A 71,269-nucleotide genomic window follows, 5' to 3' on the forward strand; every position below is an offset into this window, starting at 1 on the left:
ATACCAGTGTTTTTGGGTTGTATTTGAACTATGTAGGTGTATCAGGAAGCAATCTGGAAATAATAAGCTAGTGACCCGGTCGGTGATCATATAGCTCCAGCACGCAAAAAGGTTTCATACGGATGCATTTGCATGCGTACCGCAACCGCAGAGTATGTTGAAATCACTTAAAACTACCAATGGATGTCGGCGTGTGTCGTGCGTGGAACAAGGATCAAAGGCTGACGATGTCAAGCAGAAAGACGTTAGAGAAATATTGCCGATGGATTGGGAACATTAAAACATAGAGAACAACCTGAAAGGGAAGCACGCATATCAGCACACATTTTCTTTGGTCTCCGTGCGTTGCATGCATTTTTTGGCTTACTTCGGCGTCGGAATCTATCAGTTCGGTTTGCAAACTATAAGTTATACAAAAACAATTTATACTAGTTCGAACCAAAAACAGAAGAATCTGTAAAGAGTTGTATCAATGCTATTTTCTTTCAGTTACCAAGTAATTCAATGTTTCAGCAATAGCACTTTCAACTTAACACGCGCACTGCAGCGGGTCTGAGCCGAACACGAACTGCAGGGGGGGGGGGGGGTTGAAAACAACCCCCCCTGAGATCTCGAAAACGGCGCAACGTAGCGACAAGCGGTAAACGGCGTTGGATAGGTTGAGATGAGATCTACAAGAAATACTAAGATCATTTTTGGGTCAGGTCAAAAACGAGGTCACCAGAGGTCACCGAAGACAAAATGTTACGATTTTCACAACAGGAATTTCGCGGTAGTTTTTCTTGAATAACTTGTCTTGCACACAAGACAGAGGATCGATTCGAACGCCATCGTTCTTAGCTCGTCAAGGCGCATCGAATGATATATAATATGACCTCGAAAGGTCAAGTTGAAAAATTGACCTCAGGTCAAGGTCATGACCTGACCGAAATAGGTCATGTTGCATATCATTCGATCTGCATTGACGAGAAAAACACGATAAACGTCGAACGGAGTCTCTATCTCTATTCAATCTCAAGTTATTGAAGAAAAACCGCTGGTGACCTCAGGTGACCTAAGATGACCTGGAGATCACCTTCCAAAGGTCATAAGTGATATGTTTCGGTGAAATCACCAACAGGGACCTGTAATACTATGATCCTGAGCGTATTGAAGTCATAGGATGGCATTCAGAGTAAGTTGAAATTTCTCCCATTGACTTATAATGGGCCGGTCGCAAAAATGACCTGACCTTAGGTTATCCATATAAAAATTCCGAGATATACAAGTTGTAGCTCGTGATGACTTTACTATTTCCTGTGGGTTTCAAGATCATATATCAACAACTGTGGGCTTGGTGGGATTGCAAACTTCGAAATTTACGTTTCGAGGTAGGGTCACTTGACCTGACCTGGTGACCTGACCATAGGTCACCTGGGGTCAAAATTTTTACTCAAGGTGTTCAAAAGTTGGGAGAACAGGTATGCAAAATTTGGCGGCGCTACGCGCCGCCGTTTTCTCGTGATTTGCGAAAAACCACAGGGGGGGGGGGTTGAAAACAACCCCCCCTGCAGTGCGCGTGTTAATCTCTGCTTCAAAAAGCAAAAATCACATTGCACACCTCCATCAATTCTCTCACATATCCCGGGCGGTTGCAAGCTTTCTTTCTTCGCATCGATGTGAACTAACTGATGAATGCGTCTCCTTCCCACTATTCTCATCGTCTCTAACCACTTACTGCGGGCTCGCCTGTGCGGTCGCCCTTTTCGGGAAACCCGCACACGCCGGCCCGTCGTCAGTTGGGCCGTTCATGGAATATGCATGGTGAGTCTCCTGCCGCGCTGCTCCGGGCCCACACCCGCAGGGTCACGCCGGTGCAAGGGTCAATGTCAGAGTTCAAGGACCCGAAACAACTCGCCAAAATGCGAAACTGGCCGCGAGAGGTGTTGTTCGCCTCCCGGGAAGCCACCGCGACTCAGAGGGATGCCAGCGGCTGATTATTCTCCGATGACTGCGTTTAACGCAGAGGCTCTCCCAGGCGCTAATCAAAGACGAGGAAGAGTCGCCAGGCATCCGGCTGGCCTTTGGAGCCGCTCCCCGGCGTCTGCCGAGCGCCGATGACAAACACCGTGCACGTGACGTGACGCTCCCGGATGTGACGTCACAGTTTAATGACGTCAGCGTGCCGCGGCTGGTTCAGTGACGCCCAGACATATCTTTCAGTGGTGACGGAAAATCCCTCTGCCGTCTCCTCCATGCGACCAAATTGATCGAACAATAGGTGCAGTCAATGGCGATTTACATAAACTAATGGCTTTCGTTGTTGACCTACGATGCAGCGAGAAACAGTGCAAAACAAATAGTCGTCTCACTTTTAATAGATGAGTCTTTCCTCTAGACAGAAAGGTCAATTTCTAACAAGATTTACTGCCAAAATCGGCGTTTAGCGCAGCTAGGAGCTTTTTCCAATCGTATACGAGCGAAACAAATTTTGTGGTACCATGACTTCTCTGTTTGGCCCTCTAGGGGCAATGAACCAGCGCGCGGCCGCTGCGCAGCCAAGACGTCCGTCGCGGTTACGTGACTTAGGCTAGGGGACGCGCGCCCGCGATAACGTTGTGTCCCATTTCTGCCTGGTCTGTCTGGCGACACACGCGTTGCCGTCCGCCTCCCCGCCGCCGCCATGTCATGTTATTCGCTTGTCGCGTGTTATACCTCATCGGGCTGTCACCTCACCCAAAGACGCTGTTTTCGTGAGAATATAGCCCCGAATCACTTTCGCACCGTCTTTGCTAGCGCGTAGGAGCATTGGAAAATACCGCGCCTTCAGTTTGGGAGCGCCTCTGGTCTTCGCCTAAAAAATGTCGTGCTGCTCCTTTTATCTGACAACTTTTGTTCCATAGGAGAGCTTTAATTTAAAAAATCGGACAAATGAACTTTAATGGAAGCAGCACTTAACAAAGCACTGACTTGCGCAGCTCCTTCTCTGACCCCCCAGTGCAAATTAAATAACAGTGTTGAGTGTAAACTATTACGTAGGTGTCGGACATCTTTGGACAAATGGCTGGCTTGGACATTTTTGGACGGACAATCGACGTAAGCATTGGACATTGGACGGACTTTGAACATACGTTTTCTGAAATTGACACCACTAACCGATACCAAACCAAATACCAACCAGAACCATGGTTAATACCGAAACCAAACCAGTTTGAGAATACCGGGAAAATGCGAACTTCTCACCAAATTCTCAGCCTCTTATACATTAGTGAGGATTTATCGTACCTACCAAAAAAATACCAAAAAAAACATAAAGTTTGAAATACCAATTACCAAGTTGGTATCGGTTTGGTATCAGTGTACCAAAAAGTCGGTATCCGATTGACATCTCTATATCACACTATAACCGACAGCAGTGATCACAGCCGAGGCTGCCCCTGGTATGGTGTACCTACTTCGGGGCTGATTGTACCAGGTGTCGCTAGCTGCACATTTAGGTCCACTCAGCTCGGTGGGCCTCCATTCACCCAGTATGGTAGGTGGCGCTTCCAAGTAGAAGGCGCCACATGATGTTCCTGGGAACCCTGACAAAACGATGTTGACTCCACGCTCTAACCCATCGAAAGCTATCCGCTGGTCTTCTGTCTTGTTCTGGTAACCGTTCTTAGCCAAATGCCATACGGTGGAGAATGCCCAATCACTTACGGACTCAGTGCTGCCTTTTTCAACAGCGGATTAAGTGCATGAGTAGGTACCCAGAACATTCAAAGAACTGGATCCTAGACAGTAACGAAGACGTTTAAGTGTCGGTGGTACTCAAATAAGGACGGCAGCACAACGTTCAGCAGTGTATTCATTCAAATTTCAGGTACGCACGTCAAAGTAACATCAGCATTCATCACACTCGGACACAATAAGAAAAGCACAAACACTGCAAAACATCGGCAAAATCGTATTAAAATCCATCCCGACATAAAAATATCCATTTAACTTACGTTCATTTTTCACTGGCAGAATTATGGAAGCGAAACATTCATTGTTCGAAAAATATCACAACTTATCACACTTTTTATTGTCATGCGTTTCCAAGGCCCTGTCGAAGCAAAACTATCTTATTTCTACATCTTTTTCATCAGCGGTATCAAGCTCAACGTCGCTATCTGATTCTTCAAGTTTTAGTGGTGCGTACATTTCGATGTCGTTACCTAGCATTTCATCGACGTCTTTGGGCAGAGTTTTACCAAGCGTCTCCGGTAACAGCAGATCGAACAGCGCCGAAGACGTAATCAGCACTCCAAAGAGCAGGAAATGCGAGTCCTTGCTGACAGTGTTCTGTGGGCAAAGAACAGTTTCTGCATGTAAGATGAACGTTGCTTTGAAAAAACAGCAGACATGCATAGAGCTGGTTCCTCACTTACTGAAAGTCTACAGCAAGTACATATGATGCATTTCTAATAAGTTTATCTTTACGCAGCCGATATTTCTCTGTACTTAGATGTGTAGAAAGTATGTGCAACATATTCAAATATGTAAATAAACAAAAACAAAAGACGAAATTTAGCAATTGAACAATAAACCATGGTTTGTTACTTCAGTAAGAAAAATAGCAGTACCTAAAATAAAACATAGATAGTGATATGCTCACAAAACTTACCAGTAACGCCACGAAGGGATACATGACGCCGGCCAGCCGGGCGCAAATGTTGACTATTCCCAGGCCGGTGTTACGCAGAGACGTGGGGAATATTTCACCGCTGAATATGTACGTCACCGTAAACGTGGTCGATATGCACAGCTTCCCTGTGAAAAACATGTATATATTGTCAAATATTGTCAGCAGCGTCCTAAACAGATTGTGCCTTTAGCTGTGATTTATGGATTCCATTAAAAACTTGTCATATTATGACCAATAAATGATAAATAGACTGGATATCTGACACCCGGATATCTGATGGGATATCTAATATGTTATATCTGAGACTGACCTATGAGGCTGAGGGTGAGCCGCCCGCCGTGGTCGTCTATGTAGACCGCCGGCAGTACGTAGATCAGCAGACAGGCGACCCCTCCGATGGCCATCGTGCCACTCAGCGTGTACCGCCGGCCGAGCCTGAGGTCAGGTCAGGCGCGGGTCAGCGTGGGGAGAGTCGGGAACTGCTTAATGAAGCATTAGCGCCTATCATAAACGGTGCATTCCTGCAGTCGCCTTAACCCGGCAGGCGGTGGGCCTCCCAGGCACCTTCCGCGCGGTGGGGGGGGGACATTTTTTGCCCCCCCCCGTATCTCCGAAACTACTGGACGGATCCGGAAAATTCAAACGGCGTTCGATAGCTCTGTCAAATTTGTCGAAAGAAACCAAATTTCATTGACCTCGGGGTCACCGATGACGTCACAGGTCAGGTCAAAGATAAAATGTTTCACCGTTTACGGGGCTTCCAGGGAAAGCGCTATAACACCGAGTAAAACGCATTTTGTCGAAGATCCGCGATAAGGCGTCAGTTGTCTAGTACATATGTTGCTATTAGAGGTCACTGGTCATACCAGGTCAGGTCACAGGTCAGGTCAACAAAGGTCACCAAGGGTCACCACATGAGCCCAACTTTACTAAGGTTATGCGATGCATGTTTTATGGCCAGTTTTTCATTTCCAACTCAATGGTGTTGGTTATAAGACCATCAGGTACGGTTTAGGTCACTTTCTGGTAGAGGTCAGGTCAAGGTCAGGTCAAAAAAGGTCAAATTTCAAAGTTGATATTTTTGCATAACATGGGTATCGATTCGATGCAGCTTGTCACGGGGAGTCTAATGGTGGTCTTTGTTTTGCGTTACGAGGTCTAGAATTGCTAAAAATTGAGTTTGAAAATTTGACGTCATCAATTTTGAACAGTTTTTTCGCTATAACTTGGCCAAAAAGAGAGGTATCGATCTCAAATTCGGCATATAGATAGAAGGCGGTAGGGACTATCACATATATTCCGTTTTTTTCGAAATTAAAAAAAAAGATTTTTCGGCTATTATATTCAAAAAATCTATTTTTTATTTTGGGGGTCAAAATCCAAAAATTCGAAAAACCGAAATAGCAGTTATGTAGCCCTTTTGATTCCACACCTTTTATGTCTGAAATATTTTTCTGTATCTCTAAAGCTGTAGGCCTGACAGCTCTTCCCGCGAAACCTTTTTTTGGGTCGAAAATGGCAAAAATGACGTCACTCTGACGTCATTAGCGGCCAACCTATCATAGCCTTTGGAAAAATATTTGGTCACCATGTGCGCTAGCTGCTCCCGGGAGGGTACTGAAATTTGGTGACGATCGGCGCAGCGGTTCTCGAGATATATTGAAAAAAAACTAAAGGGGGGGGGGGGCAAAAAAATGCCCCCCCCCACCGCCTGGAAGGTTAATTCCTTCACTCCCTTCACCTACACGTATGACACATATGAAAATTACGGCTTTTGAGTGAGAGCGGGATCGTGTGGCTTGCTGATATACAAAGGAGGCAAAGTACTTAAAATGTACAGTGGGTCTATTTAAGATCTCCAGAGCCACCACGTGGCGCTACGGTCGGGGTATGGCGAGTCCAAATCCCGAGGGAAGTGAGGTCACCGGTCATTGTGGGGGAAGGAGGGAGGGGGAGTGACGCGGTATCACGGCGCATGGGGCGTGCGTAGCGCCGGGAGTGGGCCGCCCAGGGCCGCCCGCCACTGCACCGAGGCTGAGGGGAGGGGATGATGGTTGCGGGTGCGTTCACCCCGGTATGGTGGTATCCTGTTCATGTGGAACCGGCAAGAATGCGACTGAAGGGAATCATCATCTCAAACAAACGGGCAAGCCAGAGGCAGCGTCAGTTCCAGCCAAAATGTTGAACAATGATAATTGAAATCTAGGACGTATTCATAGCATGCAACTATTCAGTCGATAGTTGCATGATGCTTTTCATGATGCATGATGAGGCTTTTCTAAACTGTTATTTGAGTTAGATATTTTTCATTTGGCACGTTCAGTTTTGGTGGGTTTTATCGGGTCGAAAAGAAGCAGAAAAGAAAAGAAAAAAGTTGAAATGGCTCCAGACAAATGACCAAAAAATTTTTCTTAAAAAATGAATCTTAGCATAACATTTATAGCGATAATTTTGACATTTGGAAAGGATATTGGGGAAAGATATTGGGGAAAGATGTCATCGTGCTTAGCTAGGTTGCAGTAGAAGCCGGAAAGGTTTTGGTTCGTGTCTAGATAAAACCAGACCCGGCTGTGGGGCTCGAACTCACGACATCGCATTCAGCTCACAGGTTACCCAGCCTCAACGCTACGAGCACCTATCGCCCTGCGCAGCTTGCTCAGTGTTTCGGCTAAAGTTCGGCCAAAGTGTCTGACGTCTGTCAATGTCACGAGGCGAAACCCCAAGGTAAATGTCCGTCCCGGTAGCTCGGTCGGTAGAGCGTTGGACTCCATGTGCCATGTGGTGAGAGCGCACGTCCCGGTTGCAAAAGTCCGGGTTCGAAACGTGACGTGTGCTTGACGTTTTTGAGCCTCCTGACGGGTATGGTTGTGGTTGGTTGCAGGCCGCTGCCAGGCGAAGTCAGTGAGGGGACCGGTCGTGCGCGGCTATGTGCGCACGTTAAAATTTGGACTCTAAATTCTGCCATAGACCAGGAATTGCTTGATCGGAGGGTAGAGAGTAGGGTCAACGCAACAAGCTCAGCTTAGCGGGGACTTTGTTCTTGTGATTCCTTTCTTTCAAAAGGTTCGGGCCAAATTTATGTTAAAAAAAGGCAAGCCGAACCTGGTTGGGCCGGGTTGAACCCGGTTGGACCGGTGTCTTACATCACGCAACCATGCAGTCAGACAAAACAGAGGCTAATATCGGGTTAAATATTTTTATTAACTTATCTTATTGTTTTTTAGCTTACACGTATGATAACTTTTAGCTTTTTTTTTAAACTCCAGACTTCATGCACAAAAATGTGGCATTCGTCCACTTTTCCTAATCTTCTCTTAGCGACTTGATTTGACCTTAAAAGCCCATCTTACCAGCAAAAAAAAAATCACCTGCGTGATAATTATTTGCCGAAGGGCGCTCTACGCATGAAACGCCAGCCGGTCAAAAAACTGGCGAACGATACGATCTTTCTATTGCTTCAATTATATTCAATGACAATTTCAGGAGACATAAATAATCTTAATCCTTATAGCTGCTGGGCGCCCAGAGCATTCGCTAGCATTCCATTGCTAGCTGCATTACCAACATCACATTTGCTACTTTGGGTTCACCATAGTTGACAGTAGATGAGCCGGCCACAGCAAACCCATGCCTCATTATCCTTTCCTTCCAAGCAGCCAACTGCGAAGCTAACCGGCCGCTCGGCCCACCACCGCGATATGGAACAACACTGGAGTGCGCCATTTGCCTGCGGCAGTGCCCCACCGCGCCGGGGCTGTTTGACAGGTCACCCGCACCGTGACCTCGCCACCCCCCCCCCCCCGCCCCATCGGGCCCAGCTCGGTAGTGACCTCTCCTTGAATCTCACATGGACTCGACTCATGCTCAACGCCATCTACTTTCGTCTGGAGATCCTTACTAGATCCACTGTACAGCTTTTGTAGATAAGGACGATTTTTATCGATCGTTTAAGCGGCCATGATCCAGGACAGCTCACCGCTCCAGCACCCAGGTGATAGCTTAGCACCCCTGGTCAGGTCAGCTTGCAGCCCCTAGGTGATAGTTTAATCTCCCCGGGTCAGGTCAGGTCAGGTGAGCTCACCGTTCGAGCACCCAGGTGACGACCAGCACCGGCGGCAGCTCAACCAGACCGGAGAAGGCGAACGAAGAGAACCGTCCGCTGCCCATGCCGGCGGCGGCCGCCGTCAGACCGTAGTAGGACAGCGTGTGCACCGCCCTGATGCATATGGAATCGACGGGAGCGGTCAGAATTAGGGCACAGGCTGTGATATATACAATATACATACCCACCGGGCGAAAGCAACGGTCAGAAACGGGGTGACACAGAAGTTCTGAACAAGTGAATAAGGTGCACACTGCACAAGTCCCAAGTAAGTATGCTTATTACGAGCGAGCATTGGAGCTGGACCCCAGCATTGACAGCAGTCGGTATTGCGAGTTGCGACTAAGTGCTTTTTACTTTTTGCCTAGCGTTTTTTATTTCCATCATCATATTATCTTGCATTTAAAACAACGATTTAAAGGAAATGATTCTGCTTGTCATCGACCTCTGTGCCTCCAAGGACCATTATCGCGTTCCCGTCCGTACCAGTTGAAGCAGAGCACCACGGTCCACAGGGCGGCGCGGCCCCGGGCGAAGAGGGAGCAGCAGTGGTCCGAGGTGCTGCCACCCTCCTGTTTGGAGGCCACCAGACTGAAGTCGGAGGGCGGCGTCAGGCCGTTGGAGCGCGCCATGCCCAACAGGACCTGTTCGGCGTCACGCGTCCTGCCCTTCTGCAGGAGCCAGCGCGCACTCTGCGGCGCCACACTGAAAATGCAAGGGGAGGGGTGGGGATAAGCTGGAAAAGAGCTATGAAGAGCATTTAATGGAAGTGGATAAATAATTATCAACGAGCAATCAGGGTGTTAAACGGACAGCATTGTGACCCTTCAGTGCTCTGATTGACCAATTGAAAAGGCATGTTTTGTGAGACTATTCCTTGCACATAGGTATAAGAAATAAGCGATATATTGCTAAGTTATTTCGTCGCACATTCCTGCAGAGATCCCATTAAAAAATCAACCCAACATCGTTCACTAGATCTTTTGCCTAAACTTGATTTGCCTAGCGTTGCCGTATGTTCATGTCTCAAGCATGCTTGTGCAGACACCGGGACACCGGTATCACTCACACTCCGATCACTAGGACGGACAGCGCGGCCACCACGGCAGAGAAGACGAGCAGCCACCGCCAGCTGGTGATGAGGTAGGCGGCCAGCGACAGGCACAGGATGCCCGCCGAGAAGAAGACGGAGCCGAAGAGGCCCACCTTGCTGCGCAGCTGCGGACCCACCAGCTCCGTGGTGAGAGTGAAGTTGGGGAAACCGCCCGCCTGCAGGAAGCCCGTCAAAAACCTGGGGGAGGCATAGCAGCTCGGTCAGGTTGTTATCGGCAAGAAGAAGGGGCGAAGTCGGAAACAGACCCGGGCTCCGACATTGTCCAGCGTTCACGGTATCTTATCCCTCGCCCATGTAGGGGGGGTTGGTGCAACCCCCCCCCTGAGGTTTTTCGGAAATAGTGCAAAAACGGCGGCGCGCAGCGCCGCCAAATTTTGGGTACCTTATGGGGCAAACCTTGCGCATCTTTTGAAAAAAAAAAATTTGACCGGGTCATGTCAGGTCATGGAGTTGTGACGTCACAAAGGGAACAGCCTCCGGCCGGATTTTCACAAACTGAGTGCCAACGCCCGAGGTTTCCTGCCGGTGGTACGGACATCCGTTGATGGATCGTGATGAAACTTCCCATGCATGTTGGGGCAAGTATTGGCTATCATATGGTATAAGAAACTTGACCGGGTCAGGTCAGGTCACGGAGCTATGACGTCACAAGAGGAACAGCGTCCGGTACTATTTTTGAAAAGCGCCCGAACCACTATTTTGCTAATTCTTGTCACCTCAATGGGAATATGCAGCAATAGGTATTAGCTTCTATAGGGAGCAAATGGACCTCCCAAATCCAAAAATACAATCAGATTTCAAAAATTTAAGTTTTGATTTTTCGAATTTCTGCCGCTGACTGTGACCTTGCCGACTTCCGGCGCTCCCAACGCGCCATTTTTAGAGCTAGGGAAACGAAATACATACCAAACGATAGAGAATTGATCAAGGAACACGATAGAAAAGGTTTCAAGTCGATATCTCCCACCGTTTTGCCGCAATCGCCGCGGAAAGTTGAAAAAAGTCTATTTTTCCGAAAATTTGACCTTTGACCGGTCAAAAGTAGGTCAAATGTTGACCTAGGACCAAAAAATATACCGCCAATCGTGAGATCTCGGCGAGAGCAATCCGTTGGTCTTTTCCGCTAAGCTCTACGACGCTCCGTTTTCAAACGCCAAGGGGGGGGGTCGCACCAACCCCCCCCCCCCCTGCATGGGCGAAGGTGGCAGATCGCCGTTTACGGGCGAGGGTTATATTCCATCACAAAACGGTATAACGTACGATTATAAAAAAGACTTTATCGTGCCAAACAATGCCTATAGCAATAACAATAACAAACCATTATCGTGCATACCTACTCCCATTAAATGAAATATGTTCGTTAACGGGCTAGCGCCGGACAGCGGCGAGACGGTCCTCCGAATAGCCGCGCCGCCGCCCGGGGCGGCCCCGCCGGCGGCGCGGCCCTCTCGGACGGGACGGGAGGGGACGGGAGACGCTTCCCCAGTGCGTGGGCGCTCGGCGCGCGCGGCGGAGGCGCGCTCCCGCGCGTCGAGAGGAGCGTCCGTCGGGTTCGATTTTTTTTCTTTCTTTTTCAGCTCGTCGACCGTCCCTCTCACATCGCGTAAGGAATGGAGGAATGGACATAACGTGAGAGGGACGGCCGGCCGATCATCAGCCAATGTAACGTTCGAGCAGAGTCTGTGCGGCGCTATAGTTAACGGAAGATAACGTTGTTATCTGCTATTGAAATCAGGACTAGCCGTAATCAAATTTCACCGCGGTGGTCTCCACATCGCCAACAAGTATTTACTTTCATTTGTGCACTAATCAACTAAACTCCGGTACACACTCACGGGAAGAACCCACCGTCCTCACCGCAGCGCCGCGAACGTTCCGTAGTTGGGTGACAGCGCCAGCGCGCCCATCAGCAGCGCCTGCAGGCCGAATGTCAGCAGCACCAGCCGGCGGCGGCCGAACCTGTCGGCCAGCGGGCCGATCGGCAGCGAGGCCATCGTCATGCCGGCCATGAAGAGCGACTGGAGCGCGTGTGCCTCCGAAGCGCGCTCACACACCAGCGACCACTGCCAGACGGAAAACAGCCGTTAGAACGGGGTGTGAGAGATGAACGTAGGATAGCTTATGTGATGTTTTCAGACACGGTCTGATGCATATTGCGTGAACGGTTTCATGCGTGAAGTAAATGGTAAATTATTGCACTTTCTACACAAATGTAACGCAACCCGAATGGAAGGCTATGCCGGCGTAATGACCCGATAACACTGCCAGAATGGAACTGAAACGGGCGTTAAATGAAAAGGCAAAGAAGTTAGGGGCTTGCTAGGGCCTTCCCCCTATAGAGTTTCCTACAAGTTTAGAGAAGGAGCTCTTCGAGCCTAAGCAGCCAACTACGTAACAAAGCTCAGCTAAGTTGTCATGGCCAGCAAACGGTCGGCAGAACTATTCAATGATTATGGTCAATCGCTAGAGATATAATATGTTGTTGCGATCAATGCTAAAATCGTAATTACCTCAGTGACAACACTAGTGTACGGGTGTCTGAACACGATCCGGTCACAGTGCTCCGTGGTGCCGTTGAAGCACGCGTCCACCAGTACCTGGGTACCGTTCGCGCCCTCCTGGTGACATTCGAACTTTGGCGTGTGACCTGGGGAAGGGAGGGCAGTCAGGACGGGCTGTCACACACGTTTGGCAGTTTCGTTTTTAGCTGTGCAAGTTGAAAGTAGAGCGTCTAAATATGTAAATCACATGGATCATGTAATTGTCTTAAAACCATGATTTAGAAGTCGGCGTCGATTGCTTGTCATGTCATGATACCAAAGTAAACGTTCATGTTTCGTCATATAGCGTTTACTTTATGCAACATAAAATACTTATGTCATACTTCACAGTTCACACAGACACGATCATTTGGCTTTCACGGCAATTGTGACTTAAATTTTAATATTTTATTGAGGTATCCTTAATTACGCGATATTTAATAAATAAAATTCAATTTATTTCGAAACGGAACTCTATGTAGTCTTACCGACAAACTCCATAACCAGAACGATCAGGGCACCGGGCAGCGCCTGGGCACTGATGGCCACCGCATAGATCCATTGGAGCCGCCTCTTGGGATCGACCAGCTTCAAGGCCTCGTCCACATCCATTGTCGCTGCCGAGGCGGTCAGGAGCTCGGGAGGGGGTTGGCACTTGGCGTGGGCGGCCGTGGCTTGCCGTCGACTCAAAGGAAACTATCGGGCGGTTCCTGCGGCGCGCCGCACGTCAACAGTATCGATTATGTCGCACGGTTGTCGGACGGCCCTGTTATGTCACCTTTGATACTGAAGGCGCCAGCTGCTCCACTTGTGGGAGCGAGTCGGAACGATGGACGAGGGGGACTTCGTAATTTGCTGCTGGGAGCCCGCACATGTGTGGTAATTACAGCCACTTATCTGGTAGAGTTTATAAAATATCAACTTGTGAGAGGGTGCCTGTCATGCCGAGACTTCTCACAGAATGGTTTCAGGGCGCGCCAGACAAAAGTAGATCATACATATATGTAGATGTTTTGCAGGAATCACAAACCACAGTCCAGCTCCGTCGATTTCGCTTCACTTCTCAGTTCACAACGCACCCATCTCTCACTGTATTAGTCGGTCGTTTATGATCGTTCAGCTCTTGCTATCTGTTTTTGCGTTGCTCCGTCGGCTCTGTTTACGTTGCGTTGGCGGACGTTGGGTTCAGCTGTACCGTCCTGTCCTACCCCAACCGTAACAGCTGGGCTCACTTCACGGTCTCTGTCGGCCGACCGGGGACTAGCGGTACTCGTACCGGTACACCACACAGTACCGAGCCAGCACACAGCGCAGTACACAGTGCTCACTCCTCTCACTCCGCTCACCGCTCACTATACGGCTGACACACACCGGCAGTCCGCTCGCCACACAGCGGCAGTCCGCTCACCACACAGCGGCAGTCCGCTCACCACACACCGGCAGGCCTCACCACACAGCGGCGGCCCGTCTGCCACGCGGCCGCACTGTGCACTCCGCCCCTCCCACCCCAGCCGCGTGCACTGTGCAGAGCCGATCACAGGCGACGGCTCGGCGGCCCCAGCGGCGTCAGACAGACGGCCACGTCAGCAGAGCACTGCCACGCAATAGAACGCGCTTCACTGTGAGACAGGCGACCGCTCCCAACACAGCGCACAGTCGCCGCCGCTGGGCTCACTGCTCTGTCACACTGTGGCTCTGTAGTGGCGGCAGCACGCGAGGTCACCTGGTCAGGTGCGCGGCGTCCGGCGCGGCGGTCCCGCCTCTGACGGGCGCACCGCTCGCTGGAGAAGGTCGCGGACCGTGACGATTGCGGCTGGGTGACGTCACCGTCCGGTCCGCGGCGGCTCACCGCGCCGCGCTGACGGCCGACAGGCCAGGACCGGCACACGGGCGGCCGCGCCAGGGGTCTTTGAACACGGTTATGGTGGATGTGCGAGCTACCAGATTTTCAGAGCATGAATGCTCGCACGATTCAGAGCAAATGCTTATTATCGATTGAACAAATCGCAAGCGATTACATCTCGTTGTCCTCACTCGAAGGCACTATTACGTTTTGGCTAACAGCTTCCGTAGGTAAATTATTGGAAAATGAGTTAAAGACTATTGTATTTCGAAAAAAAATACAGCTCTGTGATTAACCCGCGTCCCGCTAGGGGTCCTGGAATTACATGCCCTGCTGGGGGGGGGGGAGTGTTTGAACTCGGCTCCTGGGCCACGTGGCGATACGGGGAAAGCGGCGTTTAAAGGTAATGTGCCACCTTCCAATGATTTCCCATTTTATTTTTCCTAGAATAAGAAGCTTCTGTTTTTACCTAATATCGCAAAAAATCAAAAATGGGCCTAAAATAGTGCTTTTTTCGCCTAAAACTTTATCGGTTTTTCGATATGTATACCTAACAACTGTAGTGGGCTGACCTGCAAACAGGCGTCGGCAACACTTCGCGAATGCGGCGCACATGTGACAATAAGCAAAGGTCATTATAGAATTACGACGTACGGGAATGAGTTATCAGCTGTCTAATCGTAGACAACACAATGTCGAATTTAAACTGTAAGCCTGTATTGGTATTGTTTCTTTAATTTGGCTGTCGAACATTAATTTATGGTTTGAAATATTATTTTATGTAAAATAATTGACATGAAACGGCTGTCTCTAAAGTTATGACCCCATCTCACCACATTGACATGAAAGTGGCAGAAATGACAATGATCAGCTGACGCATTTTTCTTGGCCGAAGTCAGAGCGCGCGGCCCGACGCACCACCACCGCACCACAAAGTATGAGCAGAAGCCGCGCCCAAAGCCAGGGCCCCGGTAACGTGAGGTAGCCGAGTCGGGGCAGCGTGCGCTGACCCAAGCCGGGGCCGCGGCTTTGTGCGCGGTCTACCGCATCCCCGCGGGCAGCCCCGGGCTATCACATGACACCGGGAGGACGCGCGGCCCCGGCTTGGGTCAGCGCACGCTGCCCCGACTCGGCTACCTCACGTTACCGGGGTCCTGGCTTTGGGCGCGGTCTACCGCACCACCTAACAGGCGTGTTCGAAACCGCAGGAGATGATGATGAACGGGTTTATCGAAACTTGATTGGATGAGCCTATCGGTAATAGCGATTTCAGTGTGTGCATTTATTGTTCATAGTGGTGTGAAATGTGGTTGGGGTACGACCGACAACCCGTCGGGGCGAATTTCGCACTGGGGTACTCAAAATTTGAAGAATTTAAGACGTTTCCATGAGTTTTGAAGGTATGGATAAGTTCTAAAAATCCGGTTCTCCTTATCTGGGCCATTAACTCCATACGGTCCAGGAAAGCTGGCACACTACCTTTAAAAGAGCGTCAAAAATAATGACGAAACCACTTTCGTCGCTTTTTTCGTCAGGTCAAAGGTCAGGTCACCAGAGGTCACTGAAGGCAAAATTTCGCCGATTTTGAGGTGGAATATCGACAGCTTTCAAGAAGCCGACGCATAACTCGGGAACCAATAGAGCTGCAGCGCCGCAGAAAAGCGTATTTGATAGCCCTATTACCGCTCTTTCTGAATAATCCTCTCAGAGTTGACCTAACTTCAACGGTTATGCCTGCAAGGGGCAAAAACAGCCAAGATAGACGATTTTTCGGACAGGTTTTTGTGCAATAATTTGACTCAAGACTTACACGAGCCTTCTGTTACCGGCATCGTGTTCCTCTCGTTAAGACGCATCTAATGAACTATAATTTGACCTTGAAAAGTCAACTTGAAAATTTGACTTCAGGTCAAGGTCATGAACTGACCGGAAAGGGCCATGTTGCATATCAGTCGATCGGGATCGTCGAGCTGAACACATCTAAGGCTCATCGCTCTAGAATGCCTCTATCAAAAGTTATTCGCGAGAAACTGTGAGATCCCATTCGTGATCTGAGATGACCTCAGGGGTATAAAGAGGGGTCATGAGTGGCATTTTAATGTTTAATGTGTCAAATTTTCTTGAAATCCAGTGTATGAGAGTGTTTAGAATGACTTTCATCCAAAAGAGGTGGTTTTGAATTTTCTCTCATTGACTTATAGGTAATGGGGAGGTCGGGAAATTGACCTGACGTTAGGTCACCGACATGAAAATTCCGAGATAAACATTTTGTACATACATTTGCATTTGTACAGCATTTTGCTCTTATCAATCGCTGAAAGTTTCAAAGCGATCGGTCACTCGGTGTAGCTATGGTATACGTTGAAATATTTATGAAGTGAGTTCACTTGAAGTGACCTGGTGACCTGTCCTTGAATGACCTTAGTCTGAAACTTTTACAACATGTGTAGAATTGATGTATGATAAGGTGTGCCAAAAACGGCGTCGCGGACGCGCCGCCGTTTTTTGAGATATTCCCGAAAAAAAAAACAGAGAGGCGTATTCAAACACCTCCCCCCCCCCCAAAGCAGGGCGCGGGTTAATACAGCCTAAGTCAATGCGGAAGGTCTTCTATTGAATCGAGTGTAAAGGAAAACAAATATGTATAATAGTTATATAAACGACTTGACAGTGCTACTGACGACATGATAAACGGTTGAAGTTTTTATTCCGTTTCATGTTATACAGTAACATACATACATACTTTATTTGTCTGTAAGCAGGTGCTGCCGCGACGGAATTATTGTTTTATTTTTGCCGTCATTTATTTAAATGGTTTTGTGCAGTAACGACAAGCAACATCACTAGCAAAACGTTCAACACTTGACAAATCCAGCAACAAACTATACCAGCCTTATTCTAGAATAGCATATACAATGCAAAACGAAATGGACTGAAACGTCAAGTGCTTTCTTTCATGTAGGTGTTGTACAATGCAAAACGAAATGGACTGTAACGTCAAGTGCTTTCTTTCATGTAGGTATTGTACCAAATCATGTGAGCAATAAAACCTCATTTGACAACGCATGTATCGCAGAAGCAATAACTATTCAAACCCGATGGTAATAGCCGTTTTCACGACGGGCTATCCGGCGCATGCACCTAATTTGACCAAATCTGCACTTAATCTCTTTTACAGCAAATATCTTCATTTTATGAATTTATTTCAGTGTTTTAATCGATGATGCTCTCTGAATATGACAAAGCAGGCATATAAGCAATTAGTGCAACCCTAGCTGATAGCTACTAAGAGAAACACTGAACCTAATTTGACCAAATCTGCACCTAATCTGCACCAGATGCGCACCAAATGTGTACCAGCTGGCCGTCGTGAAAACGGCTAATATCAAACAAGCGTTCTACCAGTGCATAAATAAAAGATGTTTGACTTAAATGGCCAAAATGAGGGGTTAAATGCAGATTTACAAACACCAGGCTTATGCTTAAAGATAACCTACTACGACACACTTATAACGACTGTCGACATCGACGCCGTCCTTTTCCGTCGTTTCCAATTCAAAACACATCGATCTGAGACCCAAGGTAACCTTTACCAAGCCAGCCCTACAGTTGCCGCACCGCGAGCATCTTCAAGATCTTGGGCAGCGCGATCGTCTCGTTTGTGGCCGGTCTGGAAGTGGCGCCGTGTTTGCCAGTTCTGTGTAACGGTCACCAGCAGCGTCTCAGTGGTCTCGATCAGAGTGAAGTACGAGAAGCCAGTAATGAGCCCGATAAACCCGCCAAGGTTGGCCAGCAAGGTACTGTAGGTGAACAGCAGGGACTCCTGAAGCTCCTCGGAGGCCAGGTCGAACTGGAGTACTGCGCCTGAGACACATGGATCTGATTCAACGCCTTTGGTCTTCTGAAGCTGATAATCCACCTGGTGGCAGGCGGGCAGACAGTTGCAGCCTGTAAGGCTAGTCAGTAGGTCCGGAGTTAACCGTTTTTCTGCTCTGTCTGGGAGCGGACATTTTGTTCCCACAATGCTGCCGTTCAGTGGGGGCCATTCACCGCGTGATAACTCAGCACCGCAGATCCAGGGACGAGTCAGTCCGCAGGCTTGGTGGAGACAGGACTGAGCAAATGTATCCTGACGCTTCCGAAATTTCATGTGACAAATGATTGACGATGGCAAGAACCCTACTCTAAATTCTTGCACGGGTCGTTTGCACATGGGCAGATGGTCGACGGGTCCGCGAATCTCCGGCAGGTAGGCGTCTGCTGCCACCATGTGGGGCAGCCGGCAGCCGATGTGTGCCGCCAGCCGCCGCCACAGACACTCCTTGAGACACTGGGTGAGCGAGTAGCCCGGCTCCGAGCGGCACGGACGGCGGTTCACGTTGGCCAGCTGCCGGAGGCGCGCCGTGACACGGTACGTGGCGATGCGCACACCGGGCTGCAGCTCGTGAAAGATCGTTGACGGCACCTCTACTCCGTGCTGGTTGGGGTCCAAGTCGAGGACGTTCGGCACCTCAGGCCCGTGCACGAACAACCGATGAGACACCTGTTTTAGACTGGTGAATAGGGGAGATACTTGAAAATAAAGTTCCATTTCCAGCTCGTTGCTGCTGAGTTCCTCTAAAAAGGAGCTGGCTTCAAAAGTCAGGCATCTTGTATGGCGTAGACCGTTCTCCTTCTCAAGGAACAGGTAGTAGCGTTGTTTCCAAGCGCCAAGATCGCTTTCAAATGGTATAAAAGCGACGTGATCACCCATTATCATAACTCCCGCCATCTCCCCGACCATCTCAGGCGTGGTGAGGTTGTAGTAGTCGAGCAGCGAGATGGAGTCGTTGACCAGCTGCTGCTGCCGCTCCAGCAGCAGGCTGTAGTCGGTCAGGCTGGCCGCCGGACACACGGTCAGACGGGGAAACGGCGCCTTCTTGCGCACCACGGTCGAGCTGACCGGCTGGGCGCGGAACTCGAGCAGCTGCTGGCCGGCCAGCGTCAGCAGCACCAGCAGGCCGGCTGCACGGGCCGTCCAGCGCAGCAGCGAGCGGACCAGCGGCACGGCGCGCGGCCGCCGGTCTCCCGGAGTTCCGGCCAGAGGGCCAGTCATCGTGTCCGCTGCCGTCCGGCTGAGTCTGACGGCCGACCGAGCGTCCTTCCATTCTATTTCTTCAGTGATAATTTGGCACAATTTTCGCTCCGCTCCAGCCATTAACCCGCAATATCGTCTTTGCCCAGTCATTTGATATACGCAGCGCATGTCCTTTCATGGGGCCTGTTTACTTTTGCCAGCAAGGCGACTCTGGAGGGCTCAAAATGATCAGTCGATGGCTAGTGGTCTGCTAGAGCAAGTGCTATGTCAAAGTGCATAGGTCAGCGCTGACATTGTAATCTTGAACGCGACAGGCAGCAATGTGTGGAAGCACATCATGACAGGAATTGTCGCTTGCGGAGCCCCCATTGCGTTGGTCCATTTGAGCGCGCTTCAAGAACATGTTACATTGACCGCAAGCACGCCTTTCAAATTCACATGGCGTAACACTGCACCTGAGTGCACCCTGCACGACTTGTGCAGGCCTTCAAGCAGGATGCTGCGAGGCAAGACTTTATAGGCAGTTATAGGCGTGAACTCGTCGTGCAAACGTACTTTTAAAGTGTCTTGCTTTCAATACTTCGTTAAGTGTGTTTTTTTTTACTCTAAAATAATTTGGGTGTCAATTGCTGTTAGCCCGCGCATGACTGGGGTATTTCCATAACGCGAGTGACTGGGGATGGGGCTCTGCAGAGCCCCCCGCTCCTATCTCCGAAACTACTAGGACGATCGTCAAATTTCAAACAACGTCTGCAGATAGCCCTGGAAAAATTGCGGAGCGAAAAAAACTAATTTCATTGACCTCGAGGTCGCCGATGACGTCACAGGTCAGGTCAAAGTAAAAATTATCAGCATTTTGGTTTGTTCACCATTCAGGCTCTGGCCGCCGGCTAACAAGTCCGATCAGGCTCATTTTTCGGTTTACGCACGCCTTGATGCTTGATATATGCCTTAGGTGCCGTGAGGATACGACCACGAATCACACGAACAACAGTTATGGTGGCAGTGGAAGCCACCGATGAAATTCAGAGCAAGTGCTCGCACGATTTAGAGCAAATGCTTATCATCGATTAAAAAAAAAAAATCGCGGACGATTACAATAGTCTCTCTCGTTCTCCTCACTCGAAGGCACTAATTATACGGTTTGGCATAACAGTTTCCGTATTTAGAATTCTTGGAAAATAAGCTAAAGGCTATTGTATTTTGAACAATATTTTTACAGCTATGTGAGTAATACAGCCAAGGGGTCAATTCTGAAGGTTTTCTATTGAATCGAGTGTATAGGAAAAATAAACGACTTTACTGTGCTACTGACGACATGATGACCAGTTGAGGTTTTTCCTCCGTTTCATGTTATACAGTAACATACATACTTTATTTGTCTGTAAGCACTGGCGGATCCAGGGGGGGCCACGGGGGCCATGGCCCCCCCCCCCCCAAAGGCCTAAAGTGGCCTGTTTGGCCCCCCCCAAAACGCCAGAAAAATTGCTAAGAAAATATACCTTGATGGAGGTTTTTAGCCACTTGGTGAAGTAAAGCTTTCCACAGCATAATATGGAAGCAATATAGTAGCGGTGAGGGTCAGTCAAAAGTTGCGCGAGCGGAGTCGACCTTAAAAAAAAGACTGTTGTTGGCACGTGTTTATGGCGCGGCAGCTGGTAGTTGGCGGTGTTTCGCGTGGTGTGGCATCACTGGCGGATCTGGGGGGAGGGGGGGGGGCACGGGAGCCTGAGGTGCCCCTGACAGGCCCGTGGTGCCCTTGCTAGGCCTGTGGTGCCCCTGGACCCTGGCAGGTCTGTGGTACAGTCCACAGCAGAAGTAATGTGGGGTTTCAGTCATGGGTAGGGGAGAGTGGGGCAATGGCGGACGGTGGGTAATGCCGGCCACCCATCTCTAGCGAGTACTTTGTCCATCACTAATCAGCTGATGTTGTTTACATTTCAGTTGAGCGCCATTCTAGCACGTGGTGCAAGTTTGTCACGGTAGCTCCATTATTTTCATTTTTATAGCGTCAAATGTGTTTTTCGTATCTGATTTTTAATTTTTGTTGCATCTATTTGCTGACTGTGAAATGTGTTAACGCATTTTCAGAAGTGCTGCTTTGCAATGACCTTCAATTAAGCCTTTCTTAGGCGACTGCTGGATGTGAGGCGTTTGCGACGCAATGCCTTTGACTGCTGCCTGCTTTCTTAAAATAAAGCTGACCTCGGGGTAATACCGGACACGTGTCCTCGAATGACTCCACGCGGTTTTGTTTGCGACTTCTGTCGTTATAGCTCAACGTTTCGGGTTGCTGTGTTTACGGCTGTGCTAGTTTGCTTGCTGTTTACGGTTGTGTTAGTTTGCTGTTCTGTTGGCGCCGCGCTGTTGTGTTGCAGCGAGTGCAGTGTTGTGTTGCAGTGCAGTGCACTGTTAACTGCTGAATACAGTTGTCGTTTCTTAATTCTCACTTAAATTTCCATCGAAAGAACGGTTTAAGGATGAATACCAGTGACGATATTTCGACTTTTTGTGCTATTGCACTTAGTGGCCGGCATTACCCCTCGCTTTTTTGCACCTCCATTTTTCACCACATTTTCGCGTGGGCTCTGAATCTGTCATCAGTGATCTGAGATACTAAAACTGGGTGTTTTTTTTTATAAATTTAGTCCGAACCTTTTGATGGGAAGGATTCACAAGGACAGAGCCACCGCTAAGCGAAGCTTGTTACGGTGACACTGCCCTCTACCCTCCGATCGCGCAATTCCAGTTCTATGGCAGAATTTAGAGCCCAAAGTTTAACGTACGCACATAGCCGCGCACGGCCGGTCCCCTCACTGACTTGGCCTGGCTACGGCCTGCCACCAACCGCAACCATACCTGTCAGGAGGCCCATAAATGTCAAGCGCCCGTCGCGCTTCGAACCCGGACTGTTATAACCGGGAACGCGTGCTCTCACCACGCGGAGTCCAACGCTCTACCAACTGAGCTACGGGACCGGGTGTTATCCGAAAGCCTATTCCTTTGGCTATAACCACAGTCAAAATCACCATAAAATAGCTTCAAATAGCTAAGCTATTGAGCAAAATGCTTATGGTGTCGCCATTGCCCCACTCTCCCCTATGTTCTGCTTCTGAAGCTTAGGAACGATTAGCCAGACTACAATGAAACTTTGAATGTAGCTTATATGTATCGTCACCCTTGCAGCTGCAACTTTAGCTATTGACATCTTCTTTTCAATCGCTTCGCATCAAACAATCGCCAGTCAAAGCCAACCGTTGAGTTTGGTAAAACCCTACATTACTTTAGCGGTGGGCTGTACCTCTGGCGGGCCTAGGGTGCCCCTGCTAGGCTGCTGATGCCCCTGGGACCTGACAGGACTGTGGTGCCCCTGACAAGCCTAAAGTGCCCCCAACAGGCCCGTGATGCCCCCGACAGGCCCAAGGTGCCCCTGCGTGATGCCGTGATGCCTGCGAGGCCGGTGGTGCCCCCTGCGAGGCCGGTGGGGCCCCTGACAGGCCCATGGTGCCCCTGCTAGACCGGTGGTGCCCCTGGCAGGCCTGTGGTGCCCCTGCTAGGCCGCTGGTGCCCCTGGGCCCTGACAGGACTGTGGTGCCCCTGACAGGGCCAAGGTGCCCCTGCAAGGCCGGTGGTGCCCCTGTAAGGCCTGTGGTACCCCTGCTAGGCCTCTGGTGTCCCTGACAGGCCCATGGTGCCCCTGCGAGGCCGGCGGCGCCCCTGGCAGGTCTCTGGTGTCCCTGACAGACCTGGGGTGCCCCTGACAAGCCTGCGGGGCCCCTCACAGGCCCGTGGTGCCCTTGCTAGGCCTGTGGTGCCCCTGGCGGGCTGGTGGTGCCCCTACTAGGCCGGTGGTGCCCCTGACAGGCCTGTGGTGCCCCCGGGCACCAAGGGGGTCATGACCCATGTGGCCCCCCTTGGATCTGCCACTGATGCATAATATATTGATTTGTAAAGGCGTTATGGCTTATGCAATATGCAATTGCAGGCACTTGGTATCCCTCACTTATCCCTCATTGGGGCTCTGGCGGGCTCCTGAGGGCCCACGTCTATCTCCGGGAGCCCATATAGACAGGCTCCTTTGGGTCCTTTCAGTACACTATAGCATAAGAGGTCTCCATGCGAGTCCTATACATACATCTGAGGGCGTACCCTGATGTCTGAGGTACCCAACTGCAGCTCCAATGGTCTCTTCTTACACTGGCGGATCCAGGGAGGGGGCATTTAGGGCCATGCCCCCTTCCCAGAGGCCTAAAGTGGCCCGTTTTCCCCCTCCCCCAAACGATAATGAAACATAGTTCAATCAGGGCGTGGCCCAGGAGCCGAGTTAGACAGGGCTGTTTTACCACCTCCGGCCCGCAAAGGGACCCAAGCACTGACTCGAAGCGGGTTAAAGAGACCCTCCCACCTTCAAAAAAGTTAATGAATTGGCATGAAAGTGATGTCGCTAGGTTCAGAAAGGGCGAAAACGAATATCTACCAAATTTTATCGAAAAATATTCACCGGTTTTCAAGAGATTAGACTTTTATTTTTGTTTACTTTTTGGGATATCCGCTGCTGTTCCTAGCGACTTTATTTGAAAGTGCGGCATTTGTTGCGCGCAAAGCAGCCTATAGTTATACCACCGCATGCTACCAAAAGTTTTAGTAAAATATTAAAAAATCATTAGATCTCCGCTGACGTCACACATTCAGAGGGGTATCCAAAAGCATTAGCCCCTCTGAATCAAAATGCTGCAATTTTGAAATTCAATATTTCCGATTTAAGGCATTTCTCGATGTTGTGAGTGCGTGCCGAAACCAATAATTGTGAGCCAGGGACCCCATTTTGGCCAGTGGCGGATCCAGGGGGGGGGGGGCAAAATGGGCATTTGCCCCCCCCCCCCCAAACGGCATGATTTTAACATTACGCCTATGGACGATGCATGGAAAGAATCGATAAATTTTTATGGTTTGCCCCCCCCCCCCCAAACCTCTGAGCTGGATCCGCCTCTGATTTTGGCTATCTCAGCTCAAATCTAATGTTAAGGTGGGAGGGTCCCTTTAACTGGTCGATAAAAACAATGGTAAGTGTTTACAAAGTAATATAAAGGCATGGGTCGGGTGGGCTACCATTTATATATTTTTCTTTTTAGTTAAAAAAAATTCATAGTGTTAGGGCTGTGACGAAAAATAAGTGGCCTAAATCCGATGAGAAAACAGGATTTGGGGGTACCCTAGGTTTGGCTCCTGCATGAGTTGGCCCCCCCCCCAAAACGCAAGCCTGGATCCGCCAGTGTCTGTAAGCAGGTGCTGCCTCGACGGAATGATTGTTTTATTTTTGGCGTCATTTATTGAAATGGTTCTGTGCGGTAACGACAAGCGACATCACTCGCAAAACGTTCAACACTTGACGAATCCAGCAATAAACTATACCAGCCTTATTCTAGAATAGCATATACAACGCAAAAAGAAATGGACTGTAACGTCAAGTGCTTTCTTTCTATGTGGGTATTGTACCAAACCATGTGAGCAATAAAAACTCATTTGACAACGCATGTATTGCTGAAACTAACTGTTCAAACCCGCTGGTGATATCCAACAAGCGTTCTACCAGTGCATAAATAAAAGACGTTTGACTTAAATGGCCAAAATGAGGGGTTAAATGCAGATTTACAAACACCAGGCTTATGCTTAAAGATAACCTACTACGACACACTTATAACGACTGTCGACATCGACGCCGTCCTTTTCCGTCGTTTCCAATTCAAAACACATCGATCTGAGACCCAAGGTAACCTTTACCAAGCCAGCCCTACAGTTGCCACACCGCGAGCAGCTTCAAGATCTTGGGCAGCGCGATCGTCTCGTTTGTGGGCGGTCTGGAAATGGCGCCGTGCTCGCCAGCTCTGTGTAACGGTCACCAAAAGTGTCTCAGTGGTGGCGATCAGAGTGAAGTACGAGAAGCCAGTGATGAGCCCGATACATCCTCCCAAGTTCGCCAACAAGGTGCTGTAGGTGAACAGCAAGGACTCCTGAAGCTCCTCGGAGGCCAGATCGAGCTGGAGTATTGCACCTGTGTCACAGAGCTCTGATTTATCGCCTTTGGTCTTCTGAAGCTGATAATCCACCTGGTGGCAGGCGGGCAGACAGTTGCAGCCTGTAAGGCTAGTCAGCAGGTCCGGAGATAGCCGTTCTTCTGCTGGGTCTGGAAGCGGACATATTTGTCTCCCAAAGCTGCCGTTTACTGGAGGCCATTCACCACGTGATAGCTCAGTGTCGCAGATCCAGGGGCGAGTCAGTCCGCAAACTTGTTTGAGGCAAGACTGGGCAAATGTATCTTGACGCCGCCGAAATTTATTATAACAAATGATTGACGATGGCGGGTCCGTTTCTCTAAATTCTTGCACGAGTCGCTTGCACATGGGCAGATGGTCGACGGGTCCGCGAATCTCCGGCAGGTAGGCGTCTGCCGCCACCATGTGGGGCAGCCGGCAGCCGATGTGCGCCGCCAGCCGCCGCCACAGACACTCCTTCAGGCACTGGGTGAGCGAGTAGCCCGGCTCCGAGCGGCACGGACGGCGGTTCACGTTGGCCAGCTGCCGAAGACGCGCCGTGACACGGTACGTGGCGATACGCTCACCGGGCTTCAACTCGTGATATGTTGTGGATGGTACCTCCACTCCGTGCTGGTTTGGGTCCAAGTCGAGGACGTTCGGCACCTCAGGCCCGTGCACGAACAGTCGGTGAGACACATTTTTTAGACTGGTGAACAGAGGAGATGCCTTAAGATAAAGCTGCATTTCCAGCTCGTTGCTGCTGAGTTCCTCTAAAAAGGAATCGGCTTCAAAAGTAAGGCATCTTATGGGGCGAACTCCATTCTGTTTCTCGAGGAACAGATAGTAGCGTTGTTTCCAAACACCAAAATTGCTTTGAAAGGGTATTGAAGCGATGTTATCACCCATTACTATGACTCCTGCCGCCTCCCCGACCATCTCAGGCGTGGTGAGGTTGTAGTAGTCGAGCAGCGAGATGGAGTCGTTGACCAGCTGCTGCTGCCGCTCCAGCAGCAGGCTGTAGTCGGTCAGGCTTGCCGCCGGACACACGGTCAGACGGGGAAACGGCGCCTTCTTGCGCACCACGGTCGAGCTGACCGGCTGGGCGCGGAACTCGAGCAGCTGCTGGCCGGCCAGCGTCAGCAGCACCAGCAGGCCGGCTGCACGGGCCGTCCAGCGCAGCAGCGAGCGGACCAGCGGCACGGCGCGCGGCCGCCGGTCTCCCGGAGTTCCGGCCAGCGGGCCAGCCATCGTGTCCGCTGCCGTCCGACTGAGTCTGACGGCCGACCGAGTGTCCTTCCATTCTATTTCTTCAGTGATAATTTGGCATAATTTTCGCTCTGCTCTAGCAATCAAGCCACAACATCGCCGTTACCCAGTCATTTGTAGTACGCAGCGCGTGTTCTTTCAGGATGCCTGTTTACTTTAGCCAGGCAAAGGCGACTTTGCGGGACTCCAAGTGATCAGGCGATGGCTAGTGGTGCCGCTGGAACAAGTGCTGTGTCAAAGTGCATGGGTCAGCGTTGACATTGACATATTGAACGCGACAGGCAGCAATGTGTAGACTGTAGAAGCACATCATGACAGGAATTGCCACTTATATTTAGAACCCTCATTGCGTCGTTCCATTCAGGCGCGATTCAAGAACATGTTACATTGGCCGCAAGCTCGTCTTATAAATTGGCATAGTGCACACTGCACCTTGGCTCGTGGAGGTTTTCAAGCATGATGCTACAAAACAAGACTAGGCGTGAGCTCGACGTGGAAAAGTACTTTTGAGAGCGTCGTTCTTTCAATGCTTCGTTCAAGTGATTCTTTTTATGATACGTACTTAAATAATATGACTGTCAAGTGCTGTAGTGAAATAACTTTGATGCGCGGAAGGGGTGTGCTAAAACAAGAGTAATCAATCAGATATTAATTGCGTTTATTTTATATTTTTGTTTGCATCTCTTCGTGACATCGCAATGGCGAGACTTTGTTATTGGTTTGCTCGAGAGGTGTTACCAAATGGTCTTGTTTTGCGTGAAAGCCACTGACTAGCTGCAGCGGAGCCGGTACAGATTTCTCCCATTCCAGTTCCTATAATGGTCTCGGACGGAACGGGAGTCGCACTCTCTCCTCTGCCCGATCAATTGGTGGTCATTGAACGATTGGGCACTTCACTAAAATGCATGCATAAAATGCTGTGATATTGTCAAAAAGGAAGGAATTGAAGAGTGAAGTGATAACGCACAAAGCCAGACTACGATGCTCATGAGCTCGACGACCAGCAAAGTTTGATGAACATGCCTTCATTGCTTACTTAGGTACACTTAGATGACATCCGTCTAGAAAATGTTCATTTTTTATCGTCCCGAGTAGATATAGATATTCCAAAGAGCTTGTTAGGTAACCCGCGCCCCGCTGGGGGGGGGGGGGGCAGAATCTGCCCCCTCTCGTTTTTCGCCAATAACTTCTAAACGCGTTACGCCAGCGACGTCAATCTTTCAGTACCTTATCATACATCAATTTGACACGTTCCCTGAAAATTTGAGCGAAATCTGTCGGAAAATTTTTGAGAAATTGACGTTTTAGTGACGTCATGTTCACCATTTTCGCCTCAAAAACGGCAAAATTTCAAACGCCGCTAACATCTTCAATTTTAAAGGAATCAAGAACTAACAAAAAAGGTTATACGTGATTCTACTTTGTCTATCACATGGCTATCTCGGTTTTTGGAAAGTTTTGGATTTTGGCCCAAATTTTTTCTTTAAAAAACTGACTTTTTTGGGAAAATAATTATAAAATCCAAACTTTTGAGTGTATCGAAAAACCGGAATACGTGTCAGAGAAGTGGTCTATGTGCACCTACACACCAATTTTTAGAAGAATCGGTTCAAAAATGTGGGAGTTATTCAACATTTTATGACGTCACGACACACAAAATTTTCGAAAAATGATTTGTTTGGAAGTTCTAGACCTCGTACGGAAACGAAAATAGCACCATTCGATTTGCCGTGAAAACTGTATCAGATAGACACCTTTTAAGGCCTTAACAACCAACTTCAAAATTTGACCTCACTTGACCTGACCTTGACCTGACCTCGACCTGAAATTCATCCAGATGTGGTCCATATCACTTATTGAGTGTGCCACAGATAACAGTAGTACTGCAGCCCCTTACTGCAGCCACCAGAATCCTGTGTTAGAAATCGTGCACACGTCCTTGTTCTTGTATTGTGCATGCCAACATACCCCAGCTTACCATTCGTGGTCAAGCGCACCGCCTGACTGACTCACAGTTATAAATCACTTAACTCGTCGACTCAATGACAATTATCGACACACGTCAGCAATATCACGTGCGCCTTCGGCACTGGCGCCTGTAACATATATCCCTAACACCCCTCCCCTCTCCGAAACACGCTCACATCATACGGCTTTGTACGAGTACACATGTCATCACTGCCGTGCGCCTCATTCTCATTCTTCTCCCTGCTCATCCATTGCTGAACGGCGCCACTAGGCGCGACAGGCGCCCGTATCGTGTGAACACTGAGGTGGGTGGGCCATAAGCCACTTCCGCATGGCGGAGCGCTGCCCAGCCATGCATCCACCAATGGGTCGGACAGCCCGCCCCTGCCCTCTGGTGTAGGCGCTCCGCCTTGCACCTGGCCGGGCTCGGAGTTCAGGGTCCGTCCCACTGCGGGGCCCGGGCTACATTGGTTTCCTGCCGCGTTCAGTGCCTGGCAAGGCCTTAGATTGTTGTGATTTAACACTTTCTCAGCGCTGTTATCATTCAGACCACGAGGGGGACGACGACGGCGTCGGCGGCGCTGTCGTCTCCGTCGTGCCCGAAGCACAGGAGGCAGCTGATTTGGCTCCGCTCGGGAACTGGTGACGGGTTCTCCAACCCTAAGGTGAGCATCGCTGTCCAAACGTCTGATCGGGGGCGACCCGTCCTTCACCGGGTCAGGCTCCACCACACTGAGCCGGCCGCGGCTCTCCGCGCCCACGCTGCCACTCTTCACGATCAGAGCCGTCCCTCCCCTGTTGGCAGACTCCCCACTCCCAGCTCGAAAAGAAGCGACCCTATCAGTGCTCTCCGGTGTAGGCGCACCGCCCTGCACCGGGTCAGACTCCTGGCATGTAACCTTACCCACGTACGAGCCGGAAGCTGACCCAACCAGGGTGGGCGCTGACTTCCGTCCTTTAAACACCCACGAGAACAAGGACAGCACGGAAGTCAGCAGATGCACCACGAACGCCAAAACCACCGAGGGAAGACGACAAACCTGAGAACTCTCGGCCTCCCGCCGTCTCGCCACGCCAGATCCGAACCCGTGGCCGAGAGCAGGGGCCAAAACGGCGGGCTCATCGTGACAGGCCTCGTGCCCCGACGACCGCGGGCCTCCGTTGCCACCTGCCATCGATAACTCAGTCCCGGTGTCCACCAGGGCCCACACCCGCCTACCTCCAAGTTCTATTTCAACAACAGACGCTACGATGTGGGACCCTGGTACAATCCCGGCTGGCATTTGTCCCTCAACGCCAGCTGCCCTTAGTTTCCCTGGTTCGGGATCTGTCCGGCACCGGGGCACGCGGGCGCACCGCCCATCGTGGCCGGGCCGTGCAGACTGCAGTCGGACATCCAATGGCCATCACGTCTACAGCGCAGACAGAAAGGCCCTCCCCCCGCGGTACAAGTTTTGGGACAATCACGGAATAGATGCCCTATTTCCCCACACGCATAACACTGTCGGCCCTCAGTATGGCCGCGCCGTTTGGGACAGAATCGTCGGGTGTGTCCCGAATCGCCACAGTCAAAACACCGAGGGGGTGGACGGCGGTTTCCTGATACGAATGCGGTGCCTCTCCGGGCGCCGCCGTCGCCATCTTCAGCGAGGCCGCCGGTGTTCTGCCTCTTCGGGCCGTCGGTGCACAGCTGTTGCAGAGCCTGCTGGATGTCGTCCATGCGGCGTTCTAGAGACTGGAGGGCCACGGCCTGGTTAACGCCGGAACCGCCGCTTGAAGCCACCATGACTTGCGGTGTCATTGCCTCGTGTGCTCCCGCTGCCGTTCCAAACTGCTGCATGGCCACGAGCGCAGTCTGCTGGCTCTTGAATTCGCGAGCGATCCTCACCGCCGCGTCCATAGAGTCTGGGCTCTTGTTGCAGAGCACGCTCTTGAGTCCGGCGTCTCTCAGCCCACATATGAAGAGGCCTCTCAGACTGGCGTCGAGGGTCGGGTCATCTGGAGCGACTCGCGGATGGGCCAGGCGGCCCAGCTGCCGCAGTCTGTCGGCAAAGTCCGACGCCGTCTCACCCGGCTGTTGACAGGCGCGAGCCAGCTCCACTTGTGCCTGCAGCGGATTCTGTAGCTGGCTATAGCGCTCTGCCAGGGCGTTCTTGGTGGTTTGATAATCCCCGCGAATTTGCTCCGGCAGGGATGCAAAAAAATCCAGCGCACCACCCTGCAGCACGCTGATCAGGCACGGAAGTCGGTCGGCAGCCGGTAGCGCCGAGGTCTTGGCTTCGAAACGACGCACCCATTGCTGCCAATTTTGAGAGCCGGTTCCAGAAAAATGCTCAAAGTGGGACATGAGCAGTATGTGGTGATCCATTTCGATATAACAGTTAAATGACCGCCAAAAAAGTCACGTGAAAAACGACAAAATATGCTTACGTTATCCGAGTGAAATTAATAAAACCGCTACAACTTCAGCAAGGACATGACTTAACAATGAAAATGATTTAGCGGCACGTAGGAAAGTGAACATGCGACCGCGCCAGTGTTAGAAATCGTGCACACGTCCTTGTTCTTGTATTGTGCATGCCAACATACCCCAGCTTACCATTCGTGGTCAAGCGCACCGCCTGACTGACTCACAGTTATAAATCACTTAACTCGTCGACTCAATGACAATTATCGACACACGTCAGCAATATCACGTGCGCCTTCGGCACTGGCGCCTGTAACATATATCCCTAACACCTGTTTCCAATCCAGTACTACTGTTATCTGTGAGTGTGCATTTTGAATTATATGAATAAAATGACCCATAAAACACGCACATGCCCTTTTCTATATTTCGTTTTTGGTAACCTGACCTGACCTTGACCTTGACCTTTGCATGATATTGTATGCAACGAATATTGTCTTGGTAGCCTAAGAACACGTTTTGGGCAATCAGTCTCAGTCCATTCTTCGGCAGCTACGGTGCAAGGCCGATACTGTGGAAACTTGCATTTTGTACCCTTGACCTGACCTTGACCTGACCTCTGACCTACTTAAGCAAAAAATGTTGGTCTCTTAAGATCCGCCTTGTTGAGAGCTTTCGATTGCCGTTTTCCCCGTCTTTCTACGACCATCGGTTCGGAAGTTAGACAGGGGGGCAGGATCTGCCCCCTCCCCCAGCAGGGCGCGTATGGCTGAATAGCCCAGCGGGACGCGGGTTAATTAATGTTCATTCATGTCCAGTAGGTAATAGGGAATGCGCCACTGATGTTGACAAGAAATTTGGCATTCCTATTTGGCATACATTAATGGAACCCGTTCGATGCCCATATCAAGTTGATGAATGCCGAGTACCGCAATCAGTGAGTGATCGATTGAGCGAATGCAAAGCATGTGACTTGTGTTGCGAACCAGTTGAGTTTGAATTGCGCAATCGTACCTACTCTGAGTCAGTGATGCCGCAAAGACCAAACCATGCGGCGTTTACATCTAACAGTGACACGAACCGAGTGAACACCATGCACGACTTACTTCTCTTCGTCCTCCTGCTCGTGAACACGTTCCAGCTACTGAGAGCCGCTATGCCGGCTCCTGATCCCTGGAGAAGCGGGAGCAACGCACCTGGACACCAGTCGCCTCTGCTCTCTCCCACGCCTGAGCCCTCTGCCCCGCCCGGTGCGTTGACAGGCGGGTCCCACGTGACCGGCCCGGTCCGCGGTCCGCCGCCGAGCCAGCGCACGGGCGCACCCAGGCGCCGGGGCAGAAGGGGAGGTGTGCAGTGGCGCAGGCACGGTGATATCGGCAGCGTACACCTCCTAATCGGACAATTAAACGTTCAGAGCTTGCTGCCAAAGCTGCCAGACATACGTTTTGACCTCGATGATCGGTTCCAATTCGATATTTTCATTTTAAGTGAGACATGGCTGTCTGCCACTATCCCCGATCGACTCGTAAACATCAGTGGCTACAAGATCCTACGCAACGACCGACCCCGTCGCGGAAGGCTCCCCAGTGGCCACGGAGGTGTTGCAATATGTGTCCGAGAGTCGTTTGAGACAGAACTCTTGCCGACGCCGGACTCTGCTGTGCCAAACTCCAACCTTGAAATGTTGTGGGCAACGATTCGAGTTAACAAAAATCGCCGCCTCTTAACCCTCGCCCATGTAGGGGGGGGGTTGGTGCAACCCCCCCCCCTGAGGTTTTTCGGAAATAGTGCAAAAACGGCGGCGCGCAGCGCCGCCAAATTTTGGGTACCTTATGGGGCAAACCTTGCGCATCTTTTGATAAAAAAATTTTGACCGGGTCATGTCAGGTCACGGAGTTATGACGTCACAAAGGGAACAGCCTCCGGCCGGATTTTCACAAACTGAGTGCCAACGCCCGAGGTTTCCTGCCGGTGGTACGGACATCGGTTGATGGATCGTGATGAAACTTCCCATGCATGTTGGGGCAAGTATTGGCTATCATATGGTATAAGAAACTTGACCGGGTCAGGTCAGGTCACGGAGTTATGACGTCACAAGAGGAACAGCGTCCGGTACTATTTTTGAAAAGCACCCGAACCACTATTTTGCTAATTCTTGTCACCTCGATGGGAATATGCAGCAATATTAGCTTCTATAGGGAGCAAATGGACCTCCCAAATCCAAAAATACAATCAGATTTCAAAAATTTAAATTTTGATTTTTCGAATTTCTGCCGCCGACTGTGACCTTGCCGACTTCCGGCGCTCCCAACGCGCCATTTTTAGAGCTAGGGAAACGAAATATATACCAAACAATAGAGAATTGATCAAGGAACACGATAGTGAAGGTTTCAAGTCGATATCTCTCACCGTTTTGCCGCAATCGCCGCGGAAAGTTGAAAAAGTCTATTTTTCCGAAAAATTTGACCTTTGACCGGTCAAAAGTAGGTCAAATGTTGACCTAGGACCAAAAAATATACCACCAATCGCGAGATCTCGGCGAGAGCAATCCGTTGGTCTTTTCCGCTAAGCTCTACGACGCTCCGTTTTCAAACGCCAAGGGGGGGGGGGTCGCACCAACCCCCCCCCCTGCATGGGCGAAGGTGGCAGATCGCCGTTTACGGGCGAGGGTTAATCGGTGCCGCCTATAGAGTACCGAAGAACACGGTCCAGCAGGTCACCGCAGACCTGGATGATTTTGAGTCCCAAATACAGCATATGCTTGCTGCCTACCTACCCGGGTCTGACGACAGTCATCGGAGGTGACATGAACTGCTGCCTCCTCAAACCCGGCGCCAATACCCCTGGTCAGCGGCTCAGTGCCCTCCTCGCCCAGCATGGCCTGCACAGCTGCAACACTCATCGGCCCACCTACCGACCAGCCAACAGTCTCCTGGACATCTTGGCCACTAACCGGAGTGAACTCGTCACTCGAGCTGGTGTGACGAGGTGCCACTACGGCACCCCCCACGACATCACCCGACTGGCGCTCCGGCTCACCGGGATCAAACGACAAGCCGGCCCAGTGACTCAGCGTCGGCTGCTAGCACGTGTCGACAGGGGTGACTTCAATCATCAGCTTCTTAACGCTGACTGGACGACAGTGTACCTGGCCACAGGCCCGGTCTCGAAGTGGACAGCATTTGTACGCATCTTCTCGCCGCTTTTGGACTCTGTTGCACCGATACGACATATCCTGCAGCGATCGACTACAGCGCCACCTGCATCCGAGAACACCCGTCATCTACTGGCGCTCCGACGAACTGCTCTGCAGGCCGGCCGCAGCCAGGAGTATAAAGAGATAAATCGATTATCTCGCGCCGCCATTCGTGCCGACTGCCGCCGCCATCTTCAGGAACAACTGGCTAGGGGTAGACCTGGAAGCATGTGGCGCATACTCAAACCAATTATCGGCTCCAAAAACAACTCCTCTCCGATCAGCGGCATCACCGCGGACGCGCTGAACGACTTCTACGTCTCGGTAGCCGATGAGCTGGCTGCCACTGTACCAGCGCCGTCCCGAGCAGTCCACGTAAGGCTACCGAGAGTTTGTTCCGGTGGGCTGAAGGTCCAACCAATAAGCATGGAAACACTTTGGGCCATAGTTCAGGGAATGAAACCGTCCAGTTTTGAAAGCAGTGATGGACTAAGTGCCAAAGTCATTCAAGATTTCTTCCCAGGACTCGGACACATCGTGCTGGACGTGGTGAATGCCAGTCTGGAGACCGGTAGAGTCCCGGCATCGTGGAAACACGCCATCATAACCCCGATTCCCAAGGGAAAGCGTGTCACGTCAGACCCGTCCAGTACGCGGCCTATCTCAATGCTGCCGGCAATCACCAAAATCACCGAGAGGGCCGTTCAACTCCAGCTCACGGAGTATATACATGGAGACCCACCACCTGCTGAGTGAGTCACAGCACGGATACCGGCGAAAACACTCGTGCGAGACTGCCCTTCATGTTGTTACTGATGATGTACTGCGAGCAATGGACTGTGGCGAAATTACCCTCTGGGCAATGGTTGACCTTTCGAAATGTTTTGATATGGTGCCGCACGACAAACTGATCGAAAAATTGTGTTTGTATGGTATTGATCCTTTTTGGATAGAGGATTATTTACAAGGTCACACGCAACAGGTGCAGATTAACAACCATAGTGGATGTTCGATGCGATCGTCTTCGAGACGGAACTCTATAGGCGTCTACCAGGGGGGATCTCTGAGCTGTATATTATGGTGCATTTTTGCTAACGACCTATGTCTTCACGTGCCAGAATTCGTAAAAGTGGTTCAATTCGCCGATGACACCCAAATCTGGACTACCGGTGCAAAGCAGGATTTACCGGAGCTTGTGAACCGAATTGAAACTGCTTTACAATGCATGTTTGATTGGTTTTGCGATCATGGTATGAGAGTAAATGAGGCAAAAACAGAGTTCTTGGTGATGGGCACGAAACAAATGCTTAGGAATGTTGGCAATGTAAGTGTTAAATTTAACCATGCAACGATCAGATCCACAAGCCAGGTTCGCAATCTTGGTGTGATTTTCGACCGCAATTTAGATTTTCAGCCACATGTCGATCACTTGATTCCAAAATGTACTGCAATGCTGCTCGCGCTGAACCATGCCAAACATGTTATTCCCATCGCGACTGTGAAGTACCTTGTGCAAGCTCTAGTCTTTCCCACAATGCGGTACTGCATGTCTATCTATGGAATTTGCAACAAAACCCAGGTGCGTCGTATCCAAAAATTAGTCAACTTTGCCGCACGTGTTGTGACCGGACGCCGGAAAACTGATCACATTTCAGATGCAGTACGAGCGCTGGGCTGGTTTACTGCTGAAGAGCTCATAACTTACCACCGAGTTCTAGTCATTCACCGACTGTTAGACTACCATGTGCCGTCACCCATAGCTCAGACTATCTGCCCTCCCGCTCACCATCGGCATGATCACAATACACGGACTGCGGGTCTCCTCTCTGTGCCGCGCATCCGCACCGAGTCAGGGCGCAGTCGTTTGTGCTACAGTGCTGTGAAGGCGTACAACGACGTACCGAGACCACCCGGAATGTCTTTTAAAACCGCTACCAAGCGGCATCTGTTTAGCCGCCGCGATTGACGCCTATGTACTCGTATCGTTCGCAGACGTTATTCGGGCATGAGTGGTGTGTCGTGTCTGATTTGCAGTGAGCTGTGAGACTGTGAACGAGTGCCCCCCATCAACGATGTTTGTTTACTTCTGTGACGTGCAATGACGAAAAGCCACTGATTGCAGTGGACTCGTTGTGAATAAATAAGTTTCAAGTTTCAAGTTTCAATGCGATAGTTGCATTTATCTTGACGAAGACCATTTTAGGTCGCGTGTTCAATGTAACCATAGTGAATACAATCGTGTGGATTGTGGAATAGACGCTTAGTGAATCGCAGTGTCAGGTGGAACGTAGAACTGACACGAGCATGAAGCACAGTGTTACGGCGAACGTATGTGCTACATTACCTATCGACACGGCAATGATTGAATACATACGGCTGCGGCTGTTCAATACTGTTATGCTGGACATAGGCGATAGGCATGCAATCAACCATACTTCTGAGCAGAGAACATTAATCGTTAGCAAGTAGTTGCCTAGGCTGAACTCAGTTAAATAAAAGAAGATTGTGTCCATTCTTCATCCATGGCGTATATAAAGCGGGACGCTCAGTCGGCCGGCAGACTCAGTCGGACGGCAGTGGACACGATGGCTGGCCCGCTGGCCGGAACTCCGGGAGACCGGCGGCCGCGCGCCGTGCCGCTGGTCCGCTCGCTGCTGCGCTGGACGGCCCGTGCAGCCGGCCTGCTGGTGCTGCTGACGCTGGCCGGCCAGCAGCTGCTCGAGTTCCGCGCCCAGCCGGTCAGCTCGACCGTGGTGCGCAAGAAGGCGCCGTTTCCCCGTCTGACCGTGTGTCCGGCGGCAAGCCTGACCGACTACAGCCTGCTGCTGGAGCGGCAGCAGCAGCTGGCCAACGACTCCATCTCGCTGCTCGACTACTACACAACCTCACCACGCCTGAGATGGTCGGGGTGTACCCGGGACTCATGCTCTTTGCTGATCATCTTGCACTGATTCCCAAGGAAAGTGATTTAGGGGTGTGGAAGCAACGCTATTACTTATTTTGGCAGAACGAAGACAGTCTTCAACCAACAAGGTGTCTGACTTTTGAGGCCAGCTCTTACCTTGAGGAACGCAGCAGCAACGAGCTGGAAATAACACTATACTTGCAAGCTTCTCCTCTTTTTACCGGCTTGCAAACGCTCGTCTCTCATCGGCTGTTCATTCACGGCAATGAAGTGCCAAATGTCCTCGACTTGGACCTCAACCAGCACGGAGTAGAGGTACCGTCAACGATCTTTCACGAGCTGCAGCCCGGTGAGCGCATCGCCACGTACCGTGTCACGGCGCGTCTTCGGCAGCTGGCCAACGTGAACCGCCGTCCGTGCCGCTCGAAGCCGGGCTACTCGCTCACCCAGTGTCTCAAGGAGTGTCTGTGGCGGCGGCTGGCGGCGCACATCGGCTGCCGGCTGCCCCACATGGTGGCAGCAGACGCCTACCTGCCGGAGATTCGTGGACCCGTCGACCATCTGCCCATGTGCAAACGACCCGTCCAGAAATATACCGGCTCAACGCTATCAATGTGCAAAGGAAGTTTTCTGAAGCGTCAAGAAAACATCTCTCAGATCTGCCTTAAAAGTAGCTGTAATCAAGTTCATCCCTGGATTTGCGGTGCTGATCTATTGCAGGATGGGTGGCCAAAGCAGAATGTCAGTAACGAGTATCAAATGAACTGCCCATTACCAAAGAACGCACACATTTATTTGCCGTCAGACGTTTTAATCAACTTGAAGAGCTGCGAGTGTCTGCCGGCATGCCATCAAGCGAACTACAGACTTCAAAAGATGAAGGACACTCTAGACTCTGACAGGTGTGCGGTCGGGATGGTTTTGACATTCGACCTTGCCACTGAGGAACTCCAAGAATATCTCTCTTTCACTTCCAGCACCCTGTTGGCAAACCTGGGAGGTTTTATAGGCCTCAGCACTGGCTTTTCTTACTTTACTCTGGTTGAGGCCACCGAGACCCTGTTGGCGACTGTAGCACAGCATTGGCACACACGACGCAAAGCGAAAATCGGCATCCGGCGGCACGTTGCGACTGATCCATCCAATTGAGCAATCACCAACCTTCAGGCGCCCTTGTTGCAGGATCGCCAAAGAGTTGTTAAACATCGTTTTCATATCCTGACGTCAATTAACGGGCCCTCCCACCTTCAAAAAGGTTAACCCGCGCATGACTGGGGTATTTTCCATAACGCGAGTGACTGAGGGGGGGGGGGTCTCCAGAGCCCCCTCCTATCTCCGAAACTACTGAGCCGATCGTCAAAATTCAAACGGTATCTGATAGTCCTGGAAAAACTGTCGTGCGAAACCTATTTTCATTGACCTCGAGGTCATCGATGACATTAAAGGTCAGGTCAAAGTAAAAATTATCGGCATTTTTGCTTGTTCACAATTTAGGCTTTGACCGCCGGCTGACAAGTCCGATCAGGCTCATTTTTGGTTTACGCACTCCTTGATATATACATCGAATTTTACATCGAATCTGTGTCGAATCCCTAAGGACCCTATACGTAGGGACATAATAAACACATGTTGCGGACCTCAGAGGGACACGTGAGCTGTGACCCCTCAGATGCCGGCTTGGGGTTAGCAAAGTCTGTCGCCTCAAAAGTTTGGCTGAACTATCAGAGGCCAGTTAAGGTTCTCAGAAATGTTCGAAGGCTCAGATATCCCTGTATGGGCTTGGGCCCTCAGAGAACATGGACACCAGTGGGACTTTCAGAGGCCGGTTTGGGCCCTCTAAAAGCTTCGTTAGGGCTCAGTGGAGCTCCTTAGGAGCCTTTGTTTAAAGCAAGCTCATGAGCCCTGCGACACTTGTACGGTACTTGAGCCTGTCGCAGACATTTGACGAGAGTTGAGAAAGGCCCCGAAGACTTCGTTTCACGCTTTGAACGAAAATTATGTCAGCACTCCAAAACTTATGAAAATCAGCTGTAAAATGTAATAAAAAACGAACTAGGAACATGGAATGAATCACAGCATTGACATTTCCGAATCTGGACTCAGAGTCTTGAAGATTTTGGCGACTGCGAGTCAGACTCTGGTTTGAACTGCACGCTCCAACCGAGTCTGACCTCACAGGCATTCTCAAAAAGGTACCCCCATTTTTTCCCCGACTCCAAAATCTCATCGGATCTGTATCGATCTCAGGGGGGTGCCCGGTCCGAGGTTGGGGGGGGGAAGCTGCCCCGCTTGCCCCCCCCCCCCCCTGTGGCGACGCTAATGGCGTAGGGCCCTCAGAGCCGCCGGTAATGGGCCTTTAGAGGCACTGGTGTGGGGCCGTCATGCAGGTGCCGGTGCGGGCGCTCAGAAGTGCTAGTGTAATTCTCTCAGAGGCGCCGGTGAGGGTCCTTACAGGCGTTGCTGTGGGTCATCATAGACGCTGATGTGGTGCCGTTACAGACGGATGTGGCGCCTTTAGAGCTGCTGATGCGAACCCTCTACAAGCCGGCAGGGGGTTCTCAGTGACCGGCAAGGGGCCCTTAGGCCGGCAGAAGAAGTTCCGTGGGGTCCTTTGGAGACCGGCATGGTACTGTCAGACGCCGGTTGGGCCCTCAGAGTCAACGGTGTGGGGCCCTCAACAACTCACCAGTTGGTGGCCTTTAGATGCAAAGGTGTTGACTGTTGGATCCTCAGAGCCGCCGATATAGGGCTTTAACCCTCAACAACAACAACAAAACACATTTATTAAACATAAAATGGAAATAAGCAAATAGTCCAGGTCATGGTGGTGCAAAAGCTGATGCTTAAATCGAGGCACCACCACCTGGTAACGTAAACAGAATAAATGAATATGGTCCAATCCACGGCCGCGGAGAGTCAGGTCGGCTGCCGCGACAGTTGGCATTGATAAGCGGTGATAGCGGGCCGGCGCCAGTCCACCGAGACGGGGCTATAGGTATCAGTCTGGAGGTGTTTTTGAGGAAGGATTGAAAGGCAAGGAGAACCTGAGGTGCGTTTTGCTTTGTCGTGTTGTGTCCGTGTAGAAGTGTGTCTAATTTCATGGTGTCTGATTGGTTGTTGAAATCAATGTTGAGGTGTGTGGAATGTGGATACTTGTGCAAAGAGTGTGGACCTCGTCAGTGCGTAGTGTGGGCAGTGAAGGATGAAGTGTTTTGTGTTTTCTTGTGTGTAGCCACAGGCGCACTCGGGGCTTGTTACTTTTTGTATAGAGCACTGGTGTGCGTTTAACTTAACTTGCGTTTAACTTTAACCTCGCCCGTATAGGGGGGGGGGGGGGTTCGAACGGACCCCCATGGTTTTTCGCGAATAACTCGCGTAAAAAGCGGTTGATCGCGACGAAACTTTCAGCACCCTCGCGTTATTCAATTTTACACCTACCCTGGAAATTTCATGACCCTGACCCAAATGACCTTTGACCTGTGACCTACTTTTCGAGACCATGTTTGGCCAGAATCGCGATTCGGCGTGTCGGCTCGCATTAGCGGCGCGTTTGCAGTCTTTTCGTGATTTCAAGCGTTGAAACATGTGATATGGTGTTGCCCCCATGCATTAGGGTGGGTCAAGGTCACCTGAAGGTCAGGTCAGGTCATTGACTTTTGATGACCTCGGTTCACTTTTTCGAGTTTTACATGTTTCTAGGCCAGTTTTTGGAGCTGAATTCGAATTTAGCAACCATATGAACATTTACGAAGTAGTTTTGGTGCCTTCGTAACATGTTACGAAGCTGTCAGAGGCGGTTGACACCTACTAGGAATACCTACCCGGTAGGACCCCTACTGGTTGACCTGACCTGACCTGACCCGACCTGGACTAAATACATGAAGACATCATCTGTGATCAAAACTAACATGATATTCGTGATCAGCACCCCGAAAAACCCCATAGCAGCCACACTTTACGACGTTCTAACAGGTCCCGATTTTCCCGACTTTTGGGTCATTGACCTGACCTGCAAGGTCAACCAATGACCTAGGACCTTAAAAGTGGGTATCATCGGCTCCCTTTCGTCACGGGCAACACGCTCGTTTTTTCCGCGAAGCTCTAGCTCGATCAGGGGCGAAACGGCAAGGGGGGAGTCCAACGGACCCCCCCCCCCTTATACGTTCGCGGTTGGAAAAACACCAATACGGGCGAGGGTTAATATGCACTGGTGTAGACACTCAGAGTTGGGGGTGTGAAACCCTCAGAGACACCGGTGTGAGCCCTCAAAAGGCGCCGATGAGGGCCCCCACAGTTGCCGTTATGAGGCCCTCAGCAAAATAAGTGTGGAACCATCACAGGTGGGAAATGCCCCTAGAACTGGCCCCTCATAGGCCGGTAAGAACTATCAGAGGCCAGTAACGGGCCTTTGGAGACCACCGAGGGGCCCTTAAAAGCTGCAAGAGGCCCTCAGAAGCCGGCGTGGGCCCTTATGGAGATCTTGGTGTGGTTATTCAGGGCCCATGAGGTGCTCTAGCGAGCCCCATGGGGCCCTTCTGAGTCGAAATATGGCCATCGTTAACCCTCAGCGGTCAAATAGCGTCGCAGGGCCTCTCGGACCCGAGGATCCCTTTGAAACCGATGGGGGCGGGGGTACGTGTCCCCTTAGATCCCTAGCTACGCCACTGTTTCATATGCATAATGTCAGGTACCTATTTTAGACTCGCCCCCCCTCCCCCAACTTGAAAATCGTTCCCGGTCTTCTGGCGCCTTTTGTGACCATCGTGATTCGTGACCCCAGCGTAGTGTGATTGCTTGCTTCAGCCAGTGAGTGATGACGAAGTCTAAAGCAGTAAACATGGATTAGGAATTGCAGCAAACGAGCTCTGAAGCGCCTGCATTTATGCTGTGCCGCATGGTCTGTATTTGTTCAATAGATAGCGCTGGTGGTAAGCGCCTGCATTTATGCTGTACCGCATAGTATGATATATTCTCATTAGATGGCGCTAGTAGTAACGCCTGCAACTACACTGTGCCGCATGACACGTTGCTAATAAAAAGCGACTGCTTTTGAATCCCGAAGCTGGCGACAGAGTTGGGAGGGGAGGGGGAGGAGAGGATAGAAATTGGCAACGCAGCTCCGGGCTGGCAGCCGATGCCGGCTGTGAAGCCGTGGATCCCACCAGCATGACTAACACGTTGAGTTACCATATTGTCTTGGTCAGAAAACTACGAACGCCTCTATTGAAAAAGCAGCCAGAGCCTATCAACTGTTTGGAAACGCACACAAGTACAAGGTGATAAACATCGGATACGATATGCCCGAGTGGTTTGAATTATGTTTAAGGAAAACATTACTATAAAAATAATTGAAATTGGAATGGAAAAATATCGTCAAAACCTCTAAGCTCTAACATCTAAACTAAGTTGATTAAAGAACTTAGGTTTCTTTTTTAAAGTGACACATTCAGCTCGTTTATGAAGTGTATTTCGTAATTACAGTGAATATTATCACTACTTTGACTTTCACCGATCCTATACCAAAGTCAGCGGTCAGTGAGCCCGACCGGCTCACTGCACGCGTGTATAAAACGTGTTAAGGCGGCTTCAGTTACAAAAACGATCTCCAATCTGCCATTCGGTCGCTCGTGCATATCACACTCATCCTACCAATGAACACTGAACATAATTAAGGTGAAAATAAGCCCATTTTCGGATCACATGTGGGAATCGACACGCATTCATTGGGTCGCTCTGTAAAATCCTGACGTGCAGTTTGGCTGATGCACAACGCCCTACATGTAGAGTATATACTGAGATCTTCTGTAGGCCAGCACTCTTATCTGAGCCCCACACATTCCTATATGACCGTTAGTATTAGTATATCGCGCATACCCCATTGCAACCAACTAAATCGTTAATACACAAAACAACAATCATTTAAATCGTTCGCATTATCTTGGCAGACCGACGCACAACGTTAGCCGGCACTCATCACTCAGGCCAGTTGCGATATCCTCCACTAAAGCTGTCTCACAGGCCCTCCCAGCTGCCGTGGGCCATGCGGAGAGGAACCATCACGTAACGCTACACCGAGGCCGCATCATTCCTCACTGAATCGTCAATCCTGCCCAGCCCTTCAGACTCAATCAGCCTCATTCCGTTCTAGTCCCGAGGAGTGTTACAGTAGGCTCTGCGCCTACAGCCACAGCCGCGGCTCATACGTCCTCTTCGTCGTCGATCGACATCAGGTTGACGGCATCGCGCGGCTCCTCGTCCCACAGACAGAGCTGCTTGCGCGTCACACTGTAGTCGAACACGTGGCAGCGCCGGCAGGTGCGGATGCCGCAGCGGTAGCTGACCGTCTGTCCGTCCGCATCGCGGCCCTTGCAGTATTTGAGGCTGCACGGGTACCAGCTGATACAGAGGTGGTAGCGACACCGGCACGGCTCGGCCAGCGAGGAGACGGAGCTGCAGCGGGACTCCGAGGTGGCCGGCGGCAGGGGCGACAGCGCCCGCTCCAGCTGGTCCAGCGACGGCGCGTCCAGATCCGCCGCTGCGGACAGTCAGAACCAGATGGCAGATAGTACAGGGAGCCTGAGCTGGCGAGAATTACATGAGAGGTGAAAAATTGAAAAGAATCGCCCAACGTGGGGCTCGAACCCACGACCCTGGGATTAAGAGTCCCATGCTCTACCGACTGAGCTAGCCGGGCGGTTAAGGACTGAGGGTGCAGTTGTTGTACAGATTAAAAAATACGATCATTTAAAATATAGCACCACCGCACCCCGCCCTCACAGTTTGCGAACACTTGTTTAACCAGCGGCTGTCCATGACCATGCTAATACGCTTTCCTTCCAGTACATGTAAATCCAAGTGCAGAAGAGACGCGGACTGAATCCGCCCCTACTACGAGTACACTGTTACTCCCCACCAGGGCTGCGGAGTCGATGGATTTTCGGCGACTCCGACTCCGGCTTTCAAAAACCAGCTCCGACTCCGACTCCGGGCAGAATTGTCGACTCCGACCGACTCTAACTCCCGACTCCGACTCCGCAGACCTAGCAGGGTTGCGGAGTCGACAGATTTTCGGTGACTCCGACTCCGACTCCGGCTCGGGTTTCTAAAATCGACTCCGACTCCGACTCCGGTCACAACTGTCGACTCCGACCGACTCCGACTCCGACTCCGACTCCGCAGCCCTGCTCCCCACCCCCTCGTGGCTAAGCGAGGGTTAGTTCTAATGATGACCCTAGATCCTGCCATACTAAGATAGAAAGCACCGATATTGATGTTGATGTTGATATTAAGATCCTATTTGCACATAGCACCACACCGTACTCTCAGTGTATCGTCAGTGCAGACCCTTCCCTGTCCCGCTCCGCCGCGGACCGACCTCTGTGCGCGGCCACGTGCTGGATGTCCTGGTGGCGGGAGTAGGTGGCGCCACCGGCCTCTCCGCACAGCTGGCGCACGTGAGGCGAGACGGCCGCCGACCGGTTCAGGTGCAGCCGCACCTCCATCTGGTAACTGAGCTCGGGCAGCTCGTCCTCCGCCTGACGCTCGGCCCGAGGGTTTTTCTGAAAAGACGGAGGGGCACGATGACATACTTACAAGACGAGTTCCGGCAGCCAAGCCGCGTGTTTCGGCTAAAGTTTCGCTGGAGATGAACATTTTTTTTTCTTTTTTTACGGCAGCACTGGTATGTGATGTGACTTTCGAAACAAAAACAAGCATATGTTAAGGATAGGAAGGTATCGTCGATTATTGCCGGATATTCTATGCATTAACTTATTCAATAACATTCCTTGAGACGTGTTGTGGTGTCCACAAACCTCGTATAAACCAGGTGCAAACATCGCGAACGAAAAGAAATACTACTGATCCATTACAGACGTTACCGACCTGTCTCAGTTTTGAGATGGCGTCTGAGGCGATGTAGTCGCCCTTGTCCACCTTCGTGACGAAGCACATCACCTGGTACTGACTCTGCCCGCGCTCCTCATCGCCGAGAATCAGCGCCTGGAATATCTGCACCTCCTGACGGGAGGCGCGCGGGGCCGTCAGTGGCCGATGGAGATCACATACAAATGCACGATTTGAAGGAAAATTGATGGCACTTCAGAATAGCGTATGTAGCTAGATAACTATTCAACCAATTCTAGATCTTGGACTTTGCAGACACTAGCATACTATTTCCAAACAAAGACATCCAAACTTTACACCAACCACACACTACAACTATTGTGGACTGTGGTATCAGAGTTCAGCGTTGATTAAAAAAAAGAAGTGTTGCAACTTGGAGCCTAATGATCCCAGATTCAGAGGTGTTTGTTTAAATAACAGCTAGGTATTTAACACTTCTTGAAAGATTGACAAATGACATCAATACTTGAGGAATAGGATATCCAGCATGTCAAAGAACACCAAGAACATTATTTCAGCTAACATTTTTGAAGTCGACCAGATGTGTGATGATAGTGCCATCTGGTTTGATGAACTCCAGGGTGGTGAAGTCTTCTGTCACATTGCCACTGAGAGTCTCTTCAATTAGTTCTCCTCCCTGAAACAAGGAACTTGAGTCACATCATGCTGTTATGAATTTCATGCAGCCACAGTAGGTTAGTATTTAGTATCAGTAGTACTACAGTTATCTGTGTATCTTGCTATTGTTATCAGTTTGATGACAAATTGCAATATTATTGATAAAGCAGACAAAAAGCTACAGAAAATGGCATTCATCTGTAAGTATTACAAATTAAATGACTATAAGAAGTTGAAATTTCTGGCTCCACACTGGGTTCACAAAAAGTGATTGATGTTTATGGGCGAGTGGCAGCTCAGTGCCTCCACTTTCCAATGCCCATGTTATACATAATACAGAAAATGTTACCAAATAATTTATTCTGAATTACCTACAGCTCTGCCACTTGTGGACCACCATCAAAACCGATTATCCATCCAACTCAATCAAACGAAACCGATCCAAGATTTGAGGCCCTGATACCATGAACCCAGCTTGTAAGTGTAACCACAAATTCACAATGAATCATGACCATCATTATTGCATGCCAACACCAGGAACTCACCTGATTACGAGCATTTATTTTGAGCAGTCCCGAGACTATTGAAGCTGACAGCAAAAAAGCTATCAATCTGAACATTTCAAAACTGAATTTCATAATCTATCCAATCCAGTCTCAGCATCCAGTATCATTAGGAATTGATAAATCAATTTTTAATACTTAAATTAGCTTGTTTACCCCTATGTTGATGTTGACAGTTGATGTGAATCAGTTCTAGCCTGTGCAAGACAATACCTATGATTTATGACCTTTATTTAGCCATTAAATATCTCGCTATTCAGTGGCTGGCTTGAATACCATGCAGAATCGTTAAACGTATGCAAATTATGAAAAAAAGTATCAGTAGACACAAATGTTGTTGTTGTTGTTGGAGAGTTAGGGCGCGCACAGTAGACACAAACAACAAGCGCAAATGATAAATTTTACATTTGTAGCGCACCTTATTTGTGATTTAAAGGGACCCTCCCACCTTCAAAAAAGTTTATGGAATGGCATGAAAGTGATGTCGCTCGGTTCAGAAAGAGCGAAAACGAATATCTACCAAATTTCACCGAAAAATATTCACCGGTTTTCAAGATATTAGACTTTTACTTTTGTTTACTTTTTTGGGATCTCCGTTGTTTCTAGCGACTTTATTTTAGAAGTGCGGCGTTTGCGGCAGATGTTGCGCGCAAATAGCGCGTGCTACAAAACGTTTTAGTCAAACATTTAAAAATCGTTAGATATCTGCGCTGACGTCACACATTCAGAGGGGTATTCCTAAGCATTAGCCCCTCTGAATCAAAATGCTGCAATTTTGAAATTCAATATTTCCGATTTAAGGCATTTCTCGATGTTGTGAGTGCCGAAACCGGTAATTGTGAGCCAGGGACCCCATTTTGGCTATCTCAACTCAAATCTAATGTTAAGGTGGGAGGGTCCCTTTAATGCCCGTGTTCAATAGCAGAACCAGCAGAATGTTCCTAGCAGAAGATTTAACTATTGACAGGCTCACGCAATTTTACTCAAGTCTCACTTTTTGTTTCTTCGGATCACTGTATGGATGTTTTCTAACTAATATGCCTTGCTAATATGTCTTGCTGCATTACATTTTCCGCCCATGTTCTCTTTTCGGCTCATCAATTTATCCCATATGTTTACTTCTTTACGAGTTTTTGATTTTTCCCAATTGAACCCACCCAGCGTCATATTCTTGTGCATATTTCTGGAATAAATTAAAACTATCTTTGAAGAATCTTGATTAGAAAAACTATGTAAGATATGCCTTCTCTAATACCAACCAGGCAGGGTGAGCGTGGGACATTCACATCTCCCGTAAATCATATATGTCACACAATGCCATAGCAGAAATTGTAGAAGGTAATGTAGGCAAACTTAGGTCAGGTTGGTCCTTGTACCAATTGTACCTACCTGCCTCCCCAGTTCGACCAGTTCCACCACGACCCTACCCATCACCCACCTCCAGATCTAGTCACAAAAGACGAACCGAAATATGATTATTTTCGAAGCTATTATTCATTCACGCACTCAAATGAAACACACATTTCTTGTCCTCACATCGCACTTACAGGCCAATGTCATAACTGATCACAACTCACATGTGTGGTTGGACACCCAACCAGTTATCACAACAGTCGCGTAGCCGCCCGTTGCCGCCACTAAAAACGAATGATAAACACTGCCAACACATCACACACATCGATTAGGCCCGGATATGGTTACGAGCCACCAAAGCACTTATCGCAACGCACACCCGGTATAAGTACACGTCGGTCAACCAGACTGTTCAATGAGAGAGGGGTTAGTTCGCCGTTAAATGATAAACACGTCGCCCCATTAGCTGGGTGCCGCGAACGCACCGGAGAGCAGCTCGACGGCCCGGCTCTGCTCGGCGCTGAGTGCGCCGGCTCGCCGCTGTTTGAGCAGCCGCAGGTTGTCCTGGGCGGCCAGCAGCGGCTCCGACTGCTCGGGCAGCAGCGCGCTGGGCAGGCGCGCCAGGTGTGCCGACACCGTGTCCAGGTGGGAGGCCAGCGCGTCGGCCGCCTCGGCCAGGTCGGCCGGCTCCAGCAGCGAGACGACGCGGCACAGCGTCAGACACACCTGGCGCAGCAGCGTGTCGCGGTGCTTGAACTCGTTGAAGTCGGTGATGTTTTGCGCCGTCTCCAGCGCCTCCAACAGGTGACGCCAGGCGTACGGCAGCTGGTCACCGAACACCGCCCGCTTGGACGGTGCCGAGAGCGCCAGGGCCGCGTTAATGCGCACCTTGAAGTTTTTGTAGTTGCTCGCCAGTTTGCAGAGCGCCTCGAGCAGCGGCGGTCGCCACTGAGCTGTCGCGTACGGCAGCGCGGCGTTTTTGAACACGTTACTCGCCGCGTGACACGCATTCCAGCGCACCTTCATATGAACGAGGCTGTTACCGGTGGTCATACAGCGTATCAGGGCGTCCACACAGCGCGGTATGAGACTGGACACCCGCGGGTCGGCCAACGCCTCTGCCGAGAAGTGGCGCACCAGGTTTCCCAGCGCGCGCACTGCGTTCACCTTCACCTTGTCACTGTCCTCGGCGGCCCGCAGAGCCACGGTGGTCATGCTCTCCAGCACGGTGATGGAGAGGGGCTGCCAGTCGGGCGGCCGCTGCACCAGCGTGTCCGTCAGATTCGCCAGAGTCCAGATGGCGTTCACGCGCACCGGCAACTGCTCGTGGCGAGCGGTGGCCGCCGCACACGCCGCCTCGGCCGTCTGTAGCAGATAGTCGGGGTCCTCGGCGAGACTGGGCAGTCGGACAAACACGCCGGCGGCGCGCACCGCGGCGCTCCGCACCGTGCCCTCCTCGTCAGCTGTCAGAGGTAGCACCAGCGTCACACAGAGTAGCTGCTTGTCGCGCGGCAGCCGCTCGAACACGCCGGCGCCGATGGTGCTCAGCGCGTGACACGCGGCGGCGCGCACGAACCGCTTCTGGTCAGGCGCGAACATGGCCGGCAGAGGGCCGGTCAGGGCCGCCATCCAGAGGTCATACCCCGCCGCGCCCGGGGACGGAGCCGCCGCGTCACCCACACACTCGAGCAGCCTGGCACCGTGCAGCCGCACCGCCACGTCCTCATCACGCATGCAGACGTCCACGAGCGCGCTCACCTCGGGCAGACAGTCGGAGACGGCGGCTAGGTAGTTTTTGGTGAGCGCGCACAGCGTCCTCATCGCCTGGAGGCGCACCGGCGTCGGGTAGAAGAACGGACTCACCGCGCCTGGTAGCGGAGCGATCCGTTTACGCAGCACAAACCCTCGACAGCGCACCCAAAGCCAGGACCGGACCGGAGTCTGTCCGGGCGCCGCGCCGCCGGGAGCGTCCCCGGTACCATCGCCGGTATCGTCATCAAACTCGTCGTCATAAAACTCGAGCTCCTCGCCGCCGTCGGTGCGGGGCGGCGCCTCGTCGGCGGAGGCGGCGGACGACTCGGTGCCCCGGTCATCGGAGGGTACCTCGTCGACCAGTGCCGGCGCGCGGAGCAGCTGTAACACCTCGGGCAGTGGTTCGTGTATCGACACCACGTTGATAAGCACTGACAGCGCGGCCGTCTTGACGTCAAAGTCGCGGTGCGCCAAGAAGGCCCGCACGTGCCGACTGACCTTAGTCAGGAGGCCCGGCTGTAGTCGGTGGTACGGCGCGTTAGCCACGAGCGTGGCCAGCGCGCGCAGCACCGAGCCCAGAGTGAGGGGCGACTTCTCGGACAGCGCCGCCAGCAGCAGACCGCGGTGCAGCTCTTTGACGATGCAGGCCATTGTCACTGAGTAGGGGGTGAACGGGGCCGGCCCCGACGACGAACGGTCGTCGACACCAGTGAGGAAGAACCGGCTCGAATCGAGCATCTCTCGGAGAACAGAGGCGGCGCAGAGGCGGCAGCGCGCCGCCGGGTCCTGGAGCACCACTGTGAGAAGCGTGCGGGCCGGCACGTGCGGCGTGTCCGGCACCAGCGACGGCCAGAAGCCCAGCATGTGCCGCTTGTCGTTGAAGCGCACCACCGAGTGGAGCAGCACCAGCGCCGCCTGCCGGACGCGCACCTGGGCGGCGCGCAGGCGGCCGTCCGGCCCGCCGGCGTCCGAGTCAGAGGACTCTGCCAGCAGCCACGAGCGCGGCGGTCGCTCGTCCGGCTCCTCGCCCGGGTGTGAGCCCGGCGGCAGCTCGATGCTCTTCCTCTCGTTGGGTTTTCTGCGGCGCACCTTTTTGCCGGTGGAGGAGCGGATGGCGCGCCCGTTCTCGGTGCGTCCGGCCTCGGGCGCGGCGGTGGGCGCGTCGTGCGGAGTCTGCGGGACCGGGTAGAGCGGCCGAGGCGCCATCTCCTCCCAGCCGGCCAGCCCGAAGAACATGTACAGCCGGCCGGCGCCGAGCAGCTCCCCGGCGCGCGCCCGGTGCGCCTCGTGGTCACACTGCAGCAGCTGGTCGAGGGCGCCGAGCAGCGCGGCCGCGCGCGCCGCGCCGGCCAGCTTGTCGACCAGCGGCGGCGGCGGGGAGTACACCTCTGCCAGCAGGATGTCCAGCAGCGGCTCCACGTCCACGTCCAGCTCAGCGGCAGAGGCAGCGGCCAGCACTCTGGTCGCCAGCAGCAGGCACTCTGTCTGCAGCGGCGGCGGGCGCATGGACAGCAGGCGCGCTGTGCCGTCAGAGGCCTCCAGCAGGGCAGAGACCAGAGCCTGGTCTCGAGAGACTGACAGCTGCTGGCAGAGCCGCCTCATGCGGTCCAGCAGTGCCGGCGGCCAGGCGTCAGAGCCGACTGAAAACAGAAAAGGCAAAATGGGTCATATGCCAGACTGGAAAATATCCATACACTACGCCGGACGCCCGTGAGACCCTCTTGCGCCGAAATTAGGCGCAAGCGATTTTGCGCTCACATTTCTGCATGATTTGCGCTGAAAATTGGGTGCCTATTTGTGCCAAAATTAGGCCACTTTTTCATAAAGCACACGTGCAAATCTACCGATCAGGGCTATATCAGCCAGACACGGCGTTCCGGGGCTAAATAAGTTTTTTTCCACGGAAACCCAATACCTTGATACGCTTAGAGCACTGTAGCGTCGTGCCATGAAACAAGGTCGGAGCCGGAAGTTCCGGGGCCACAAAAGTTGGCGGAGCGGTGTGTTTGAGGCTGGCGGGAGCCAGTGAGGGCCGGGCAGCGGAGCACCACGCGCTCGGGCACATCAGCCTCTTCTCGGCACACAGCGCAGAGCGCCGCGGGGCACCGCTTATCTGGGCACTGCTGGCACAATGCAGAGTGGAGACAGCTGATTCGGTGCACATACATAGAGCGAGCGGTCCCAGTGGCCCGCCTTCATCTGGTGCACCGAAACGGCGTCCTCTCGGTCCTCTCCGGGGATAGGGAGCGGCGGCGTGCTCCCGAGGAGTGGCTTGAATAGTGACTCGGACCAGTTGTCGCGCCATTGATACGAGGCCGCACAATGAACCGCCCTGGTCAGCGAGCGGGCGCTTGAGGGCAGGGCGGTCGCTCGTTTCGCCAGGCCGTCATTCCCCTCGATATACCGCAGTGGGCAGGAACCCACTGCAGTATTACTTGGCGACGCTCGGCGATGTTCAAAAAGATCTTTCATACCTACCTATCTCCACGCCGAGGTTTGAGCCATGAGGCCTCACCTGGGCGGCCGCTCGTACGCTGAGTAGACTCAGGGCAGGCCGCCAGTTCAAGCACGCAACGACCGGGGCAGGGACGTCTCGTCCCGAAAACCTCTCCAGAGCCGTCCGCAGGGCGAATCTGCTGCTAGATTGACCAGAGTGCCAACTACATTCGGTGACCATCTTTCGCCAAAAAAATTTGTGGCCGCCTTGCACCAAAAATTCCGCCACTGCCATGCAGTGAATTCGGCATGTACAAAGATACACCGGACATGCACTGAAATTTTTGCCGCAACCCTGCCACTACGCCGGACATATTCGGGCTTCGGCATAACATGTATTTTTTCCAGTCTGGGTCATACGATGATAGCTACAATAACCGATACTGGGGATTGCAATCTTCACTAATGCTACAAAATGAAACAATTTGTGTCATATATGCCATTGAGGTATATATGGGTAGGAACTAGGATCTGAATATCTGTACTGATACCATAATTAGCAAAGTACAAACAGTATCAAGACACAAAAAAAATATAGGAAAATAAACGCATCAATGCATTTGAATTAAGTTCAGGGGTGGAGAAATATGCCGAGTTGGGGTTGCATGGGCGCAGCAAATCCGCAGCCGCCCTAGTGGTGACTTTGACCTCCGCCGGCTGGTGCAGCTCCAAAGCCAAGCCGGCGCAGCCGACGTGGAACTGGGAACTCATGCTACCCCAACTCGGCACAATTGTCCACCCCTGATTAAGTTTATTAATGTCTATGCTGATGCAGCAGATAAGTACCATACTTACCATTTGACTGTCGCCAAACATTTCCTAGAAGATCCTTAGCATGAGATATTTGAGCTGCTAGTGAAATTGGGTCTCCATTTCCATCCATCTTAAGTCCTAAGCTAGCAACCGTTTAGACGCAATTAATGTAAGTCAAAGAGCATCAAACTGAATTAAATTGCACTGTAGAAAACATATTGGACGCCTTGCATTGGACCAATGAACCCAATATATCCTTAGAGCTCGATGAACTCAGCTACAATCGCAGTTGTTGTGCGTTATATGGCCTTGGTTGTGCGTGTGCGGTGGGCCGGGCCTTCTTGGGGGGTGGGCCCCAAGGCTATAGAACTCCAGGTAAGGACACCAGCCGTTTGACCTTGAACGCCGCCGGCCGGCCGATGACGTCATTGGAGGCAAGCCGGCTCGGCGGACACACAAGGCGAATGCATAACGGAGGGGCGTTGGAACGTTGCGGGAGCCGGGGAGATATTTTAATGTGGTTGTATACCACCATTGTTATGTTTATTGATCTACAGACTGCATTCTTTTAAACCTCGATGCACTCTAGGCCTGGATGGTTCGTACATTCGTGGAACGATCACCCCGTCCGAAGTCCGTGGTCGAAGCTGTCATAGTATTAAAGACACTAAGACGGGTGCAATAACGGCGATCCGATCCCGTCTCTGGCGAATCTAGAGGGGTCGTAAGGACCCAGGCCGAATCTGACCGTCTATTTTTAGGGAAACGGGGTGGGTGAATTGACAACCGTCGTCATTGATAATGAGAAGAGATCCCGTCGTCGATTGTTGTTTGACAGACAACACATGTTGTACTGGACGTATGACCATCAGAGGTAATGCCTGAACGTAGGCAAGCATAATTGTTCTGTCATACTGTTTAGGAATATAAAATGGTAATGGATATTATTGAGGATATGATCTCTACATTACAGGAATTCGCTAATTACTACGGCCCATAGGGGCACCGCCGGAGCTGTTGTTTTGCCATCGGTCCCAGGCAACTCCAGGGAGCTGCAGTACCCGGCGGCCAAAGCGGCCCACCTCGTCGACTCGCAGGTCCTGTGGGATTCCGTGATGCTTTAGTGCTTCACCCACAGAAGCACGGGCATAGCAGTAGGATGTGGGGCTAGGTGTCTGTTCTGTCCACCTCTTCATTGAAAGAACAACGTATACAGCGCCTGGTCCCGCCGAAGCTCGGTATCGACCGTGACTTATTCACAACTGGCGGATCCAGGAAGCGGTCTTGGACACTGCGGGGGCTTACCCCAAAAAGGTTTCTCGGAATTAATTAAAAAAAAAACTCTGATTTCGATTCCTTGCGCACTGCTGTGCAGTGTGATTAACCAACATTTCCTCAGAAAAGTTGTGAAGTTTTCTTTGATTCTCGAAAAGCGATTTCGGGCGCTGCCAATGTGGGGGAAGACGTTTGCCCCAAATGCCTTCCCCTGGATCCGCCAGTGGGTTGCCCCACTCCGAGCTTGACTAAAACCATTTTCAAACCCCACCAGAAACCGATGGTAAGGTGAATTTAAATCCAATAACTCATCTCTGTCTGCCCGCCTAAATATGTATACAGCACATGGTACGGCACCCGGCCCTGTCTGAGCTATGAGCCGATCGCGATATTTTCGGCTTTCCCCAACCCAAGCTCGATTAGGAACGTTCTCCTTCCCCACCCGATTGCTGATGTCAATTCAAATTCAATACCTCATCTCTGTCGGCCCGACCATAACCCATTCATTGCACACCGTTCAGCGCCCCGCCCCGCCAGAAGTATCCTAGCGCGCTGAGCAGTTGCCTCGGCAGCCGCGTCATCGCGAGGCCCCGCGCGGCCCATAAATTAATACATTGCGCGAATAGCCGTGTCGCCCCCCTGGTGGGCCCAAGACACTATAGGCCTGTTCCAGCGCCTCCAGTAGAAATTCTTGACTGGAGGCTCTACCAGAGGTTTTACTGGAGGCGCTGGAACGCAATCTGGAGATTTCTGGAGATTGGCATCACAGATACCAAAAGAATGGCAATTGTTCTCTCTTGAAACGCAAAATTTGTTTTCAATTTTATTTAGAAACATTAACAAAATTATAGCAATGTAATTTTCTTTACATTCAAGTTGTAAAATTCTCAGTCAAAAGTTCTTTGTTTACATTCATGATTGTCACATGTGCGCCATGGTTCTAGACCAGAGCCTCCAGAGAAATTTGGACCTCTCAACTCTCTGGAGGCTACTGGAGGTTTCTGGAGCTTTGGCGAGAGCTTTCTGGAGCTTTCTGGAGGCGCTGGAACGCTCTCTGGAGGATTCTAGAGCTTTCTGGAGGTTTCTGGAGGTTTCTGGAGGCGCTGGAACAGGCCCCTAGCACTGTTTGCGCCGTATTTCAAACATAAGCGTTGGGAATGCCTAACTTACAAAAAACAGCTAATTTACAGCAAAAACCTTTTACAACTTTGTAATGTTTGACTAGTTGTTTTCAGCGGAGATTATGCTGAAATTTACGAAAACTGAATCAAATATGCTCCTTAGTGTTTTTTTTTCAAAAATAAAACACTTTACTTTATGTGAAATGCAGCTTATTATTACAAAGTGACCTTGCGCTGGCATGAATGCTGCATCAATCAACAGTGATATTAGGTCGATTTTCATTGATTGACAGGTTTACATTTGTCAGCATAGGTGTTAAATTTTACGGAAAACAATTTCTGAGAAAACAAGAGCAAAAACATATGTCTAAGGCAAGATTATTTATTTTCATTGTTTTTGCACTGACTTAAACAAATATGACAATAAAAGGTCAATTCACACAGCAATTTTCCATTCCATTTTCAATGTGAAAAAGCCATGAAAAAGCAGAAATGACATCATCACAAAAAAACTCACCCTCCTGTTTTTCAAAACAAATGATTTTAAAGAGTATTTTGGGTGAATAATAATATGTCTTTCAAGAAAATATGTTTTCGATTTCTATTCGACTCTTCAATAAGTGCATAGAAATGAGCGAAATGGGTGGCAATCATTTTTGGCGATATAGATGCTTGTTGTAAAACTGCGTGTGGTGTGAACTGTGTTTTATTGTGATGACTCTGCGTAGTATTTTGATTTTATTAGTCTCTTATACGGCCTTGTTATTAGTGTATAATTCATTTTTATAGGGGTAGATAGTTTACGACCTCCTGTGGTGGCCCGTAAGCAAAAATACCTTACCTTACCGTTTACGACCATTGGTGATGAATTAGGTTGTTATTCGTTGGTTATTCGTAACTGTGCATTGTGTTTTGATTAGGTAGTGCATATGATTAAATATACTTTACTTTGCCGAATCACGGAAGGGGCTCAGGTTGGGTTTGCTCAGTGCGATCGCACTCAAGGCCTCAAGGCCTATGAAATCAGGAGGTCAAAATACATCATATAATGTGCTTTTCATAATCCGTTCGCCACTCGGACCTAATATATACTAATACTCTTTTTTGCTACATAGCTGAGGATAAATTTATTACCTTTGTTTTTCATGGGATTTTGATTTTTGTGTTTAGGTCAAGGTGAAACTCTGCAAATCATACCACCATGGAAGCCGCTGTGATAGCATCAGAGGCGTCAGGTCAACAGCAGCGAGGAGTTGGACTCAACATCAGTGATGTGTGTAAGTACCTGCCAACTTGTTCAGTTTTAGTTTGCCTGTTTTGCATGTTAACTTTAAGGCCTCTTGATGAGGTACCTTCCTATCTACCTACCTAGGTAAAAATTACCTTTTTCATCCTGGGCTCAAAATGAATATGAACCACACCATATTTTCACAATTCATATATTGACCTGGAAAGTTGTTCACATGATCACTTGCCCCCCCCAAAAAAAGGTACCTATGCTGTAAGCATAAATTCCAAAACCTAAGCTAACCTTACCTGACTCAGCAGGTAGTCAAGTGTAACTTAGAAATGTTATGTGTCAAAAGTACCATAAGCATTGATGAGTGGTCTCGCTTTTCAAGCTTAGAAGGATGTGCTGTTTCCTTGCATGATTTGATTTTGTGAATTCCTGTAGTTCTTAGAGGTTGCTAAATGCTTTGGTAGCCCAGGGGTGCCCTCTCCCTCCATCCCAAACCTCAAAGGGAAGCATAGCAAGAGAGTTGAGGAATTCAGCACATCATCACAGCTGGACTCACTGCCCCATTCAAAATCTGCACCGCGCCATGCCTGATCCGCCCAAAGGGCCACTGAACTCTACACTGCAGCAGTGAAGTTTATGACACCCATTGAGTGGACAGAATTCCTCAGTCATGGTTAATGCTAAGAGTTTGTTTCACGGGTCCGGTCCTCTGTCGTACGGCGGCTGATTCCGACTCTGCTCGGGGAAGTTTTCAGGAGATTTTGGTATGTCAGAGTTAGGCTTGCTCGCCTCCCGCTGTCAGACGAGTCGGTCCCAATTTACTGAATTCAACTGGCTGCGACTGATGCCACCAACCACAGACCATTCCCGTCTCATTGTCGTATATTAATCGCCGGGGATTCTCTAACCCGGGTCCTCGCTACTCGGAGTTCGTTCTACTAACTGAGCCACGGAAGACGGAACATCATTAAATGAGACGGACCCCAGCTCTACAATGCGGCATTGGCTGGCCTAATCTCAACCATCCACCATCAAAAATCAAAATCATGAACCTTGCGTCTAGTGTTAGCAGGCTCGGTAGACGCTGCTCGCAACCGTGGCATGCTGTCTGCATGCACCGTCCGCGAGCTCCCGTAGACTGTGTTCCCGTAGAGCGGTGTCGGCAAAGCTCGGTCGTACACGTGGCGGACTACCTTACCTGGTGGCGTGGAGCTTATCGTCGGCGAGGGCTCAGTGCTGGCTGGCTGGCCTGACTCGGTCCGTTCTTATCTGATCTTGTCTGCGACTGCGCCCAACATGGGAGTGTGCTGTTTGTTTGTGGCTGCAAACGAAACCGGCAATATTGCGAAACCGGCAAATAGCATCCAGCAACCAGCTATAGCTGTAGATATTGCTAGGACCTATCTCTTGATACTAGCTCATCGATTGATTAATTACAATATATTGTAAGTAATGTTTTTGAAGGTGTGATGTTTCTACCCGGGCACGTGGTACCAAGAAATGGAAACGTGAATGATACGACTTCCTGATAGCACTCTCATCAGGCGGCGTGTGTTTGGAATGTAATGAAGCGTGACTTGACGCCCTCTTCTCCCGTCCTCGTCAAAACAAAACAAAGCCTACCGCGTACCGTAGCGCATCCCATTCCACGCTCCGGGAACCGACTGTCATCAATGTGATTCACTTTCATTAGCAGCTCAGCCCTCAATATACCCTGGCTCAGCCGTCCTGCGCTCCGCTCGGCAATCAGCAGGTGCTGCCGCCTGGTGTCTGTTCCTGGAACTGTTTGGTTGACGACTGTATACAGCGTGCTGGGTCCGTTGTGCTCATGACAGTTGGCGCCCATTTCTATTTGATGAAGGTCGGTTGCCTTAGGTGGCTTTGTCTGAACTCGAAACGGGAATACTGTTGGTTTAGTGAGATTCTCTGCTGGTATGAGTACCAGTGTCTATTTGCATGTCAGTGGGTTGTCGTAAAAAGTGACCGATTTACCGGTTCGCCCTGGTGCTGGTGCTGTATTTTCGAACAAACAACATACAATGATGTGTGCCTATGGGGCCCGTGGCACATTGCACACATGCATTGCTAGCTTTGGACTGAGGCAACTAGCATATTGCGTTTGAAAAGCATTGGAGCAATCCTATCATAAGAGCTGAATATCGCCAATTCATTCGGTATTTCTTGCATTCATACCGATCATCCTATAGTCCATATCAATGTGAAAGTCACGCCCGCAGCTCGCTGGGATTTCGTTGGCCGTCCACGTGCCTGGCACGCGGCGCGATGGGGCTCGATGCCCCACTGCCTCCGATTGGAGCGGCGCTGGGTAGTACGCTCGTCGGCGCGGTGCGGGACACCCCATCCCGTGAGTGGCGACAGGCCATTTTTGTTACCTTCCAGGAAAGTCCTGCGCCTGTCCGTTGTCGGTGGGAAGTGTTCCTGTCGCTGGGATTCCTGTAAGCGGCGGTGCCCGGGCGCGGCGGCCGCTCGGCGGTGTGTGTTTTCCCTCGTGCTCGAGGAGGCGGCGACGGTCCAGGGTGGGCCATGCCGCCTCTTCCGTGGCCCGTGGTGGTTCACCGTGCGCTGCCCGGTGGACGTAGATCCCTGCGACCGCCCGGGTCAGAGACTGAGTGTGACCGCTGTCCACGGCGGCGGCACGCGAGCAGCACGGGTCGCCGCAGTCATGGGAAAGTTGGTAGAGGTAGATTTGTCCTCACTGGACCACGCGAGAACGAACGTGCATGGATTTCTCCGGTCGGGGCAGGAATGAAGTGGTTGCTGTGCCAGTAGTATACCCTGTACTGATGCTAGTTTTGCAAATTCAAATTCGGCTGATTTGGTTCATTAGAAGTGATTCTACAAGCCCGGCACTGTTCGCCTGTTCAGGCCGTGGAGCGTCGATGTCGTATCCTGCGCTGAGGGCTGACGATCGGGCGCCGGACGTGGCAAGTGCGATTCCGCTTGAAGGATATCCTGTCAGATTGAATGTCTTGCTTGTTAGATACTGGCCGGATCTGAACGTGCCGAAATACATACAGTCCAGGCGCTAGAATCCTGTTTTTCAACAGCCAATCTTCAGATTATCTGCTCAATCGGAACGAATCCGCTTTGCGTTTAGGTGTCTTACGCCTACGCTTGCTGACACGCGTGTGCGTGTGGCGGAAATGTGGGCTCCCGGGTTGTGAAAAAGGACCTAATGCTTTATTATGCAACGCGGCCTCGAGCTGCTATCTGACCATGGCCTGGATACGGATGTGCAGATTGCGCAGCTGGGATCGCAGTGTTCACGGGTGATGATCGAGCGTGCACTTTTCGAGCTCAGATGGATGCGCGGTGGCTGACAATTGGTCGGCACCTGGCGAAACGCGAGCGGTCCCTGAGCTCTGGTAGCTGAAATGATGAAGTTAACGGTTTGATTTTAACCAGGGAGGAGTTGATAAGGACGGGCGTGTCTGTGTGTTTCGGCTGATTTTGAGGTCTGACGTGTTTGAAAATCAAGTAATGTTTACCGAATTGGGTATCGCAAATTTGTCTAGAATAATATTTTATGTCCACAGCTTTTTATTTGCCGAAAGTTGCTCGAATGTTTCACATATTCGCCGGTGACCATCAAGACGAAAATAGCATCCATAATCGCACCACCACCACCGACAGCTCTGTTTCCACCAGGCAAACACTTCTCCGGAACCGCATTTTTTTTCAATTCCGCCTTATCCCGCGGAGCTAAAATCCCGGTCTGAGAACGGACCATGTCTGCGGCGCCCCTTGCCCTCCCCTCCCCCTCCCATCTCTTCTCGCGTGCTGTTATACGGGCCACCCATCTCCAACCATCTCCCAGAGAGCTCCGATCGGCCGGCGTGCAACGCCGATGGCAGCGAATTACCGTCCGCACGGCGCCGGATGAGGCGCCAGCTATCTCGGCGTCGGCACGTCCTGTTCCGCGTGACGGCGCGGCGTCACTGCACAGCGGGGTATTGTGACGAATGTGCTGTCCTGTGACGCTGTGATATCGGCGTCACATCCGTGGGCTGTTGAAATGTCCAGCGTGCTATACTGGTCGCTTCCTCTCCACGGACGATGATAGTGTTCGGAATGGTGGTGCCTCACAACGGATGGGCTTTTTTACTAAGCTGATAGGATGAATTTAGAATAAAATAGTTAAAGAATTTAATAGTTCGACCTTGTTGAAAATACGGCTTTCTCTCCCTAACCCCTCTATTACTCTCCTGCTTTCCTCTTATCTTCTATGTATCCCCTGCTCTATCACTAACCTGACCGCCCACTCACTGCCTGTCCGGTGGCGTAGAACAGGCTCCGCTACTCACCCAGACCAGGGCGGTGCCTGACCGTGCGTGCAACTACCGGATATCGGCGGTATGTCGCGCGGACGGACAGTACGTCCCTCTCCTCTCCTCCCCTCCCCCCCCCCACCGCCCCCGCTGCCCCCGCCCTCCCTCCCGTCCTTCCGTGCGGCCGGGTGCACTGAAAAACCGAGGACTCATCGACATTGGCTCTGTGCGGCTACCGAACGGTATTGGCCGGCCGGGCCTTTCACGGCAGTTTTGATTGCGGTGGTGATTCTGGATTTACCGGCTCCCGGTTTGGTGATGAGGCGGCTTCGTGCCAGTTGTGGTCAAGGTGTGATCTGTTTGTAGATATCTGCAGGTTGGTAAAGCTGGATGTTTGTGATCCGATGCAATGCTATGGGTTTTTGGAGAGGTGTTTTGGGAATAGAGTTTGAAATTTCGAATGGGACTGGCCAGTGTTTTGTCTCAGCACCTGCTTTAAATTTGTGGCATCTTAGTGACCGTCTTATTTTCGTGGCTCTTCACAAATGCTTTCGGAAAGGTTGATCATGGTTAGAATGATCAGGATTTATGTTGCTGCCCTGCTGTGAAAATGGATACGGTGGTGCTACCACGGATCTCTGATATGGATTAATTATGATCATTTTTCTGATTCAAGTCTTCCACTTTTTATCGTTTATGATCTGCTGCATCAATGCTGAAAGCCTCGATAGATAATGTAGGAATAAATGCGATGAAAACTTGCCAACACTGATTAAAAATATAATCGTACAGCCGCGTCAGAAGCACGTGTTTGAATATGACTAACGCATGACGACGCAGACATCCTACTACACCGTATCTGTATTGTGGCCCGTCTATCTCACGATTAGACTACGGCACACACAGATACGTGAGGGCGACTCTGACGTCAATCCGGGTACTCGGCGGTGTCTGAAGGAGCCACGAGCTCCGACATACTCAAGTGTCTGGTGACCTCACGTGCTCTCGATGTCCCGTTGTAAACCCTTGTCGACTTATACCAACTGGCATGCGCTCGCAGGGTGCAATTATTTCTGCTCGGTAGCGGTTTGACTTCGAACGGGACTTTGTGGTGCGTGAGCGTATTGTTTCCTCGCCGCACGCATGTGGTAAGAGGAAAAGGACATGACTGCTTCTCGGTTTGATAGATTCTGCATGTCAGTGGAGATAATGATGTCTGGTTCCACTTCTGTTCAGGGCTGCAGTTCTTATACCAGTGAGACTTGGCGTTGGGCTACATTTGAATCGGCATAGCTGCCAGCTGGTCATATTGTCACACCGGCGGGGAGTCTTCTTCTCTTAAAGGTTCTCAAGTAACGTGCAGTGTTAAGGAGTTATAGCAGTAGTGAGTAGTTTGTCTGATATTTGATATCACTCTACTATCTAGTAGAACCCAACCTTACGGCACTTTTAGTCACTAAGCTGTTCAAGGAATCCTTTTATATGTTTAAAGCGATGTTCCATCGCTTTTCCACTTTCCTTGTCTTGTCAGTAATGGCGTGGTTTGTTTCAGTTATTTCGTGTGCATCTTTCCTCTGACCGGCCCTGTTGCTAAGGTAGGATATGGTCACTGCCTTGTCAGGTTTCCTCTAATCGAGTAGCTTCAGTTTGGGAAGAGCTCCCTGTCGTTTATCCCATACTACAGCTTAAAGAGTCCAATGGCGACTGAATTTGCGCGAAGCTTGCCCTCCTGACGATAAGATTTGATGTTTATTGAGGGAGGGATACGTACCATTATCTGTTTATCATTATTTGCTTAAAAGAGCTGTTGAAAACGTCGTTTAATGCAGTGCTGCACAACATACTAAATAAACTCCTAGCCTATTCAACGGTTTGCTTTGGACGACCTACGTTCTTTCGGGTATTTTCACTCTACAAGTACTGATCTCTTAGTTGAGTCATCGGTTTTCCGAGCAACGTAACCGGCGATACAAGTAATGATAAGCACGCAGCGCGATTAACTATTCTGACCAACTGCTGAATTATTTTATGTTTCACTGCACCCGCGGTGGCGAAAACAATGCGGTATCGGCTTTTGGATGTATCAGGACCCAGCTGAACATTACCTATGATCATGGACTTCTAAAGGCAGTTTAACGTTATTAGTGATGGAAAATGTCTTTCATTGGGTGTTTTGTGGAAGCATTTTACTGCATTTAAAGGAATAAAACGCTTAGTTTAGACTGGTTTAGCCTGACCGATCGCTCATCGCTACGTCGCGCTGGTTCGCTACAATTTTTCACCAGGAACTGTTATTTGCATGGCTCGATTGCAACGTTTCGAGCTGTGATATATAGCGAATCGGCGTATGTTTAAATTGTATCCATTATTGATCCGTTTTGTTCGGAGGAGCGCGGTGAGACACGTGTTAACAAAATGTTCTGTTGTTAGCAGTATAAACTGACTGCCGGTTACCGGCTTCCTGAGGGGCGATCGCAGTCACCATGCTCACTGGTCTGTGCCCGAATGTTGATGGCCCGAGTTTCAGTATCTGTGTAAAGTACACGGGGGTACTTTTTTGTGCAATGCCTGACCAGTTTTCTAGACATTACATTTTGTGAACACTCGTCGTAGCTGATAAGTATCCATGCTCCCGCATTCGAGCTGGTGTAAATATTCTGCCGGCGTCTTTTCTGGCCTCAAAAATACTGATGCAATGGGTGCTATTTGAATTGTGGTTTGGGCATAGGTACGGCTCTATTACTTCGCGGATCAGTTCGTTTTTAGGCTGATCAGTACTTGCTTTTGTATTAACATTCATACTCAAGCAGTGTTCCATTTTTCGGAATTTTGGGTGGAAAATCACACCTAATGGGCAAAATATTTTCATCCCCAAAACCAGGTAAGTTGGAATTCTTTCATCTTTGAAAAATGCTCAACTCATGCTCAACAATTAACAGCCAGATTACCAGATATACCTAGCAGCGCCATATAGACAGTTAGAACTTATAGGTTTGCTACATAATACATAATTTCCCTGAAAAAAAGATGCGAAATCAAGGCACAAACCCAACAACTCACCCTGACTGACAACGAAAGAAAATAACCTTGCACACTTCCAGCTGTGAATAACAAATATGCGTTGAATGACCTTGATCACCTCAACTGTTTGTAAAAACCAGGTTTGTGTTCTGAATAAATGCTTTTGGATATTCATAACAACTATGATTAGTGGTTTGCTGCCAACGCAAAACGGATGAGCCGCTGCTTGCGCAAATTAAACACTACCTATGCAATTCGCTTTTGACTAAGTTGCGCAGGATACGCCTACAAAATTTTCATCCTTGGACCCGCAGTCAGCTGGGCACACCCTGGCACACCCTAGGGATGAATTTAAAACTTGGTGGGCTCTAACTTCTTTCATATACAAAATAGGGGTATGAGACAGGTACCAACTTATTCTACATTCATTTCTGATCCTATTGTATCAATTTCACCACAAATTATGTCCGTCAATGGCTTCTAGAGGACTTTAAAGCTCGATGCGTCGGGCCTGGCAGAGGTCCAAGATGAGAAAAGCCACCCTGCGCACACCCTAGGGATGAATTTAAAACTCTGCGGGCTCTGGCTGGTTTCATAGGTAAAATAATGTTTTGAGACCGATGCCAATTTATTCTGCGTTTATTTCTGATCCTATCGCATTAATTTCGCCACAAATTATGTCCGTCAATGGCTTCTAGAGGACTTTAAAGCTCGAGGCGTCGCGCCTGGTAGAGGTCCAAGATGAGAAAAGCCACCCTGGGCACACCCTAGGGATGAATATAAAACTCCGCGGGCTCTGGCTGGTTTCATAGGCAAAATAATGTTTTGAGACCGATACTAATTTATTCTGCGTTCTTTTCTGATCATATTATATCAATTTCACCACAAATTATTTACGTTATTAGTTTTTAGATGTCTTTAAAACTCGAGGCGTCGGGTCGGGCAGGGGTTCAAGATGACTGACACGCCACCCTGGCACACCCTAGGGATGAATATGAAACTCTGTGGACTCTGGCAGGTTTCATACGCGAAATGAGGTTATAAGACCGGTAATGATGTATTTTACGTTAATTTCTCATGCCTTTGCAATAATCTTACCGCCAATTATTCATTTCAATTAGTTTCTAAAGGTTTTTAAACACGAAGCGTTCGGCCGAGGGAAAGCCAAGATGAATGAAAGGATACCTTGGCACACCTCTAGGGATAAATTTAAGATACGGTATTCCCAGATCTGCCCAATACATGTTCTGAAGCTGGTAGATGGGATTAAGAAGGCCCTAGCTTTTTAATAAATTATCCCTCGCCCGTATAGGGGGGGGGGTCGAACGAACCACCCCCTCGTTTTTTTCGAGAATAACTCGCGTAAAAAGCGGCCGATCGCGACGAAACTTTCAGGACCCTCGAGTCAATTAATTTGACACCTACTCTGAAAATCTCTTATTCCTGACCCAAATGACCTTTGACCTGTGACCTATTTCTTGAGGCCATGTTTGGCCGGAATCGCGATTCGGCGAGCCGCTAATGTGTTCCGTTCACTCCCGTTCCGTTTCGGGTGTTCTGGTCAGTTGTGCTCTCGCTTTCCCTTCCGCTTGGGGTGTCCTGATTAGCGATGCCCTCCGTTCCGTTGCAGTTGCTCTGATCAGTGATCACTGATGCCCTCCGTTCTGTTGCGGGTGCTCTGATCACTGATCACTGATCAGTGACGCTCTCTCACTCAGCACTTATCACGTGACATGATACGAAGCTACCGCTCCGTTTCGGTGGCCGGCCATGAGGTCGGTGGCATCCTATCATTTTTTTTTTTGCATCCCGTTCCGTTCCGATATGGATGCCCTGGTTACTGGTTAGTTGCACGCTTTTTATTGCGATATTGCGTATTATGCTGCGCAGTGCACATCGTTCCGTTTGGGGTGCCCTAATCAGTGACCCTTTGTCTAGTCTCATGTAGTGCACCGTTCCTTTCGAAGAGTTGCGCTGACACCGTTTCCATTTTCACTATGCGTAATGAGTACCGACTATCGCTGGCCGTTCCGGCGTTCGGGCCGGGAGATTTCCGGCGTACCTATGTCATGCTGCATAGTGCGACTGCAATTGCATACTCAATACTGCGTCCCGTTCCGTGTGCCCAGAGCAAAGGCACCATTTCCAGTATCATCCGGCCGTTGTCATATCTGTTGAAAATGGAAAGCTCAAAGCTATACTGTGTACACTGTACGAATATTACCAGATCAGATGCGAACGAAAACTACATACTTATATTGCCGCATATTATCTCAAATATACAGTAATCTTGGAAGCGGTGCTGCCATATTGTAGGCGCAAAACGTCCCAGAGGCCAGAACACATGAGTTATACGGTTTCTGGTTTCATAGTGATCAGTTACGTCAACAAACTGCCCATCAGGGTATCATGATTACCTAAGATTTTATGTCTGACAGTGTCACAGTGATGACCACGCCTCACGCATTACACAGTCTGAGTCAACTGCACTAAATCAATAATACAGGACGACAGAATGATACCCTTTGCAACGGCAACGACAGGTTCCTTCCCACTTCCTTTGCTTAAAAAAGAAAGGAAACTTCTCCACATGGCACTAGTACCAAAGCCTGCATATAGGGAGAGCTCCCTCACCCCGCACCCGCCCCTCCCCCACCCTCCTTAAGATATGACAACAGATTTCAACAGAATCATTGCATCTTCTGCTTCTTAAAGACCTAGTTCGCTCGCATGATGGCGACTGGCGTCGCGAGGATGGAGGTCCGCGGATGATCTTCTTTAGGAGAAATATACAGGCAGAAGGACCGTCCTGGATCCGTGCCAGTAAGCATGAGTAGGAACTTAGCAGATGCTGACGGTAATATCTGCTGTCTGCATCTGAAACGGAAAGGAAGGCATTGATTTAAGGCTAGGAGAAGGATGGCCACTGGACAGTCATTCAATTGTGACAATGCATTTTGACTTGTGAGGAAAATGAAATCTCACTGGTTGAAGTAGGTATTCATTCTTAGCTGTATAAGAGACAAGGGTGATTCTTAACTTCATTAGTCTCAATCAAACACAAAGGTTGGGATAAAATGGGACGGATTTAGAAACACTTGGCGATCAGATGCTAAAGTTATAATTCTGCCGTATATCATCCTTACCTATTTGCATCGTCTTTTTCGGTTAGTTTTGGTGGTCAGGAATGGTATGTTCTTTTATTATAAGCCAGCGTAGCGTTACGCCTGTATTGCGAAAGTGATAAAGGTTTTCACTTGTTTTTTTTTTCTCATCCTAGATTTTTTGGTCATCATCGTCACACCCAACCAAAATCCAATTTTAGAACACTGTAATAAACTCAAGTGTGAAGCTGGTGCTCCCAAAGACACCCATCGTCGATTTGTGTCATCCTATATCGTGGCTGTTTTGAGCGATCTACTTACATCAATACGGAAGCTGCTCGTCTGTTCATGGCCTTACCCATCTCCCCAACCACCGACGTACCCCGACTCAGCCTCTCGTATTTACGCTCGGTGACAAATAACCATCGTAAATTCCACTCACCACGGTCTCTCATTGCACAGCTGCCTTGGTGCTCGGTGGTAGGGGAACCACCATACGACTGCTGAGCAGACGTCGAAGGAGCTGCGACAGCCTCGTCCGAGCTTTCGTACCTTACCTACACACCTTCAAACACCTTCAAAAGCGGAATTAGACGGGGGCGGTCCGGGCTAGTTGTGAAGTAATATTGGTCCCGGTGAGAGTCAGAGGACCCGCGCCGGACAAGGACGGAATGTCCAACGGCTCAGCGGCTCGGGCTTACCCCAGCGCCCGAGCTGAGGGCATCTGCATGGGTATCAGATCGGGAGGCAGCTCGCAACATGGGCTGGGAGTCACCACGATGACGAGCCTCGTTTGTTGACCGGATGATGCACCTCTGTGGCTGGCTGTGGGTGAGGGGCACCCGATGAGTAGCCAGGCGATCGAGGAGTGGCGCGGGAGTGACCCGCAGTGACCACATCCGGGAGAAGTTTGACCAGTTCGGCGGCAAGGACGGGTGCCTCCAAAAAGGTCGCGTTCCAGTTGATGGACGATAATTGAACCAGGGCAAAGTCTGACACAAGGTGTGAATCAAATGATGCCACCTATCGCCGACTTACCTGTGCTTCTGCCCAGTGCGGGCACAAATCGCCGGTCCATCACGGCCTGCTCCTGTGTCGTTTGTCGTCACCCCGGTGATGCAAGGAGGAGGTCGAACGGGCCGGCAGGCTCACTTCCCCCGTCTGTTGCCGTGAATGGGTTCACGGCTCTCTAATAGTCTGCTGTATTGCGTCTTGCTCTGGCCAGTTGTCGGTGTCATCACGCTGGGCTGTTGTCGCGTTAGGGAAAGAGTGGAGGGGAATGTGTTCGTATGAGAGGTTAAAACGGGATGTGACTCTAGAAAGAATGAAATAAAGCACTACGTTCAAAATGAAAATAAGGAGTTGTAAACGGAAAGACCCAACAACTGGCAAGCATTGGAGACTATTGGCTCTTGTGACGGATACCATTTTCCACGAACTCGAGATCTTCCATTCCCCTCCTGCAGCTGACCATCACTTTTGCATCCCGCGACTTTGCGTGCTTCTGTCTCCTCAAAGAGTGACTCAACACTAGGGCGGAGCTTTTAGGATTAAGTGCGAGTCCGTTTCGCATAGTCATGCTTGTGTCTGAAATTCCAGTGCTTTGAAGTGTGAAGCCTCTGGATCTCCGGATCTCGGTGTCAACGTATGTTTGTCGTCAGCTAGAGCTTTCTACTGGTCCAGGATATATTTTGAACTTCGACTTTCTGAATTGAGCCAGACGTGGGCGATCCTGTTGGTCACTAATGTCGTCGTGCTGATGACCTAAAGGCGGAACAGACTGCATTCACGATCGGTCAGGTGCGGTGCAGGGCTCACGATTTCCATGTTCCGGGTGACAGCTCGTTATATTGTTGTGCTGTTTATAATTTGCCATTTTGCTCTCATCTTGTGAGACTACCGGAACCGGCTATAATCTCGCATCTCTCGTTTCTGGGTTTCCCGGGGGACTTTGTCGGGTTGTTGCCGGATTTTGACGATGCTTCCGCTGACCAGGATTTGCAAGATGACATCTCGCTGCCTGCTGCCACCTGGTAATGGTGTACCGTTCCATGGGTGATGTTTGCGGCATCGGACACGGATCTGCCCAGGCTTACCGCTGCTCGGTAGCTTGTATGCTGTATAGTTAACCCAGGCGGACCTGGTGTACTATCAAAGAACACACGCACTTTATCAGTGCTGGCCGGAAGATGATTCATGGAGCTGCAGTGAAACATTTTAGGACTCTGCGTCACGCCTGCTGTGCTGGGTGCAGGCGTGCTGGGTGTCCTGGGTGCTGAGGGTACAGGCCGGTATCATCGTGTCGTGCCATGACATTTTGAGTACACATTAGGTAGGCATGGTATGCTGAAACAGACGCCGACTGTGATGGGTGTATGTAGATAGTGAAGATACTCGTATTGCCAGTCTGTTCTCCGTTCATTGACAACGTATTCAAATTGATCACACTTTGAATATGACAGATATAAGAGACATACAGATACCACAGATGCCTTTGTTTGTTTGTTTATTTGTTTATTTGCTCATCACCAACAGGTACAGATAAAACCCGGTTACAGGTGAAGTCATGGATAAATATAAGATAAATCTATATAAATACACGCATCCCTTCGGACGGACAAAAGCTCAATAAAAGCCAGCTCGTGCAGCATGGAGCCTTACAGAGGCCTTGTACACTGATATCGGAGAATAAAAGAAGTCTAGAGATGTGTTGTCTCTTAAAAGCTCATTGCACCTCGATGGGATACGGCAGAAGGTATTGTTTTTGATCGTTGCCACTCGAGCAAACGGCACATGCCAAAGAGCTGGGGACCTGTTGCGTCTGACAGGTGTCGACAGCTGAAACTGATGTAGCAGCTGAGGACAGTCAATGTGGCCGTGAAACACACCGTAAAGGAACATCAGGTCATGTTGCATGAGACGTGATTTGATCGAGGGAACGTTAAAATGCTGAAGTAGGTGATCATAGCTAAGATTTTGTGAGCAAGTGTTACTAGAACAGGCCAGCCAGATGAGAAATGTGTGCTGAATACGTTCGAGTCTTTTGAGGTGAGTCACAGCTGCACCAGACCAGACCACACTGCCGTATTCGATGATGGAGCGAACATGAGCGTAAAACACAGACAGTAAAGGCTTAAAACTGACCCTGGCGCGGCGCGGGACGGCCGATCGCTGCATGCTTCTGATCAGCAGACCGACCATGCGTTTCGCTTTGGCGACCGTGGCATCTACGTGACCAGCAAAGGTCAGTTTGCTGTCAAGCACAACTCCTAAATCGCGCACCTGCGTACATCGTTCCAGTGCGGCGTCACCTATCTTGTATGATGCTAATACAGGTGAGGTGCGCAAAGTAAAAGTTATCACATGACATTTCACAGGGTTCAGGTGCAAGTTCCAAGCGCGAGACCAGTCTACCAATGCATTGATGTCAGCTTGCAATGTATGAACATCATCTTCACAGCGAACCATTTTGTGCAGCTTGATATCATCTGCATACATCGTGCACCCGTGCTTGACATGAAGCGGGATGTCGGCTGTGTAGCACGCGAACAACAAACTACTGCACACACTTCCCTCCGGCACGCCCGACAGCACAGGTGTCCATGTTGACTGCTTCCCGTTGACAACAACACGCTGTTTACGGTCACTAAGGTATGAATGAAGCCAGTTGTATGCAAGACCCGTTACGTTGAAAGACTTGTTTAGCTTATAGAGTAAAAGTTCGTGATTAACACTAGTAAAAGCGGAAGAGAAGTCGGTATAAATAACATCAGTTTGTTTGCCTTCGGCAATGGCACCCCATACATCGCTCATGAAACATGTAAGATTGGTCACACAAGATCGGTTTGATAAAAATCCGTGTTGGCTCAGCGGCAGGACAGGACGGCAGTGAGACATCAGACAGTCGTAAACAACCTTTTCTAAAACTTTAGAACAGAGCGGTAGCAGTGAGACCGGACGATAGTTTTCCGGGCGACGTTTGTCTCCTTTCTTGTGCACTGGCACCACGTTGGCTTGTTTCCACCGAGATGGAAACACGCCCTGTTCAACCGAGAGTCGGCACAGAATCTCAAGCGGAACAGCAATCTCACGGGCGCACTCCCTCAGTATACGTGCGCTGAGATCATCTGGACCGCACGCCTTGTGTCTGTCCAGTTCTAGCAGTAGCCGTTCAACCTTGCCCGGTGGCACATGAAAGCTACACAAAGTCGACACGTTCAGCATTGGTGTGAGAGGCAGTGAGTCAATTTTGGAATCTGAAAATTTGCGACTGAAACATTTGTTGAAACAAACTGCTCGGTCATAGTCATCAGAATACGACACACCTTCGTACTCTAAAGTTGGAGAAGAATGCGATGAAGATTTTACGGACTTGATAAATGACCAAAAACGTTTAGGCGTTTCTCTGAAGTCATGAACTAGACCAGTGAGGTAATCACGATATTTCGAGTTCGATAGAGATTTGAAAGCGGATCGGGCAAGTGAAAAGGCACGAGAGTTCTCAGGCGAAGGGTCGGACTTCTTGCGTTTGAAGGCCGCCTCTTTGTCGCGTAATGCACATCTCACATCACGATCAAATGAGACACGCGTGCGAGTATGAGATCGAAGTCTCGACACGGTTAGGCTATCGTGCTTTATTTACCTAACTATTGGAACTACTTATATCATGTCT

General features: G+C 50.4%; 3 protein-coding genes, 1 long non-coding RNA gene and 1 other non-coding gene across 5 annotated transcripts; 1 reads left to right on the plus strand and 4 right to left on the minus strand.

Annotated features, from left to right (window-relative positions):
• Window positions 1–3,814: 3,814 nt before the first annotated feature.
• On the minus strand, window positions 3,815–14,385 carry LOC122385844 (solute carrier family 22 member 15-like). The gene is made up of 9 exons (XM_043374433.1): window positions 12,899–14,385; window positions 12,381–12,517; window positions 11,728–11,933; window positions 9,826–10,047; window positions 9,243–9,461; window positions 8,736–8,870; window positions 4,965–5,089; window positions 4,634–4,779; window positions 3,815–4,311 (listed from the first exon to the last, which is right to left on the minus strand). Exons 1-9 carry the CDS (start codon window positions 13,020–13,022, stop codon window positions 4,087–4,089), a joined length of 1,539 nt encoding a protein of 512 aa, XP_043230368.1. The 5' UTR covers window positions 13,023–14,385; the 3' UTR covers window positions 3,815–4,086.
• A 28,172-nt stretch (window positions 14,386–42,557) lies between these two features.
• LOC122385848 (out at first protein-like) lies at window positions 42,558–46,800 on the minus strand (the record flags this gene model as incomplete). The annotated part of the gene is made up of 5 exons (XM_043374438.1): window positions 42,558–43,642; window positions 44,483–44,666; window positions 44,992–45,126; window positions 45,536–45,649; window positions 46,774–46,800. Coding segments are annotated over 5 exons (798 nt in total), but the record flags the coding sequence as incomplete, so codon positions are not given.
• Trnak-cuu lies at window positions 43,729–43,801 on the minus strand. Its single transcript has one exon. It is a non-coding gene; the product is annotated as a tRNA-Lys (tRNA).
• Window positions 46,801–47,663: 863 nt separating the features above from the next.
• On the minus strand, window positions 47,664–52,906 carry LOC122385849 (HEAT repeat-containing protein 6-like). Its single transcript, XM_043374439.1, has 2 exons — window positions 52,590–52,906; window positions 47,664–50,938 (listed from the first exon to the last, which is right to left on the minus strand). Exons 1-2 carry the CDS (start codon window positions 52,675–52,677, stop codon window positions 48,009–48,011), a joined length of 3,018 nt encoding a protein of 1,005 aa, XP_043230374.1. The 5' UTR covers window positions 52,678–52,906; the 3' UTR covers window positions 47,664–48,008.
• Window positions 52,907–55,619: 2,713 nt separating this feature from the next.
• LOC122385850 lies at window positions 55,620–59,227 on the plus strand. The gene is made up of 3 exons (XR_006257279.1): window positions 55,620–55,765; window positions 56,114–56,220; window positions 58,584–59,227. It is a non-coding gene; the product is annotated as an uncharacterized LOC122385850 (long non-coding RNA).
• Window positions 59,228–71,269: the final 12,042 nt, after the last annotated feature.

This window comes from Amphibalanus amphitrite, unplaced genomic scaffold (assembly GCF_019059575.1).
Source record: "Amphibalanus amphitrite isolate SeventyFive unplaced genomic scaffold, NRLGWU_Aamphi_draft 000233F_arrow, whole genome shotgun sequence".
Lineage (NCBI taxonomy): Eukaryota > Metazoa > Arthropoda > Thecostraca > Balanomorpha > Balanidae > Amphibalanus > Amphibalanus amphitrite.

Coding starts and splice junctions, on each gene's coding strand:
- LOC122385849 (XM_043374439.1), bottom strand. CDS start 52,677: ATGGATGGAAATGGAGACCCAATTTCACTAGCAGCTCAAATATCTCAT. Junction 50,939..52,589: donor TGTTTGGCGACAGTCAAATG/GTAAGTATGGTA, acceptor TTCTGTTTTCAG/TCGGCTCTGACGCCTGGCCG.
- LOC122385844 (XM_043374433.1), bottom strand. CDS start 13,022: ATGGATGTGGACGAGGCCTTGAAGCTGGTCGATCCCAAGAGGCGGCTC. Junction 9,462..9,825: donor TCCGTCCTAGTGATCGGAGT/GTGAGTGATACC, acceptor TTGCATTTTCAG/TGTGGCGCCGCAGAGTGCGC. Junction 4,312..4,633: donor ATCCCTTCGTGGCGTTACTG/GTAAGTTTTGTG, acceptor CTTTGCCCACAG/AACACTGTCAGCAAGGACTC.